The sequence below is a fragment of the Neltuma alba genome, unplaced genomic scaffold, assembly GCF_004799145.2.
Source record: "Neltuma alba isolate B1F8T4 unplaced genomic scaffold, ASM479914v2 tig00010599_pilon, whole genome shotgun sequence".
Taxonomy (NCBI): Eukaryota; Viridiplantae; Streptophyta; class Magnoliopsida; order Fabales; family Fabaceae; genus Neltuma; species Neltuma alba.
In genome coordinates this window covers 50,941-123,029 of record NW_021635461.1, presented here as the reverse complement: position 1 = coordinate 123,029, position 72,089 = coordinate 50,941, and the positions used below count along the sequence as shown (strand labels likewise).

General features: G+C 33.7%; 1 protein-coding gene across 1 annotated transcript; it reads left to right on the top strand.

The window, feature by feature from the left end:
- The first annotated feature begins 17,830 nt into the window (after positions 1 to 17,830).
- On the top strand, positions 17,831 to 27,644 carry LOC114757495 (protein NRT1/ PTR FAMILY 5.2-like). Its single transcript, XM_028946564.1, has 4 exons — positions 17,831 to 18,041; positions 21,705 to 21,922; positions 23,949 to 24,514; positions 26,640 to 27,644. The coding sequence occupies exons 1-4, from the start codon at positions 17,858 to 17,860 to the stop codon at positions 27,493 to 27,495; spliced, it is 1,824 nt and encodes a 607-aa protein (XP_028802397.1). The 5' UTR covers positions 17,831 to 17,857; the 3' UTR covers positions 27,496 to 27,644.
- Positions 27,645 to 72,089: the final 44,445 nt, after the last annotated feature.

Here is a 72,089-nt window from a genome sequence, read left to right as displayed (position 1 = left end):
TATCCTAGGTGGCAAAAAACTAATGACTAAACATAACTGGACTTCGAGGAGTGATCACCAATCAAGGTGACCTCATGCCTCTGATTGCTTCCCCATTATGGCTCCTCTACTGCTCTTACCTAAATGGCAGATGTAATGGAATGAGACTACTGTCTCAGTAATAAAAACTCCTACCTTAAGAGACACTAAGTGGGACTAACAATAATAATTAAATTTGTTACTATCACATAATAAATACCGGATATGACAAACAAATAAGCCACAAAAAAATCAACATATGTACATACTTCACTCATCATTCATTACTATTATTAATCATTCAATTAATGCCTTATATTCTTCTTATGCTTGCTAACTTGAACCCATGTGCTAAGTCCTAATCATGTGATTACTGACTCTCTAGAGCTTCCCACGCGTGTTATGTGGAGTGGCCAAAGTCTACAGAGTACATACGGGCTATGTGTTCCTCCAAAAAAAAGGGATTCTGCCCTAATGGGTTTGTTGTCTAATATCCTAAGGGGGATGCTATCCTCAAGAAATACTATCCTGGGATACTCTTAGAGCATCACAAATAAAGGGATAATGGCCTCTCCAATAGGCCAATCACATTGCGCTCTATGGAGGCAAACCATGTGGAAACATATGTTTATTAATCTTCATCACCACATCTCCCCTAAGTGTTGAACAATTAATCATAGCCATAGCATTTTCTAATTCTCATCAGGTATCTCAAGAACATGTTTCATATGAGATTCAAAACATATCTCAACCCTATCAGATATTTAATATCATACTCTACAATAGTATTCTTAGATAGTCAAGATATAAACATATTCCAGGAACTCATGTCAACATACAAAACACAGTCAAATAAAACAGTAGTTTGGACACTTCGTCACGGTAAATAAATGACCTTTCACTGCCACGGACTACACAATAGGCCATAGTTCTATAATTTCATCAAAAAATCATTCATCAGGCTTCTATCTAGTCTTAAGGTTATAGCAATTGATTCCCTTTCACAAAGCGATCCCACCAAGCAAATTCAAAAGTTTTAGAAAGTTTTTCATAATTTGAAAATAGTTTTTCTATTCCATATTATTCGAACTTTATCCTAGAGGTTTAATTTAATTAAAAACTCCTTATAGAGGAACCAGTAGGAGAAACAAGTAAGAATTTACGTTCCCTGGTGCCCAACCAGCGCTTACGAGTCAAAAATCAAGACCCTAAACTTGGGGTCGTCAAACCAAACTTCAGATCTAGAAACGAAAAATATATGTTACTACAATATCTAATAGGTAAGCTATACTTTAAATTTTAACCTATAATTCTCTCTCTAAGGTTTTTGAATTGTTACTCAGAATTCTAACTCACAAATTTTTCTATTGTTTGGAGTAAAAATAGGGATACCATAATTTAGATTCAATTCCTAAGTTTCTTTAAGTTATATTATCTTTAAATTACTAGACTCATTAGAATCATCAGTTATAAGTAATTCATAACCCAAGTAGAAAACTCTTAATTTATACCTTATGTTGTATTTTTAAAGAATTTAGAGAAACAAATTTAATACCGTTAGATTGAGCAAAAAATTTGGAAAATAGACTCAAGACATTCAATACGTTAATTTCAATACTTAGATTGAGCACTTTAATGAGACTGTCTCAATTTTGTGTGGAACTTATTTAACTTATTCTTAGCTCTCCCCTACTACCACCTATTTGTAGGCTCAAAGAGCCCTATCTTCCCATCATTTAATCGATATGGGACTTCTTAGTCTTTTTATTTTATTCATTGGTTCATATATACATAGTTATACATATACACACATATTATATATCATAAATATTTTAATTGCTTATATATATTTAACCTTTGTTAAATCGCTATTAATAAATATTTACTCATATATTTACTAGAGGTTTTAGAGATTAAAAAATAGGATGTTACATATGTCAAGGTTAGAGTTGGTTCTTAATCTTTTAGGTGAATCTAAATTGTATAAGTATGTATCTTTGGTTCTACCCCACACTACTATAGAATTGTTAATAAATGTCATTTTATTTTTGTCCCACTTGACCATTGGCAAACGTCATCAATAAACACGTTACATATTATTTGGATGGTATATTTGATGATACCAAATGGTCACGTAAAGGTCATTTATGTGACGATTATGGTGAAAGAACGGTCATGTAAAAATACCATTTTGTGACTGTTAATATAAAAGAACATTCATTTAACCATTCTTTTACAATAACTCTCACATCAAGGTGTCTTCTATTTTAAAAAAATATTTATATTATATGAATATGATAAATATTAATTTACAAAAAACAAACCATGGAAAAAAAAAAACAATAATTTTATAATCAACAAACTATTATTGGTTGAAAAGATTATAATGAATACAATTATTTAAGCTTCTATTTGAAAGTTGTATTTTGCAAGTACCTGCAAAATAAAACTTTTAAATCTTTGTAATCATATATTTTTCCCAACTAATACATTCATGAGTAGTGTTATCTTCCTACCAACACTAACACCTACAAGTTTTATTAATATGCTTAGCTTGAAGGCACTACTAAAATCTTATAGAAGTTGAAGTCTATTATCTTCAATTTTTTCACTTCCCATTTCCACACAAAAACAAAGTACCAAAAATTTTAGCACAAAAAATTGGTCTTATAAACTATTAGTTTGTGCTGAAAAGATATTTTGTAGAATAAACAAGTTTAAGTTTAGATAGAGATTTAGTTGAGAAAACTGAAAGCCAAGAGAAAAAGAATATAAAAAACATATCCATATTTGATCTTTGAAAATTTTGAAAACGAAAAAAAGGGGTGTTAAGAGAAATCATACCTAGGTTGATGGACATAAAAAGAAAGCAGGTATGGTAGCTCCAAAAAAGGAGGAGGAGGAAAAGTGACGGCTACTAAAACTAAACATGAAAAAGAAGTGATCCAACCCTATTCTAGCACACCTTAGGGTTTAAGATCACAAATTTACTAAGAATTGCATTATAGTAGTACAACCTTGGGTCATCTCACTTATGGAGCCTTTATTTGAATACTAAGTTAACTAAGTGATAAAAATGCAAAATTGGCAAGGGTAAAATGAATATGTGTGTACGAAGTAAATAAAATATTTTTGGTCTTTTTAGTATAAAAATAGGTTGGATGGATGAAAATGAATGAAATGCAATGGAATGGATCTCTTGAGATTTGGTTTGATAGCAAGCTTTGGTTCTCTTCATTTTGGATTAGATTAATGCACTTTTCCTTTTAATTAAGGTCTGATTAATCGAATGCATCTAACACTATCATACTATGCACTCAACTTTCAATTTCCTCAATTAATGAAACAAGCATCAATGCCATCTCTAAGCAAAGCACAAATATAGAATCAAACAACATGATGCTAAGAGATTCAACGCAATTTTGCTCAACTGAAATATGCATTAATATAACAAGGTACTTAACTACAATAATCCAAATCCAACTACACATTAACTAGCTCAACATAAATAGAGTCCAAGCTCAATCTCAACATTAACATTCATATACATCTAAACCTAGATAAATCTGAAAATACAATGAAGAACAAAACATAAATGGAACTAGAAACTCTCTTAATGAAAATCTAAGAGCTTAGGCACCAACCATCCCAAGAGATGATGAACCTTAGTAGCATATAGCTGTAATGGTGACTCTTAGATGTAGCCACACACCTCTCGCTATAGAAGAGACGGTAGAAGAAGAGGGAATGATGAAATGAAGCTAAAGAGATGAAGGGAATTTGAGAAAATTAGGGGAGATGATAAAAAATGAAAAATGGAACAAAGAAAGTGAAGTATGAGAGGCTAGGGTTCGATTAAAATATCTGCCTTAGTGTTCTGGGTTGAAGAGGGTCAATTATTAAGTGGGTAGTCTATTTTAGCTACTCCATATCCGAATTGATGAAGTGTTGATATCGTGATGTCATTCTAGAAAAGGTCTCCTCATTTAAGCTTTGTCACCAGAATGAATCTAAAGAGGACATCTTGAATCTTTAACCTTTGTTGTCTGAAGTTTGAGTCCTTGTACTTCTCCCTTCATGTTCCAAGGTACCTACAAGATTAAAATAATATTGTGTAGCATCAAAAGGTCCATAGAATCAAGTTAAACCAATAGCAATCACAAGAACATGCAAAACATGCAAATTATGCTTTAAAACTAAGCAATCACTATAAATTAACCAAAAGCTATAAGATATGCAATAATGCCCAAGAATATAGCAAAGTGCACTTAAAACGCAAGGAAAAAAAAATACTATATCAATTTGGTCCAATCTATTCCTCCATAGTTAAACCTTTACACTCTTGGGCAAAGACTATCCAAAGCTTAAAACAGTCCAAATGCAAAGGAAAACCAAGATATGCTCAAGGTATATATGCAATAACTTAACCAACTATCATTACCAAGTTAACTGATTGAGCTCAAGATATTAGTTTCTTTTCATATCATTATCCATGATTTTGTCATACTTTCTGGTCCTTTTTAATGAAAATTGTGCTTAACTGAGATTTATGGTTCTTACTTTAAGTTAGTGTCATTTTGATGATTAAATTGTCATAATTGGTTGTTAATTGGATTTAATTGACTTCTAGGACAATTGGTACTTCAATTTGTTACTTTTTTATTGTAGGACACTAAAGATTTGGGCCAGAATTGAAGAACTCAAGGCAAAAGAAGCAGGAAAGGACCCTCTGCCTAAGTTCGCCGCGGCACACATCTCACTTCGCCGCGGCGAAAACCCATCCGTGAAGAAAGGTCTCTCTGCCATGTTTCACCGCGGCGAACCTCTTCTTCGCCGCGGCGAACCTCTCAAAGCAGCAAATCTCAGACCCGACCATTTCGGGAAATTTTGACCTACCCATGCCCAGAAACCGACCCATGCACGTAAGTTTCGGGTTAGAAACCCTATTTTGGGTATGATGAGAGGGGATGACCATTATTCAGCCACCACCTACGTCTCTTTCATCTTCTTCTCTCATCTCCACCTCAGAAACCCTAATCCCATTTCCATTTCTTCCATCTGCTGCTGCCATGGCTGAAGAACAATACCTAGTTGGAGTTGATTCAAGAGTTATGACTAGCTAAGCTTCTCAACTCTTGAATATGGTGGAAGAAGCATGAGTTCCAAGAGCTTCAAAGGGGAGTTAGCTTCATCTATAAGTTCTAGTTCTTTATTTATGAATTTCTAGGTCTAGGATTTGTAAATTTGAGCTGAACTATTTTGATTATGGTTGTAATCAATTCTGGATGATCATTTTGTGTATTGGATTAGTTAATGTTGAATTTGAGCTTCAATATATGTGGTTACATATATGTTTCTATGCAACTCTTTTGATACTCTCTGTCTTGCATGGTAATGTGTGATTGTTGAGTTGATCTGGGCTTGCATTTAACCAAGTGCATTAATTAATTTTAATACACACACCAAGTGAGCTTAATAGGATCTTATGAAATGGGTGACATTGATTAAGATCCTAGACTTAAAGAGTTCTTTAAGGTTTTCATTTAGAAAACTTGGTGATTTCTACTCCCAAAATTATTTTGAATTATGATTGCTTCAAAACTGTATTCAAGAGATTACATATCATTAACTTCACTTCATTACTACTATCTTAGAAAAATCCAAAAACATAGTAACTTAGATTTGAATTAATTGCATTTAGTTTTGGTATTTCATTAATGGCTAAAAACACCAAAAACCCCCTTTTTCATTACTCTGCATAGCATTAATCTAACTTAGACATCTAATTTAGGCTCCCAAAAGAGAACGACCCGAGTTTGCACTACTGCATAGCTTGGATAAATTTTTTGAGCGAGAACCTCTAAGCGAACGATAATTAAGGCTCTCTTTCATTAACACAAGCCATAAGCTAGAGATGTAAGACAATTAAAATAGTGCAAAATTAAACAAGAGAGCACTTATGATTAAGTGTTTAACTCAACTCACCAAAAAGGAATATTTCAAAACATACTTAACCTAGGTCCTACCAAAAGCTTGTAAGTATTCTAGTTTTTTATCACAATACATACTTAAAAAAATGAATCAAGGGGACTTTGAGAGTTGTAATGTTAGAAAGATGTCTCACAGAATGAAAATAAATTATCAACAAGCATCATGTATGCATTTGAATGATTTCCTAACATATATACACTTAAACACAATTTGCTTTCCAAGAATGCCTTATTGAATTATTTCTTTTGCTTTTCTTCTTTTTCTATTTTTTCTTTCTCTTTTTCTATTTTTTTTCAGGTATTTCTTTTAGGGGTAAGAATTTAGCTTTTAGTTCAACTTTCAATCAAAACAAAAAAAAAACCAAATAATTGAACAACATCTATTTTCAACTCCGAACCAAAATTGAAATGCATATAATAATCAAATTGAATTAATTGAATTATTTTAGTTCAGTTTTATGGTTAATTTGGTTATTAGTGTTAGATTTAAGGTTTTGATGATGACAAAGTAAATAGTTTAAACAACACATATTTTAGTAACAAAAAAAAAATCTAATCAAGATTTACAACATCCTGAGGATCCTTCTCCCCTTTTTTGTTATCATTAGAAATTGATGGGGTCAAGACTAAGGATGAAGTAGGTAGAGTGAAGGGAATGGGAAGAGGAGGAAGGTGAGAGATTGGTGGAAGAGGTGAGACAGAAATAATTGCAAGAGGAATTGTAGGAGTAGTTGAGGATGAAGCTAATGCTGAATAAGTGAGAACAAACACAATAGAGAATTATTAGTTAGTTGATCGATAATGTAGATGATCGATAAGCTTAACGGTAATTTGAAGAAAAATAAGAACAATAGAATACAATGCACAATTATGGATCACGTTATCGAAAAAGCATTAATCGAACACATTATGGATAATTTTACAATCAAAAACCCTACCAGCTCATGTTGATCAATAAGTTGATTGATAAAGCAATGTTCGATCAGATGATCGATCAAGCTTACCTTTTAGGCTGCTTTTCTCCATCTAGGAGCTTTTGTCTCATATGATCAATCATGTGTTCAATAATTTGGATTATCGAACATGTTATCTATAATTTGCTAATTGTCATTCTCCTTATGCTTCAGTGATCGATAATTTGACCCCTAAAGGCTATTATTGATAAGGTGATCGATAAATAGAGCAATTGTTGAAGCATAATTACCGATGTCTTCATCAAACATTCTCTCCTCTGTTTACCTCTGTTTTCCAGTATCAAAACAGAGTATCCTGTAAAACAAATTTCTATCCACTTTGATACTTAAGTTAGCTTTCTAATCATCAAAACATTAAATTTAAATACTCAAAATAAAGAGATAATATAGGATTTCTTACAACTCATTGGGATTTACTATTTCCAATTCTCTTATGAAGTAATTGAACTTCTGTTGATTTAGGGGCTTTGTGAAGATGTCTGTGATTTGATATTCAGTAGGAATGAATCCTACTTTCACGTCTTTCTTTTGAACATGATCCGAAATAAAGTAATATCGAACATCAATGTGTTTAGTTTGGGCATAATGAACAAGGTTCTTTGATAAGCTAATGGTACTTGTGTTATCACATAGAATTGGAATCTCTTTCAACTTGATTCCCAAATCTTATAATTGTTGTTTTAACTATAGTATCTGAGCGCAACAGCTTGTAATGGCAACATATTCTGATTCTATAAAAGATATAGCCATGGTGTTTTGTTTCTTGCTTGACCATGAAACCAGACAACCTCCGAGGAATTGGCATTTTCCACTAGTGCTTTTTCTATCTATTTTGCAACCTCTATGGTCAGTATCTGAGTATCCCATTAGGTACTCTACTCCTTTCTTTGGATACCATATTCCTAGATTAGGTTTTTTGATAAGATATCTAAGGATTTTCTTGACGGCTTCTTCATGTGGTTCCTTAGGAGTTGATTGATATCTGGCACACATTCCTATACTGAACTGAATATCTGGTCTACTTACTATGAGATAGAGTAGTGATCCAATCATTCCTCTATACTTAGTCAAATTCATGTCCTTACCCTTCTTGTCTACATCCAAGGATATGGTCAAGCACATTAGAGTATTTGTACTTTTTGCCTGCTCTAACCCATACTTCTTCAAAAGTTCTCTGAGATTCTTTGTTTGAGATATGAATATGCCATTTTTCTTTTGTTTGATATGTAATCCAAGGAAGAAATTCAATTCTCCCATCATAGATATTTCGAACTCTCCCTGCATCAACTTAGCAAATTCTTGGCAAAGATTTTCATTAGTACCACCGAATATAATATCATCTACATAAATTTAGACAATTAAGAGTGCTTTCTTGTTTCTTTTTATGAAAATTGTTGCATCGACTTTGCCTTTCTCAAAACCTTTTTCTATCAAAAAATTGCTAAGACGTTCATACCAAGCTCTAAGTGCCTATTTCAAACCATATAAAGCCTTTTTCAATTTGTAAACATGATCAGGAAGATCTGGATCTTCAAATCTAGGAGGTTTTCAATAAAAACTTCTTCTAAAATGTAGCCATTCAAAAAGGTACTTTTAACATCCATTTGATATAATTTGAAATCTTTTATATAGGCAAAGGCTAAGAGTACTCGTATGGCCTCCAATCTAGCTACTGGAGCATATGTTTCATCGTCATTAATACCTTCTTCTTGATTATAGCCTTTCGCAACTAATCTGGCTTTGTTCCTAATGATTGTGCAGATTTATCGAGCTTATTCTTGAATACCCATTTAGTGCCTATGACTAGATGGTCATTAGGTCGGGATACCAAGTCCCAAACTTGATTCCTCTCAAATTGTTTCAACTCTTCCCGTATTGCCGCTATACAAAATTCATCAGATAAAGCTTCGTTAACATTAATTGGTTCAATGTTTGAGATAACTGTAGAGAAACGCGCTTCATTGAATACTTGTCTCGAGATTTTAACCCCTTCATTGACTTTATCAATGACTTGATCTATAAGGTGGTCTTTCTTATGTCTCTTAGCTTTAGGTCGATCTAAGTTATCTTGAGAAAATGCTTCAATTGGATTATCTTTATTTTCTTCGTTTTCTATAGAGAGCATTTTGTTGGAAGGCTTGTTTAGACTCAACTTTTCAAAACCCTAAACAATCTCAGCGTCATAATCTAGAGGTTTTGAAATCAACTTAATTTTAGCAAACACAACGTGAATTAATTCTTCAATAGTAAACGTTCTTTTATTAAAGACCCTATAGGCTTTACTATGATTAGAATAACCCAGAAATAAACCTTTATCAGCTTTAGGATCGAATTTACCAAGATTTTCTTTGTTGTTGTTATGGATGTAGCATTTGCTTTCAAAGACCTTTAGATGAGCTAGATTCAGTTTCCTTCCTTTGTACAGCTCGTATGGTGTTTTCTCGAGTAGCGTTCTGATGTATGCTCTGTTGGAGATGCCATACTCATGGCTTCTGCTCAGAATACTAGAGATATTCCCTTTTCATTTAGCATTGCTCTGGCTATCTCCATGAGCACTCTATTCTTTCTTTCCACAGCTCTATTTTGTTGAGGTATTCTTGGTGCTGAGAAGTTATGGTTGATCCTGTGTTCATCACAATAATCAGCAAATTCATTGTTCTTAAGTTCTCCTCCATGATCAGTCCTGATTAACACAATAGATATACCTTTCTAATTTTGGACGTTTTTAGCAAAAATAATGAATGCACTAAAAGTCTCGTCTTTGGAGGAAAGAAATAGAGTCCAGGTAAATCTTGAATAGTCATCAACTATCACAAGAGTATATAAGTTTCCATCAAAACTTTTGACTCTTGATGGACCACCCAAATCCATGTGAACTATTTGGAGTGGTCTCTCATTTGAGACTGTCTTCTTTGATTTAAAGGAGGACTTTGTTTGTTTACCTTCTTGACAAGCATCATAGACAATATTATGTTCAAACTGAATTTTTAGGTAAACCAATAACCAAATCCTTTTTAGTTAATTTTGAAAGCTGATTCATGTTTACATGAGTAAGACGTTTATGCCAAAGCTAACTTTCTTCATTTTTACTAACAAAACAGTTTTTAGAAAGTTTAAAGTCAATTTGAATAGTATAACAGTTACCATCCCTTAGTGCTCTTAGCTTCACATTCAATTCTTTCTTTTTGAGTGATAGGTCATCTTTGCTAATGATCAAGCATTTTTTTGAATCGAAGATCACCCAGTTGTTCTTGTTGGTACTCTGGCTGACACTGAGCAGGTTATGACAAACTTTTAACGTAGTACACGTTTTCAACTTTCATTCCTTTGTCACTTCCAACTTCTTTGATTCCTACTATTTTTCCAAATTCATTTCCACCAAAGCTCACTTTCCCACCTTCTTTGGGTTTGAATGTTGAGAATTTGTCACTATCACCCGTTATATGTTCGGAGCAAATGCCATCGATGTACCATTTATTTATTCTAGAAGCTTTAAGACAAACCTACATCAGTAAAATCACGTTTTAGATACCCATACTTTCTTGGGTCCTTTTAGGTTAGTTTGGTTTGTCTGAGGTACATAAGTACCTTTGGGCACCCATTTTAATGTTCCATAAGTTTCTTTCTTCTTGTCATAACAAGAAGATATCGTATCACCCTTACGATTGCAGTAGGAATAATGTAGAAGTAGATCAGATGAATGAACTAAATTTCTAAAGAAAGTTAGATACGATCGATCATTGTTTTTCTTCTTTCCCTTTTTCTTATCCTGAGTAGGATCCTATCCTTCTCTGGATTTGTCCATTATGCACTATTGAGCTCCTAGTATCACTTTGAGTATTTCACTATCCTTTGTGAACTTTTTCAGAGTTTTTGTAAGGTCCTTATTTTTCTTCTTACTCTGCTCACACTCTGTACAGGTTGGTGGACTAATTTCTTTTTGCTTGACTTGTTCATTCGAACTTTTTATTTTTTTTTTGGGAGCTTACCAACTCCTTAGCTATTCTAACTAATTCAAAATATAAATCATTGTATTCAAATTGTAATTCATCATAGGAAGGTTCACAAATGATTACCTCATCAGTCTTTGAATCTTCATCGTCTTGTGCCACGAGACAGATGCTGGCCATCTCTTCATCGTCATTGTCATCCTCTTTAGATGAGCTATCCTCCCAGATTGAAGTGACAAAAGCCTTCTTCTTTCTGAATTTTTCTTTCCTTTTATCTTTGTCCTTTAACTTAGATAGTTGAGGATAATCTGCTTTGATGTGTCCCAGCTTCTTGCACTCAAAGCATATAATTGGGTCTTTGGTCTCCATCTGAGATGTGAAGGCTTTTCGTTGTAATGGAAATCTTCTTCCACCTCTATTCTTGTATAATTTCTTGAACCTCTTGATTATGAGGCCTATTTCCTCATCCTCTAGATTTTTGTCATTGTCATCTTCGCTCTCTTAAGCCTTGAGAGCAATGCCTTTGTAATTCTTCTCGTTCATCTCCTTTTTATACTTCTGCTTGCTTTCATATTCTGCCAGGCTTCCAAATAGTGCAGCAACCAAGCCAATTGATTCTCCTTTTGTTTTACTTAATGGCTGTCACCTTCGGTTCCCACTCTTTGGTGAGTTCGCTCAATATTTTCCTTACTTGATCCTCTTGACTATATTTTTTGCTGAGCGCAATGTGGTGATTGATGAGGTATAAGAATCTCACTTCGATATCTTGAATGCTCTCTCCATCTTTCATTCTAAATCATTTGAATTCTGTAGTGAGAGTGTTGATTATGCTCTATTTCACTTCGATCGTCTCTTTGCGTGCAATCTTCAGTGCCTCCCACATTTTCTTCGCAGTCTCCAGGCTTGAAACCCAAAAATATTCTTTTTGACTCAAGGCACAAATCAACATGTTGATTACTTTATCATTCAGCAGAATGAGCCTTTTATCTTCATCATCAAACTCTCTTAGACTTTTAGAAATTTGTTGATTGTTTACCGTCTTCATTGGAATATAGTTCACATGCTCTATCATGTCCCGTAGGCCATATTTAATGGCTTTAATAAAAATCTTCATTTTCATCTTCCAGAAGGTGAAATTTTCTTCGTTGAAACCTAGTGGTTTTGACGTTGAGCATCTTTCGAGTAGCATGCTATCACCAAATCCTGCCATTGGATCTCATCTTCAGACGATTAAGTCTTTAACAAAGAGACCTATTTTGGTACCAAATATTAGTGGCAGTTTTACCCAAGAGGGGAGTGAATTAGGTAATATATAAAAAATCGACTTAAAAAAATAAATAATCAAATAAAGCAATAGAGATGGGTTTGGAAAGATTTCACCAAGTATGAATAGATGAAGAATGACATAGGAGATTATACTGGTTCGGTCTCAACCACTTGACCTACATCCAATCCTTAGAGCACCTCTGAGTTTTTCACTAAACTCCAAGATTCAACGGGCTCTTAGTGTCTCAGTATAGCAGTTGAGTCACTCGTAATCACTCCCTTTTACTACCTATAAGGTTACAATCCCCTCAAGAGTCCCACACTCATGAGTTACTCACAGATTTAAGTAAAAAGAGTTACAAACTCTCTTGCAGAATATATATAGTAAAAACTGAAGCTCAGAACATAAAAACAGAGTAATAAATGCGAGGATTAATTTTCACAGATGGTAGCTTGGTTCATTCAATACTTCCTTCAATGCTTTTTGCCCCATTTATAGTTAGAGACTTTCAGTGTTATGTTAGACATAAGAGCTTATAGCCGTTGAAATATCAATTGAGTTTGTTCAGCAGTTACAAAGGTTGTTCATAATAAATGCTTTTGACACAGTAGATTGAGCCTATAATATAACTGTTGTGCTTTGTATCCTGTAGAAGTGTCTTGGCAAAAATGTAAGTTTTTCTTCTCAAGTGATTATGAAAGAATAACACAAGAAATGTTGATCCTTGGAATTGATACAGGATATGAAAATCATAAGATCAAAGATCAGATATTCAGGAGGTAAAACAAATCAACTTGATCGAAGTTTTTATCAATAATCCCTTGATCGATAAGGTTATCAATTAATATCGAGGGAATCAGACTTAGAAGAAGAGAATATTTATTGAAGTCATTATGGATTAACTATTTATGGAACAAGTGATTGATAAATGATGAAATATAGTCAATAGTAAGATATACATGATAACCAGTTAAAAATCTTGTGAACTTGAGACACATGCTTTCTCAGTTCTTATAAGAATATAAGATAACCAAAGAAGGTGAGAAAAGCTTAAAGATAATATGAAAATATATGTTTTGAAGGTCATCGTGAAGAACAGTCTAAAGAAAAGTGTTTGTAATTTATCAAACAGATGTTCGATAAACACTTAATCAAACAAATTATCGATAAAATAAGTAACTGTGTAAAAATACTTTGAACTCGTTAATATGAAAAGTTATCGATAAAATGTTGATCAAACAAGTTATTGCAAAAGCTATTCTAAAGGACTTAGACTGATAGAGACAGAAAACATGATATTAATTGATTAAGTGATCAATAATTTAACTATCGATCAAGTGATCGATTATTGACCAAAGACATTTGAACTGAGTAAAACAGAGAGGGATATGTTTGAATAACTAATTGATCAATCAAAGAGGTTTTGTAAAGCAATGTTGGGATAAGTTATCGATAAGTGTTTGATAGAAGAGGTGATTGATAAACTATAAAGCATTCCAAACAATATGTGACTTGAAGGGACTTACCAGTTATCTGTCATGTGATCAAAGACCCTTTAATCGATAAGGTGATCAATTAACCCTTTGTTAATAGTGAGGAAGATTATCCTCTTTACTTGATAGCTTATCAATCATTTGAATTATAGATCAAGTGATCAATAATTTTCTAAAAGTACTTATGTTAAACAGTTTTACCAAATATCGAATAGGTGATCGAACAACCTATTTATCTAACAGGTTATCTATCACAGTGATTATCTAATACGTGATCGATAAAGCTTAACTATATTTGTACTCACAATATTCAGTCAGTTATCAAACATTTGATTAATCAAACCAATGATCTAACAGATGATCCAATAATTAATGATCCAACAGATGATCGAATAAAAGTTTAACAGTTATGCAGAGAAACTTACCATTTATCTAATGGCTTATCGAAAACCTTGTTTATCAATCAAGTGATCGATAAATACTTAATAATAGCGCTATTCAAAGAAGTTTGGCCATTTATCCAATACGTAATCGATAAATGCATTTATCCATAACGTTATCAAAAAACGCATTTATCTAACAGGTTATTGATAAAACTTTAATAGTAACTAAATTCAAAGAAACTTAGTAAAGATATGCAGAGAAGTTTAACTATTTATTTTGTCATCATCAAAACCTATTGAGTGATTTGGTACTTGCTTGAATAGTTGATATATACAAATATCAGTTTCTGGTGATTTCATTTCTATGAGCATATTCTATCGGCTGATTTTATTCTGCACTTTGAGTTCATTATGCACCTTCCATTTTGTCATCATCAAAAAAAGGGAGAATGTCAGATTTAAGGATAAAAAGAAACATTAATTATTTACCAACAAATATTTTACTACTTCTGTTCTATTTATAAGTTATTTTCAATATGTTTCACATAGATAAAAAGAAACATTAATTATTAACTCTTGTTTAAAATTGAAGTCAACTTTATGAATTTTATTAATGCTTATTTTAACTTTATTCATATTTAATTTATTAATTTTATTAACTTTTATTTCAACTTTATCCCTATTTAATATACATTAAGTCAACATAATGATAAATAAATGGTAAAATTATACATTAATATGAAAGATTTCTTTCCTTATCCTAATAGGATCAAAACTTGTTTTTTTTTTTACCTTATAAATAGAATCAGAAGGGCATGTGCTTGGAATACAAAGTTGTTGTGCGTATTTGATATTATCGATTTGAAAAATTTTATTCAGCCTACTTAAGGTAACTGTTTCCGATGTGATTTTTCATCTATAGCATCTTCCCTTGCATTATTATCTCAGTCAGCAACTTTCATGCACAATTTATGATAAAAGAAAATGCAACTTTTTTTAGCCACGACTCCTCTCGTAGTTCTTTAATTCTTTTTTGGATGTATGTTTTCAATTCAATTATTATTTAAAGGGTTAATACAAATTTTAATCCCTTAAGTTTGCCTTTATTTTAATTTTGGTTTCTTAAATTTCAAATCATAGGTTTTGATTTTTTAAGTTTCTTTTTATTTATAATATTAATCCCTATAATCCAATAAAAGATTAGACTATTTTGTCCCTTGAGGGACCAAAACCTATGATTTAAAATTTAGGAGACCAAACTAAAATGAGGACAAATTTGAGGATCAAAGTTTGCATTAAGCCTCATTTAAAACATGTTATTATTCTTTATAATAAGATGTTTACAATATTACACTTAAATTTTAATTTTATTACATATATGGCTTTTTAATGAAATCATTAATAGAAAATTTAAAGCCACTTCTGATAGTAGGACCCACAATATTTTTAATGAAAGTATCAAGATATTCAAGTTTAAAAAAACAAAAAACACAATCTTTTTCCAACCTCCAGACAATCTTCTCGGTTCATCTTTTTTTAAGAAAAAAGCCCACCCTCTTATAAGAATATAATTTTTTCTAAATTTAATTACAATGTTTTGAAATTGAATTAAAAATCTAAAAATATCGAATGAATACTAATCAAAGTACTAAAATGTAAATATTTATTTTGTTGACTTTATTTAAAAATTCTCTGAAATTAAAAAACTTCTGGATAAGTAATAACGGTGTCAAAATATAATACATGATAGGTTACAAAAATATCTAATTATTATATATAATATTTATGCTATTAAAATATTTTCAGTCATAATAATTAATATAATAACTATAAAAATTGGCAGATTTTTATAAAAGGAAAAAAAAAAGGAAAATTGATTGGTTAAAAAAAATTAATAAAAGAACATTAATAACTTTTTTAATTATAAAGAGTGGGGATGTAAAATTTTATTATAATTAATAATCTCTAACACACTCTAATGAAATACCCTTTTAACATTGGGGTATTTTGGTATTTTCTTTAAAAATTATATGGTGTTTGGTGAAATTTTGGTATAAGTTCATAGATATTTTTTTTCTTTAACTTTTTTTTTTAATTTTAATTGAGGGTATTTTCTTACTTTCATTAAAAATATCATGGGTTCTACTACAAAAGCAACTGATGTTATCTCATTTAAACGACGCTAGCATTTTTGTTTTATTTTTAAATTTGGATTGGTAGATTTGAACCCACAGAAAGTTCATAGTTCTGAATGAACTTTTGATATAACTTTATGAGTATTTTTGAATTTTAACCCTAAAAAATATAAGTCTTTTTCTCTCAATTTAACTTAGTTTGAAATATAAGTCCAATATGATCATATCTAGAGCATTTCATACTTTTTATCTTATGTACAATTAATTATACAAATATATTGTAATTAATAATCTCTAACTCACTTTAATGTAATAGCCCTTAAGGATTGGGGGTATTTTAATATTTTCATTAAAAATTATATGATATTTGATAAAATTTTGGTATAAGTTTATAGGTATTTTTTACCCTTAATTTTTTTATATTTCAATTGTGAGTATTTTGGTATTTTTATTAAAAATTATTGTAGGTCTCACTATAAAAGTAATTGATGTTATCTCATTTAAATGATGCTGACATTTTTGGGTTATTTTTAAATTTGGACCAATAGATTTGAGCCTATAGAAAATTTATAGTGCTGGGTAAACTTTTGGTATACCTTGATAAGTATTTTTGACCTTTAACTCAATTTTTTATTCTAGAAGTATGCCCATTAAGCACACACATTTTTTCAGTAATGCAAATGATTAAAAATGTATAGCTAATGAAAAACAACTCTTACATTTAGTCAACTTAATTAATTTTTAAATTCATATAAATTACTTATATAACTCATACATTAATAAATTAAAGAGACATATGCGGCAATTTTTGCGGGAAAAAAATAAGAGTTGATGTATAAATTTGCTGTGAAAGTTTTCATTCAGGAGTGATGGGTCCTAAAAATTTCTTTGGATTCAATATTATCACAAAAGTTTAAAATTACAATTAATGTTACAATTTTAACCATCAATGTTAGATTTTTTGACAATAGAGGACAAAATTGTTATAATTTTAAATTTTTAAGATAATTTTAAACTCATAAAAAAAACCTCAAAGTCCAATGCTATTGAGTAAAAGCTTCTTGAAAAAATTTATATCTTAACCCAAAAATTAATAACAACAGACAAAAAGCAAAACAAAGGAGAGTATCAGTTAGATTCCAAAACGAATTAATTATAGTTAGATCTCACAAATTTTTTCTTCTGAAAAATCAGTTGCATGTATCAATTTAATCATAAATTTAGGAGTCCTAATTTAGATAACAAGACATTTAAGTTTCAAGCGCAATTATCAATGTTTGCATTGGGATTATTGATTGCAGCTATATGGCATCTTGTTTTCAAAAAATAAAAAAATAAAAAATTCAAGAAACTTTTTCTTTCATCAATTAAGTCCTCTGGACTTAAATGTCATTACAAAAAAATATAATTTTGATATCAAGCAGAAAATTTTAATTTCTTTAATTCCTTAATTAAAATTAGAATTTTCAAAATATCATTATCGTCCAGTGTCTATTTTTAAGTGTCGTTTTCTCAATTTTTTATTCTCTCTTTGACCAAGACGCGCTTTCGAGTCTACAGAGAGAGAGGATGCGAATAAAGAGTTGGTTACAAAATTGTACAAAAGAGGGAATTGGTTTTCCTTCCTTGTTATCCATTGCGCTCCGGATGGCTCAGCCTTACTCAGATTCAGACCAAACGCTTCCTAGTGAGAGAGAAAGAGAGCAGAAGAAGATGATGGAAGGAGGCGGGATGACTAATGAGTACACTCAAGACGGAACTGTGGATCTCAAAGGAAAACCTGTCCTTAGATGCAAACGAGGTCGCTGGAAAGCTTGCTCCTTCGTCGTTGGTAAACTTCTATCTCTCTCTGTACGCTTTTGTCCTCTCAACTCATAAGCTGGAAGTAGTATTGTTTCAGGACTGCCTAGCTACTAAACAATGTGACTTTCGATAATATTTTTACTGCATGTATAGGCTTCATTTCTGCTTCTTCTTCTTCCCTTTTTTTTTTTTGGTTCAAATACTATTATCCATTAGTTTGGATTGGTGACACCCAAACCATGGTTTGGAGATTAAGTCACCCAAACACCCACCCAAAAATCAAAACCATGGTTTTGGGTCAAAACCATAGTTTTGACTCCAAAACCATGGTTTTGAAAAAAGTAAAAATTTTTTGCTTTTGGAGAAAAAAGAGAGAGTGTGAGAGCCTATAAGATATGTATCTTGTTATTTTTTTTATAAACATATTTAATATTATATTTTATAAATATATATACATATTAATTATTTATTAATTATATTATCTTATGTATTATTAATTATGTTGGTAAAAAATATATTATTAACAATTTTATTCCTTCAAATTAAAATATATCATAAAATATATTTTTTCTGTAATTATCATATTAACTTATGTCTTTTTTTTAGTAATTTGTATATATAAAAAGTGCTTCTGATAATAACTATCTAAACACTCTCACTTCTCAGAATCATTTTTTTACAAAATCTATTCTTCACAGAATCTATTCTCCCCAGAATCTATTTTCCAGAATCACTTTTCCAAACCATAGTTTAGTTTCATCCAAACACACCTGACTACCCCTCCTAGTATAGATATTTCCTCTGGAACATGAACTTAACCAAAAGACTCTAACGGGACCTTACACCACACAAACTGCGTTGGTTATGTAGAGTTTTTTTTTTTTTTTTGGTATTTTGTTTTAAGTGCAGGTGTCTGTATAGGCTCCATTTCTGTCAACTACTTTGCGATTTTATTGTTTAAGCTCTGTTAATCAATGTTAATTTCTTCTTCTCTTTTTGTTTTTTGTTTTGAAACCTTTGGTGAGCATTCATTAAATAACTACTACCTTTCTTAATATGTTAATTTAAGTAAACTAAAAAAATTATATTAGTTATTTGTAATAAATAGATGTTATCTTTTTCAAACTATTCTTACTTGTTAGTTAAAACTGTCACTGTTATGAGAATTATTTTTAAAAAACATAAATAAATATAAAAATTAAAATAAATTAAAATTTTATATTTAAAATTAAAATAAAAACTAAATAAGTCTTTATATTAAGAAATCTAAGTAGTGGTTCTTTTTAAGTTTTGTCGAAAATTCGCTGTCATGGAAACACTTCGCAAGCCAGATCTCTGCTACTTGCTCCTCTGTCACAATAGGTTTTCGTGTTTGTTTGTCTTGTAGTGAATTTCATCTTTATTAGTGCTTTCTATTTTTAACTATTTTATTTTCTTCAAAATCACATTTCTCATTTTTTTAAAAAAATAAAAAAGCTAATATAATTATTAGTCCATTAAATTTATTTTTATTTTAATTTTAATCTCTAAAAAAGTAAAATAGTCTAGATTTTTTCTAAATTATAAAGATTAATATTTTAAATAAAAAGAATTTGAGTGACTAAAACTTATAATTTGAATCGTGAGAAATTAAAATTAAAATGAGAACAAAATTAAAAGATTACAAATTATATTAATCCAAAATAAAACCTAAACTGATCCGTTTACTACCCCGGACTTGCTTGACTTGATGATACTCCAGAGTCTAGACTATATTACTCTCTCTTTCCCCCCCTTTTTCAGGTCGAGGTCTGTCTTATTATTATTCCTCTGGTTTTTAATATAAGACTCAATTCTTGAGTTGGTTTTGATCCTAAATATAAGATCAATTTCTTATATTTATCAATTTTATCTAAATTATCCCTATAGATACTCTCTCAACCATAATCAAGTAGAAGAAGGGGAGGAAATATTAAGAAAGATGATTATGGTGTTTAAGAAAAAATATGTCACTTTTCTTATAATTAACTAACTTACCTAACTCCCTTAATCTAATCAAATTAGTTAAATGAATCTTATAATAAGGTCGGAAGAGTATTATAAAATTAAGTTCTTGTTTGATTCCCCCCCCTAAATTTCTTTTTTAAGATCCCTATGTAGTTGCGAATCTCCAAAAAAAAAAAATAGATTCATTCGAATTGTAAGTGGTTTTTAAATTTTGTGGGTTGTTCAGGAAAAAAAAAAACTATGGGTTAATAGAACCTTTAGCACTTAAAATTTCATCTTATTTTGATTTAGGTCTGTAAAATTTGAAATAAGTGATTTTGATCTTTAAAATTTGATTTTTTTTTTAATTTTTGATCTTTATTTTAGGGGCTAAAGGCACTAGCAAAAATTTTAAGACAAACCCAAATGAAGTTAAATTCAATAGGTCAAAATTGCTAATTTCAGATTTTGAGTATCAAAACTATTAGTTTCAAATTTCAAAAATTAAAATCAAAATGATGTTAAACTTTAGGAACTAAAGATATTCACCCAAAAACTAAATATAAATATGACTAATTTTAGAGAGCACCTGTGCTTGAAGGCTTGATAAATACTCCTCCGGTCCTAATTATAAGACCTAATTGGCTTATTTGAGGAGATTAAGGAAGTAAGTTAAGTTGGTTATTTATAATAAATAAGTGTTGTCATTCCTAAAATATCCTTGCTAATTAAGTATATTGGCTAAAACTATCATTATTAGAAGGATTATCTTGGAAAAAAATGCATAAATATAAGAGACAAAATGGATTGGGTCTTATAGTTAGGACCAAATAAAAAGTCAAATTGGGTCTTATAATAAGGACCGGAGGAGTATAAATTTTTGGGTATGATCCCCTTGGTTTCACCGAGTATGTATGCGTCTGCATGAGCCAACCAAGGAGTGGAACAAAGGGTTAGGTTCAATGGGCCACTTTGCCCACCCGTTATAATTATTTAATTATAATAAGTATGTAAAATGGTTAGTATGTAACATATTTAAAAGTTTGGGATTTAATTTGATTATGTGGCTTTATAAAAATATAGAAATAACTTCGTTACGGTTTATAAAATCATGTAATTTAATTTTAAAATTAAAATAAAAGATTTGAAAATTTCTATTTTTTTAATGAGAAAATGGCGGGTTAGTCCGGCAACCATACCTGATTGGAAAATTTTCATTCCACTTTATACGGGGGCTGATTAGTCCCCCTGCTTTTTTTTTTTTTTAATTCTTCGCCGGACCTCCATGGTTTTGCATATCACATCCTATTCTCAACATAAAATCTAACTTAACTTTTAATTTAATTCTAAATATAAAATTTTAATTTATTTTATCTTTTATATTTAGGATTGGATGCATCAAAAAATAATTTAAAGTGCCGAATGTACTGAAAAAAAAAAAATTTGATGCACCTTAGTCCATAATTAATTTTATACATTGCACTAATGAAAATGTTGGTAACCTGACATACTGCATTATCTTTCATACTTTCTCTCTCTTACTTGTTCCTTATATATTTGGTCATACTTAAAGAAGAAGTTCATTTCCTAAATATTTAATTATTTTAAATTAATTTTAACTATTTTTTAGACTCTGTAATTCAGTTTGGTTATTAGGCTTCTATAAAAAAAGACAAGAGGAAAGTACTTTTTAAATTTTTAATTTTAAAATATTTTTCTTGTACAGTGTACGAGGTATTTGAAAGAATGGCATATTATGGGATTTCATCCAATCTGATAGTGTATTTGACAACCAAGCTCCACCAAGGCACCGTAGCTTCATCCAACAATGTTACTAATTGGGTCGGCACCATCTGGATCACGCCTATTCTTGGCGCGTACGTTGCAGACGCTCATCTGGGCCGTTATTGGACTTTTCTCATTGCCTCCATGATCTACCTCTCCGTATGTCTTTCTCCTCGTATTTGAAAATATGCCTGTGTGTGTGTGTGAAACAAACTAAGTATTACAACTAAATCATATCATAAACAGCATGGTTGGAAAAAAAAAGAAAAGAAAATCATAAACAGTATCTTTTACACTTATTAGAATGCCTAAAGTATATTTTTGATCTTTTAACTTTACATAAGGTTTCAATTTGATCCTTTAACTTTAAAAAGTAAACTTTTAGTCTTCTAATCCTAATACTGTTAACAAAAAACGATAATACTGAGCTCTTGAATGTTGACAAAGTATTACTAAATGCTAACATATTAAGTTTAACATTCAAAACAACCATAATTGTTACAAAAAGTCATCATTTAAAACTAACAATTTTGGGGTTAAATGACTAAAAGTATATTTTTTAAAATTAAGGGACCAAATTAAAACCTTATATAAAGTTAAAGGACCAAATAGATACTTTAGCCTATTAGAAAATACACTTCTGGAAATATCTTTTAAAGATTTGATTATATAATTTTTGAATCATATTATTCATAGTTGAGATATAAATTGTACTACCTTCAATCAAATATAATATATAGTTTGTAGTTATTAGATCTTATATTTAAAATTGAAGGTAGTAATTAAGACTTTATAATTTTTTTTAAAAATTATTAATTTTCTTTTAAAATATTTTAAATATTTATATATTTTTATATAAATATTTTGATCTTGAAATGTCACCTATAATGATATTTTTCATATTATGTGGAAGTCAATTTGAATATTTAGCACAGCATTTCAAATTTATAGATATATAGCATCACTTTCATATTTCGCAAGATCACATGTTGCTGCGCGGTAGCTTTGACTCCAAATTTGTCTTAAATAAGAAGAAACGAAGAAGCAACTTGTATAAATATGGTTTTTAAATACACAAGTCCACACAACAAGTAGCAATAGGCACTGGGTAGACCAATAATTCACCGACTGCATATGCATAAAGTCTGCAAGTTTGAAAACTGAGAAATAAGTAATGATTGTAGTGCGGCATTGAATATATAGCTCGAAGATAAATACTCCGCCTTGGAGAAATTTTTCCGGGGATGACTTTCTTTTTAAGTTCTTTTATCTAAAGGATTCACTAGTATGATGCCCAAAAAATAAACTAGCAATAGCGCGTATAAAATTTTTAGTATAATTTTTTGATTTTTGTTTTCATTAATCATTGATTAGTTTTAGTGCATTAATTATCTTAATATGTTCATTCTCTTTTTCTCACACTCTCAGGGTGTTTTTGAAAAATACTCCTTTTGATTCATAATATAAAAAGTCCAAAATATAAGAGGTTAAGCGAGTAGTTAATGATAATTTTATACTTTTATCCTTTGTTATAAGGGGGGAGAAAGCTTTAAATACAGGAGAGAGATAAAAGAATTTTTCAGTCATATTTTTCAATGGGAATAGGATGGGTAACTTATATCAATTTAAAACACATTTAATAATTTAACTAATATTTTTTTATTTGTGAAAAAATTTGACGGACATTTTATATTTTAAATCGGAGGGAGTAAGTTATACTGTTTCTTTTTACATGCATATTTATTGCTTTTACCCAATTTAACATACTTTTTTTCATTTATGTAATTTAATTATTTGTATCTTATAAGAAAGAATCCAAGCGAGTGTGTAACTTTACCCATTCTTGTTCATTGCTTGAAACCAATGTTTGTTCGGTTCATATTTAACTTTTATTAGAAAAAACTGAAAGAGGAAAAAAATGTATGCAGTTTTCAATTGAAAAATACAGGGTTTGGGAAAAACCGGAAAAAGGAAGAAACATCTTTTGTTTTGTTTTGTTGGTGCAATGATATAATTAAAATTATTACAGGTAAATAAATTTAATTGTGTGTGTGAGTATATATTTCACTGAGCAAAAGTATATAAACTATAAACAAGGTAACTTTTCTTAGAAGTCGTGCAAAAGGCATGACTACTGCTTGCTTAATTAAGCTTATAAAATTTTTTTGTATTAAAATTTTGGCAGGGAATGTGTTTGTTGACAATATCAGTTTCATTACCTTCACTAAAGCCACCAAAATGTACAGAAAAGGATTTAACAAGCTGCCAAAAAGCCTCCCCATTACAACTTGCTGTGTTCTATGGGGCCTTATACACTCTGGCAATAGGAACTGGGGGGACCAAGCCGAACATCTCCACCATTGGAGCAGACCAGTTTGATGATTTTGATCCAAAAGAGAAGTCCTCGAAGCTCTCATTCTTCAACTGGTGGATGTTTAGTATCTTCTTTGGAACTCTCTTTGCAAACACTGTCTTAGTTTACATTCAAGACAATGTTGGGTGGACTTTAGGGTATGCCCTTCCAGCTGTAGGGCTTGCAATCTCCATTTGCATCTTCTTGACTGGCACACCATTTTATAGGCATAAATTGCCCACTGGGAGTCCCTTCACAAGAATGGCTAGGGTTATAGTGGCTGCTCTCAGGAAATGGAGGGTCTCTCTTCCAACGGATCCTAAAGAACTTTATGAGCTTGATTTGCAAGAGTATACTAAGAAAGGAAAGTTTAGAATTGACTACACTCCCTCACTCAGGTACTTTTTTTTTTGGCCTTTTGGCCTCTCAATCATGATTTTATACTACTAGCATGTTGGTTTTTGTTCTATGGTTCTTTTTTTGTATATTTTAATTAAATTATATTTTAATCATAACTGGATTAACTTTGTTTTAACTCTGGTTTATTCTTTTAAGTTTAAATGATAAAATAATGACATACAGTTAGTTTGAAGGGAACCTGATTGTTATTCAGTTGATTTAAACTATTTAGGAGCTTCATTAAAATAATAAAACCAAATTCCATGTATCATTCACAAAAGCTAGCTCTCTTTCTGGATTCACTTTTGTTTTTAACGAGCAAATGAAAATTTGTTTTTCTTGACTCATATTTTAATTTAAGTAATAATTTTTGACCAGCAATTTAATTAATAATTACTCCTCCAGTCCTTAATATAAGACCCATTTCACTAATTTGATTAGATTAAGAAAGTTGGGTAAGTTAGTTAATTATAAAAAATGTGACGCATTTTTCCTAAAATACCATAATTATCTTTCTTAATACCCTTCTTTCTTTTCTACTTGGTTGTGGTTTAGGGAGTATCTATAGGGGTAATTTAGAGAAAAATGATAAATATGAGAAATGGATCTTATATTTAGGACCAAAACCAACTCAACAATTGGGTCCTATATTAAGGACCGGAGGAGTATCATTATACTTTTCAATAGTTTTTCATGTATGTGAGTTAAATTTACTTTATTATCTATATTTTTATTTACTTATTGCGTGGCATCGATTATAGATTTTGACACTGTCAAGATAATAGGGAATTATATTTGTCGATAAAATTTAATAGAATATTGACATAATCATATCATTAGGGACTACATTAAAAAAATTATAGGACATTAATTACGATTCAGTTATAATGGCCAAATCAAAAATTGAATGTAAGCATAACAGTGCAAAGCGTTATTTTCATGTAAAGAGATCATACAAAATAATAGCTAAAGCATACTCGGTGCTTTAACTTTATACGATCTTTTAGTTTGCTTTCTTAACTTTAAAAGTATCTTTTTATATAGCCCTTTAACTTTAAAATTATTAGTTTTAAATAATGATTTTTTTATAACAATCATGATTGTTTTGAAAATTAAACTTGATATGTTAGCATTTAAAAATATTTTAGCAACATTCAATATCTCATTGTTATCATTTTTCCTTAATGGTTTTAAGGTTAAGAGACCAAAAATAAATTTTTTAAAATTAAGATACCAAATTGAAACATTGTATAAAGTTAAAAGACTAAAAATATACTTTAGTTTAAAACAATTAACAGTTAGATTTCACTTTAAGTTTTAGAGAATAATTTCATAAAGGAACAACATTAAATCATTGACAAAATGGGTGGGTTTTTCTTGTTTTCGAAATAGAAAAATTCAATTAATGATTTTAATAAACTTAGAAGGCCAGAAAATATGATTTTGCGAAATTTTAATTTAAAATGATTGAAGGTGGAAATGATAACAATTTATAGCCACTTGATCAAAGAGGATTAAAAAAAATTATATTATAGTCAACCACGGTTGGCTTGGTTGATAAAGAGTTGGCTTATAACTTATCAGTTTCTAAGCTTTTATCCTATTACTGATGTGATGATCTTATTGTTGGGTAATCTATAAGTACTTATGTAGATGTTTTTGAAGCCTAAATGCATGTTTTGATCTTGATGAGTTCCTGAGATTTTCATATATCATAAAAACACCTTTTTTATTGGCTAAATATATTAAAAAGCTCTTGAATTGAAAGCTTGAAACGCTAGGTGAAGATGTAACCCACTAAATGCAATAGAAGTGACACATTTTCATATAACTAGTAAATTAACCATAATCATATTATCTTCTTTTTTTTTGGTAATAGTAATCCATTTTGGGAGGCTATATTGGCCTTTCACTGCTTTAGTTCAAGCCCGATTGAACCATGTAGATGTAAAGTTCTCTCAACAATAATTTTCTCTATATGTAAAACTCAAATTCAATATTTTACTTATATGAGAATAAGTATAAGATCACTTAAACCAATTGCTACCGGTCATGTTTATTTGATTTACACACATCATTTTAATAAATTTTGGTTATAATCTCTATAAATACAATACCTTGCAGGTTTTTGAACAAGGCATGTGTGAAAAGAGGTTCAGGAACTAGTCCATGGATGCTATGCACAGTCACCCAAGTGGAAGAAACAAAGCAAATGCTAAGAATGATACCAGTCTTGATTTGCACATTTGTTCCAAGCACCATGCAAGCTCAAACCAATACGTTATTTGTTAAGCAAGGGACTACTCTTGATAGACACATTGGTAGCTTCAATATCCCTCCTGCAAGCTTAGGAGCATTCATCACGTTATCCATGTTAATCTCAGTTGTTCTCTATGACCGTTACTTTGTGAAGATCATGAAGAAGATAACCAAAAACCCTAGGGGCATTTCACTTCTTCAGAGAATGGGAATTGGGTTAACAATCCACATTATGATTATGATCACAGCAAGTTTCACTGAGAGATATAGACTTAGTATGGCAAGAAAATATGGGGTTGTTAAGAATGGAGCTCAAGTTTCTTTGAGCATATTTATTTTGCTTCCTCAGTTTATTCTTATGGGAATTGCTGATGCATTGTTGGAAGTTGCAAAGATTGAGTTCTTCTATGATCAGGCCCCAGAAAACATGAAGAGTCTTGGGACTTCATATTCTATGACTACTTTAGGTGCTGGGAACTTTCTTAGTACTATTTTGCTATCAACTATTTCAAAAATCACCAGCAATAGTCATAATCATCACTATGGATGGATCTTGAACAACCTCAATGCTTCTCATCTTGATTACTATTACGCATTTTTTGCAGTACTGAATCTATTAAACTTCTTCTTGTTCATTGTTGTGACCAAGTTTTATGTGTATAAAGCTGAAGTATCAAATTCTATCCAAATGCTCACTCAAGAACTGAAGGGGGAACAGTGAGTCCAAGGGATTAGTTAGTTGGTTTAATTTGATTGAAAATAATGATATAGTTCTTGGGATCATGGTGAATGATTGAGTGTTTAATTCTAGTATGCCCTTGTTAAATGGTGACTTACATGAGAATGTATGAAGGAGGAAAAAAAGAATTATCAAACAAAGTTAGAAGTTTTTCTCTTCAATTATCACACACAATTACCATCTTTTGTTAAATCCACTACATTTTGATGATAATAAAATTTGGTAAGCATCTTTTGTAGGCAATAGAGTAATTATGATCAATTACAGGAATTAAGTGGAAAATCATTAGGAAATGGAAGAATAAGAAAAAGGTAGAGATACTTGAAGACGAATTACCCTATACTAATATAGGAAATGTTTTTAACATTAGTTACAAGGGACTTTCAACATTGATTTAATGGAGTAATCAAGTGACCTAGTCTTATGAACATTTAATGTTGATTAAAAGGTGAACGTAGAAGGATACTTTCTACCTTAATTGACTAATTCTTTGGTTGATGAAGTTATGTTATGTGTGAGGAAAAATTCAATAAAACGAAGATTGCCCTATAAGTAGTTCTACTCAGATGCTACTGAATAATTTTTAGTCAAAGGTTTGCCTAATCAGCAATTTAACTATCAAAGTTAAACTTCTGCTAGGGTGGATGTGATTTCCCCATAAAAATTAGTTTACGGTTGAAATTGCACCATAAAAAACTTTAAGACTTTAGACGTACTTGAAAAAGTACTTTAGAGAGCTAGACGCATCTTAACACTTACTTTGATGCAATGAAAATACTTATTTTTGAATTTTTAGGGGTAAAACAGAGTCTTGAAAATGCAATGATAATGGACTCTCTTGAGGTAGTCATTAGGGGCAACGCATTGGTCAATTTATTATGGAATTAGAGATGTAGTTAGGATTAGTTGAACATGATTATTTCATTAAGTGAGTTCAAATTAGTGGAATGGCAACACACTAATATGTGGACCACTTTACACTAACAAAAATCAAGCAACTCAATGCACCTTAATGTTCTTACCCAATATTGAGCTATGACCAAATTTAGGACTTCTAGTAAATCTTAGTCCTTTAGCATGGTTGTTTGAAGACTTTGTAGATTGTAGGGTTCTATGGTTCTTGAAATCTCAATGGTATCAGTTTGCATCTAGTTGTTTTTTTTACTTTGGTAATCATGTTTTCTTGAACTTATTGAACATGTTCGTTATTGTTGGTTGTTTCTTCAAGCCTAATAATGATGTTGGACTAAAGGAGACATATGTTCAAAGGCATGGCATTCTCTTTCAATATGAAAGTTTTAAACTGTTAGGTATGGCACCTTTCACTATTCCTTTTTTATTAAACTAATTTTTGGCATGTACTATTAGTTGCCTTGTGAAGGTCCAACATCAAGGTACATTTGTTTTTACAGAGCTGTGGTGACGTGAAAATAAGAAGGATTTGTTCTTGCATGGAGTAATATTTTTTGGCCCTTGTTTGGTTATTTGTTATTTTACTTATGTTCTTTTCATATTCATAAGTTAACTAATATTGTCACCTTTTATATGTGTTTGTTGTTTAGGCTGCTTGGTTGATCTTGATGTGTAAAATTGTCTTGCCCTTTATATTTTGTGTTTGTTTGTTTATGAATTTTTGTATATTTTATTTTTAATTCATAGTTGATCATTTTATAACAAAATGCTTTAACCAATAAAATCACAGGGCTAAACTTAATGTGCAATTCAATATTAATGAATTGTAGCTTGATTGTTATATGTTAAGTTGGGGTGTTTGTAATATCTGGGTTTTCAATCAAGGATTTAGGAGTAATTAAGCTTGATTGTAATATAATCTTGAGATGTTAATGGTTGTTTGAGGTAGATAAGGAAAAGGGGTAATCTAAAGGTTGTGAGACTATTTTGTGGCCCTCTGTGTTTTTTGCTACGGCAGAAGGAGAAGTTTGTGGCTTCCCTAGAACAATATTCATGGCGAATATCACAGAAGGGAGAGCTTCTGTGAAGTTTGCCATGGTGAAGGGTTGTGCTTACCGCGGTTAAGGGTTATATTCACTGTGACGAATACACGTAAAATTCAAATTATTGGCACCTCTATGTTTTTCACCATAGTAAAAGGTAAGGTTTGCTATGGCAAACTCACAAAAATGCTAATAAAAACCAGTGTCAAACGTACGAGAACAAAAAGATTAAGGAGGAGAAGCAAATAATCTCTGCTAGGGTTTATAGTTTTCCGCTTTGGTAAAGTAAGTAGTATGTTGTTATTACTAAATGTTTGTATCAGTGCTTGTGCCTTGTGCGGTTATAGAGGTGAATGTTTTGGAGTATTCTCTCTATTATGTTATTGATTGTATTCCTAGTCCGCAATGTTATATCTATGCATTAGGTTCATATGTGGAGGTTAGTATTCTATATGGAGGATAATTATTCTTGGAACCCATACGACATGCTAACACTATGATAAGGTGTTTGGCTTCTTATTAGGCCCTTATAGTTCTACCTTTTCTCCGGCCTGGAATAGGGATAGAACTCTTAGATAGACACCTCTTTGGCCCTGGTTGGACTACAGGGTAAGAAGGGGACCTATTGAATCGATATGAGTGAGGTGACCTTTGGCTGGTTACTCCACACAGATGGTTCAGGTCCATGTCAAGGAGTCATAAGGAGGAGTATGGTGAATGGGAGGGTATAAACTATTGTGTTTATTTCATATGTGTTTGCATATTTTTAACTTAAGATATTTTATGTATGGTATTACTTCCCTTGCTTACCATTTTGTTGGTATATATTGTAAAGTGAGTTTTGGTCACTGGGACTTTACATCTCACCTTGTTAATCTCACTGTTTTCAAGGGAGCCTTTTGATATTGTCTATTATGAAGGGAAGCAGTAAGAGGCTTAGGTACGCACAGCCTAGTGGACCTCTCATCACTTGAGTTTGTAAAGACTATATAATTTGCCATGCTAGGCTTCATGTTTTGTATCTGCATATGTAACTGTCTCTTTCATACTTTTGGATTATTGTATTTTGGAGAACATTTACTTAATGGCCAGAGGCTATAGGTTTTGTTATGCATGAGCTTTATGGATCCATGTTTGTCACCATTTGGGGGGGGGAAACTCCTATCTTATTAACGATTGTTATGATTTTGAGACTATAAGAGTTAAGCATGTGTGATTGTGCGCTGGACTTAGCCCTTATTTTTCTTGCGCCCTAAGTCTTTGTGTGATGGATTTTTAGGATGGCTCTATAGGCTGCTATTGTGCCCTAGGCCCTACTTGTTATTGTTGTTGGTTTGGAGGACTTTCATTTATACTGGACTCTTTATAACTCTGGTAGCTTTTGATAATCTAGTCAAATTTTTTTACGTACTATGGCTAACTTAAACTATTATGAAATCATGGTTTTAAGAAAACATCCTTTTAACTTAGTATTAGTTTCAAGGTTTATGATCTCTGGTGTATTGCATATAGTATTCATGGCAACATACAATCATTATACTTAAATTTCTCTTTTATCTTATTTCCTTTCTTTCTTATTAAGTGCTTATCTGTTCTTTTGTGGGTTCTACCCTCAAGTAGGGAAAGATGGTCACACTAGACATACTGTTGAAGCTGGCGATGGAAGTCACATACCACTTAATGGCGCTGGTCGACCTAACTCAATTAGTGATGGGATTCTAAGCTAGTTACAAGCAGTAATCCTTTCCATTAACGAGCGAGTAAGGAAGATGGAAGAGGACAGGAGGAACAGGGAAGATGAGATTTCTCATAGAATAGGGGATCAGCTAGATGGGGATAGTGTTAAGCATATTAGGAGCTAGTCTAACCACCTTGAGATGAGGGATGAAGAGGATCTTAAGGACATACCCCCACCACTAACCAACCCCATTATTAATGATCGAAAGCATTTGGGGCTTTATAACCCTTCGACATTTAATGGTAGCCTGAATCCTAGAGATACTGAGGCATGGATGGACTATTTATAGACACTATTTAGCAGTTTGAATGTTGAGACACGAAAGAGAGTGCAAGCTACTAAGATGTTGCTGGAGGAAAGGGTAAAATAGTGGTGGGATAGCATGAGGCCTATAGATGACAGAAGGATGGTATGGGATGAATTCAAGGGGCTGTTCTTTGAGTATTACTTCATGATAGAGGTGAGACAACAAAAAAGGTTGAGTTTTATGCCCTTCAGCAGGGAGACAAGCAAAAACATTATCCAAGAATGTGACTTACTTGGATCATTACCGAAATACTTAGTAGATTGTTGTTTAGCTAATGGAAAAGGCTAGACTAGAGATTAAGCAATAGTTAGCCACGGTGGAGGTTACTACCTTTGAGAAGATATGTACTCATATCTGTCAAGTTACATGAAGGATAAGGAAAGTTGATGAGTATCGTAGACGAGACAGTCTTGTGTGCTTTAGTAGCCAATCAAGACCCTTGGGCTTAAGAGGGCATTACAACAGCTTCATGACACCTACTGGTAGACTGGGAAAGAGGAGTAGCCTGTGAGGTTCTAGCAGTTCTGTTAACAAGAAGCAATCCTATCAAGGGATTTTCCAACAGAAGAATTTTTCTTATGGTGCCTAGGCTTAGTGGAGCCAATGGGGAGGAAGTTAAGCCCCTAAGCATGGTTCTATAGCATCTACTTGTAGTGTGACTAACTAACCTATTTATCCCAAATGTGGGAGGAGACACCCTAGAGAGTATTGGATTTGTTTTAACTATGGAGAGCAGGAACATTTGGCTAATCATTGTAACAAGGCCAAGAGGGACAACCAGATCCCCAAACCATCAGTAATAGGGCATGTGTTCACCATGACTTCTAAGGAGACAGGTGCTTCACCTAACTTGATTCAAGGCAGTGTTCTCTTACAAAATCACCTTTTGTGTGCTATTAAAGGATTTTGGGCATACCTGAAGTGTCGAATAATCTCATATTCAGATAGCCACACGTGGAAGACAAATCACAATAACGGAGTCGGTCTGCAGTTTCACAGCAAATGCACCAGAGGGAGTTTTTGGAACACAGAACAGAGAATGAAGGAGGGAGTTTGAAGAACAAAAAACAGGGTTCACCCTACTGATCCCTTTTCAGTTGTACGGTTTATTAACTCCACAATTTTGAAATAAAAAACCGTCTCCTTCATCAAACCATTCCCACTTTTTTGCAAATTATATAAAAAGGCAAAATTTGTAGTTGGAGACCCATATGTTTCGTTATTTACATCAAAAACCCAAAGCTTAATGAATTTGGGTCCAATCCACCAAGGGTGGACTGGCCCATTTTCTTACATCTCCCACTCACACTTGGTGGATTAGATGTCACGGGTCTAGTCTCTTTGTCTCCCCTCAATTTCATACTTAGTGTTTTGCCGTGACCGCACAGGCATGACGTCTTCGCTTGGGTCCCTGTACTAGAAATTCTTTTATAGGATCAGCACAAGTCACCCTCTCCTTCGTGTAGCTTGAATTTTAAATTATGCCTCAGATGTCCCAGATTTACTTATATATACTTTTTCATGGTAAATCTAATCCCTCTCGAGTCAATGGTTGACTCAGATTACCCTTCTCGTATATCTAGTGCCCACACTTATGACAACGAAATGTCATAAGGGACATGTCACAGACACTAGCATAGATGTGTATATTGCAGTTAATCTTTCTTTCGCCCAAATATCACTTTGATATGAATCAGTCGCTTTCTTAGCATATTACCTTAGATCGCATCAATCATGACCATAGGACACATGCTAAAGTAGCAGTCACTAAAACATATCTTCATGATATTGTCAAAGTCAAAGGACACCAATAGGAGGGTAATCCCTCCCTGGGACTCACACAGCAATGAAGCAGGGATTTTTCACTTGCTTCCTTTTTGCGGTTCTCCTAGCACATGTGGTATGAAACACATGCTACGTTGTTACTCTTTTACTATAAGAGCGTATGTCGATTTGGACTTATTATTAACACCGTACAGACTTAAGTCTAGACACACTTAGTATCTAAACCCAAATTCTTCAACTCTGCTCATTGTTATGACGTCGACGTTGAAGGGCTTGTTATCTGGCTACAGGTATTATGGAAGTGGAATTCCAAACTTCAATCTAACTTTATCAATGTGGATCCCATCTTGACTTGCTACACTTTAGTCAAGGCGACATAAAGTTTGTGTTTCTTCCCTACCATATTAGCATTCATTGCTGCTTTACTGGTGAATACAAATGTCTCATCTTTGTTCACTCCACTTGAGTGTCAAAGACGGTTGCCTGTGTGAGAGAGCCAGCCTTTTTAACCTGTACAACATACTAGACATTGTATACTTTCGGACAGGCACATAAAGTGATAACATAAAATTATAATTTCATTAATGAGGTTTACAAATTACACTTTACGTATGCCAAGGGCTTACACATGTTCTTTAAAAACTTTTTCGCCTATTAGCTTTGTCAGAGGATCTACTACTATACATTTGGTTGAAATGTATTATATAGTAACAATCTTTTGTGCTATATAATCTCTAACAAAATTATACTTGATGTCAATGTGCTTGGTTTTGCTGTGATACTTAGGATCTTTAGTATAGGCTATAGCTACAGTATTGTCACAGTATACCGTCACTGGATTGGTACTCTTGTTTCCCAATCCAAGGTGTTCTATAAATCTCTTCAGCCATAAAGCCTCTTACACTGCTGCGATGCATGCCACAAACTCAGCTTCCATTGAATGTAACGCAATGCACGTTTGCTTCTTGCTACTCCAACATATGGCGCCATTGTTGAGCAAGAAGGTATAACCTAAAGTTGACCTTCATTCTTCTTCATCTCCGCCTACATCAGCATCGAAGTACCCAACAAGGCACAGGTCGCTTCCTTCCTAGCACAGTGCATAATTAGAAGTGCCCTTTAAATATCTCAAGATCCTCTTTACTGCTTTCCAATGCTTTTCTCCGGGGTTAGACTGGAATTTGCTTTCCAGTCCCACTGCATAACAGATGTCTGGCCTTGTACACATCATTGCGTACATCAGACTACCAATAGCACTAGCATATGGAACTCTTTCCATCTTCTTTCTGTAAGATTCGGTTTTGGGACACATGTCAGGACTCAAAGCCACTCCAGTAGCAACAGGTGTACTCATGGGATTGCAGTCTTTCATGTTAAGTCACTCAAGAATCTTGTTGATGTAATTCTCTTGTGAAAGAGAGAGGATTCGTTTTGAGCGATTTCTTTGGATCTTAACTCCAAGTATATACTTTGCTTCACCCATATCTTTCAATTCAAAATTCGACGAAAGCCATTCTTTAATAGCCACCACCGAATCTAGAATATTTCCAACTAATAGTATATCGTCTACATATAAGGATAATATGACAAGATTACCCTCAAACCGCTTAATGTAGACGCAGTGGTCTTCCTCTATCATTTGGAAGTCATATGAGATTATTGCTTTGTGAAACCTCAAATACCACTGTCTGGATGATTGTTTCAATCCATAAATGGACCTTTTGAGTTTACAAACTTTATTTTCCTTTCCTTTTTCAATGAAACCTAATGGTTGTTCCATATAGATTTCTTCATCCAGATCACCATTCAGAAATACGGTTTTTACATCCATTTGATGTAATTTTAGGTCTAAACTATTTACTATTGCCAGAATAAGTCTAATAGAATTGAAATGCACAACAGGTGAGAACATATTTTCATAATTTATTCCTTCCTATTATGTGTACCCCTTTGCCACTAATCGAGCTTTGTATTTGTCAATTGATCTATCCACTTTTCTTTTAATTTTGAGAATCCACTTGTTCCCAATGGCTTTACGCCCTTTTAGAAGATCAACTAACACCCAAACTTGGTTCTTTTTCATTGAGTCCATTTCTTCTTCTATAGCTTTCATCCATTCATCTTTTACAGGACCTGACAAGGCTTCTCGTACAGAACAGGGCTCATCATCCCCTTCTGGAGTAACTAAGAGAGATTCGCCTTCTATTTGAAAGCGTCTTTTGGAAACACTTTCCCTGTTACTCCTTCTGACGGGAGTTATTTGCTTATCTTTCTTTCTTTATTCAGGTCTTAGTGTTGATCTTTCTTGGCTCCCACTCAGATTGACACACCTAGACAATTCTGGTTTGTCAATTTGTTCTGTACTGTCTTGTTCCTGTGTCTCATAAAGAGAAACAGGGCGGTCAACATCTCCTCTATTAGGAAATTTAGTCTCAATGAATGTTATATCCTTTGATTCTATTTCTGTCACTGTTCCATTTTTGTTTTCACCTATGAAAACGTATTCCTTTGATTGTTTAGAGTACCTTATGAAGATACATTTCTTTCCTCTGGGACCCAACTTCCCATGCTTATAAGAAGAGTCATGGATATATGCTGCTGAACCCTAAGGTCTCAAGATGCTTAGATCTGGTTTGCGTTTTGTCCATAACTCATAGGGTGTGGATGCGATTGATTTTGAGGGTACACGGTTAAGCATGAAGGTTGCCGTTAACAAAGCATCGCCCCAATATGAAATTGACAGGTTTGCTTGAGCCATCATAGACCTAACCATGTCCAGAAGAGTTTTGTTTCTTCTTTCAACAACTCTATTTTGTTGTGGAGTGCCAGGGATAAATATAAGTCAGAAAACAATCATATAGGAGTATAAATAGAAGGATTTGCATAATATTTATTGGAGCAAATCACTGGATACTCAGAATCGAAGAAACAAAAAAAGAACACTGATATAAAAATGCAGGCCACAGAATGACTCCAACAGGAAAAATAAACCATGCTTTGATACCACTGAAGGATTTTGGGCATACTTGAAGTGTCGAATAATCTCAGATTCATATAGCCACACGCGGAAGACAGATCACAGTAACAGAGTCTGTTTGCAGTTTTACAGCAAATGCACCGGAGGGAGTTTTTGGAACACAGAATAGAGAATAAAGGAGGGAGTTTGAAGAACAAAAATAGGGTTCACCCTACTGATCCCTTTTCAATTGTACAGTTTATTAACTCCACAATTTTGAAATAAAAAACCGTCTCCTTCGTCAAACCGTTCCCACCTTTTTGCAAATTATATAAAAAGGAAAAATTTACAATTGGAGACCCATATGTTTCGTTATTTACATCATAACCCCAAAGCTTAATGAATTTGGGTCCAATTCACCAAGGGTGGACTGGCCCATTTTCTTACAGCTATGTTTGATTCAAGGGGTAACCCACTCTTTTGTGTCTTTGGTTGTGTTGAAAGATTAAGGCTTGTTATGGATGACTTGTCTTTTGTTCTGTGTGTGTCTACTTCAGTAGGAGCCATTATGAGAACTGTCAGGTTTACAAGGGTTTGACCTTTGTATTTGAGGGTTGAAAAATGACCATTGATTTAATTTGTTTGTCATTAAGAGGCATAGACTATAAGAAGAAGTCTATTATGTTACACTCAAGCTCAGTAATAATGGTAGTACCAAAGGTTCCGATTTTGTTGTCAATAACCTAGGTGGAGTGGTGTGTTTAAAAACGAATGCCAAGCTTTTATTGTGTTCTTCTTGATTCAAGTGGAGAACGAAGAGAGTGTTGGTCAAATTAAGGTGGTAAATGAGTTTCCCATGTGTTCCCTAAAGAAGTGTCTAGGTTACCACGAGAGCAGGAAGTGAAGTTCTCGATTGAATTGGCTCTAGGGACGGAACCTATCTCTAAGGCCCTGTACAGGATGTTACTATAGAATTAAAGAAGCAGATTAAGGACTTGCTAGAAAAGGGTTTCATTAGACTAAATGTATCTCTAAGGGGTTCTTCGGTGTTATTTGTGAAAAAGAAAGATGGGATTTGAGGTTGTGTATAGACTATCGGCAGTTGAACAAGGTCACAATCAAGAACAAATATTCCCTTCTAAGAATTGATGACTTACTTGATTAGCTTGTAGGTTCTTTAGTGTTCTCCAAGATTGATTTGAGATCTGGTTACTATCAGTTATGAGCTAGGGCAGAGGACATTCCTAAGACCATTTTTTGAAGCCAGTATGGTCACTATAAGTTTCAGGTGATGCCTTTTAGTTTAACTAGTGCTCGAATAATATTTATGGATTATATGAATTGAATCTTTAGGCCATTTTTAGACCAATTTGTAGAGTCTTCATTAATGATATCCTCATTTACTCGAAGAGTGAGGAGGGATACCATAAACAAGTTCATACTGTACTTTAGATTTTGAGGGAGAACAAATTGTATGCTAAGTTGAGCAAGTATGAGTTTTGGTTGAAAGAAATAAAGTTTTTAGGATACATGGTGTTTGCTGAAGGCATGGCCGTAGACTCGAGTAAAGTCAATATAGTGTTAAAATGGGAAACTTTCAAGTCTGTGACTGAGGTGAGAAGTTTTGTGGGGTTAGTAGGGTATTATTGCCATTTCACTAAGGGCTTCTCCCAAATAGCCATGCCTTTTATCACATCTCCTTTTATCCCACATTATATCACAAATAGAACCATTTAGAACCATTTCCCAAGACTTAAAGATGAGAAAATTCAAGATTTTAAAATTTGGTCCTGGGTTACTATTCATCCAACATTGAATTTTTAGCAGATTTTGAAAATTCATAACTAATTATAAAAAAAATCAAAATGAGATGGTGTCAAGCTCTATTTGAAGCTTCCAATATGTTCTTTAAGGGAAAAAATACTCATTGGTATCATATCATTATGAAATAAAGCCAGAAAATTTGCAAAGTTGCATTGTTCATTTGGTCATTTTTTTAATTTTCTAGTATTTTAGCCCAACTTTGGAAGGGCATAACTCTTAGCACAAAACTCCAAATTTGATGATCTACCACTTGATTTAAAGCTAAAAATGAGATCTATAAGTTTGGAAAATCTCAGATCCAAATTCACTCATTTTCTCATTACTTTATGCATCACATAATTATCTAATTTTAAACCCTTTTTATTCACTATTCATAATTTCTTGAATTTCTTTCCTCTTTTTCATGCCACACCAACCAGCCATACTAAAACCAACATTCATAACAACATTACCATATTATAATGCATGGTTATAGGTTCACATTATCCAAGGCTGTTTTTATGTGATTTTATGCTGTCTTAGATGGCCATTTCCTAGGGGGAAATGGTGCCAAAATTTTGAAAAATTTGAAAGAAATTGATCAAGGGTTTGAAACATAGATTAAACACTTAAAAAGGATAGGATTTGATTGGTTTTGATTGAGCTTTGGAAAGAAAATCTAACCCCTATGTTATTGATTCAATTCGGCCAAAAAAGAGAAAATGGGGTTAGAGTAGGATTTGATTCAATTTAATGTTTCCAATGTGTTTAAATGATGAAATGGTGTAGGAAAACACCAAGAAAGGAAGCTTAGAAGCATTAAAATTGAAAATAAAAATTTTGATTTCCAAGGGCACCTTATTCAGCCAAAGTAAGATCAATAGGGAGGGATTGGATTTTCATAAATCTAAGTGGATATTTGAATTCTACATGAAAAATTACGTAGAAATGGGCCAAGAGATTTAAAGAATCAAAGTTGTAAGTAATAATCCAAAAATCAAAGAAAATGGGTTATTTGATTTATGTTTTGGATGAAATAATAATTTCTGATGCCTTATTGTGTTATCAATAGGCCTAGCATCCAAAGAGAAAAATAATTGCCCAAGAGGAAGAGTTTGAAGGAAAGGAAAAAGGCTTGAAAGTGGTAGCTAGCATTTACTTTCTAAATGTTACATTGCATTGTATTCATTGCTTTATGTTATGCTATGTTACTATGCCACGATGTGGATGAGATGACGATGTTATGTGATGTATAACTCCATGTATGTAATTGCCTTTGCTTATGCTATGTTAAGTGTTATGAATGAGAAGTATGTCATGTCCTTTCCATGGCATGTGCATTAAGAGAAAGTATGAGTTAGCAAATTCATATAGCATTAAGTGCTTTGCTTGTGTGACATTATGTATAAATTCCTGTGAATCTTACCCCATGTTTAACAAAACTTAGGGCCTTCACCATCACAAGGAAAGGGCAATGAGATGGTCAATACATGAAGAAAGTATAGCTGTAATGGGATTTTATGATCTTTAATCATTTCATGCATTTTTGAGGAAGAATGTAAATGAATATTTTATTATGACTTTATTTGACTACTTTACGCAATTATATGATAAAGTATGCTGTGGAAATCAATTATGTGGTTGATTAATTGGTATGCCAAGCTAGAGAATTAATTGTGGAAAGAATAGTAAGTTAGGGATAAAAGTCAACTGTTTGAGAAGAAGCTTTGACTGACATAAATCTGAGCTATTGACAGAGTTAATTCACAAAACTTTCTAGATCAATAGATCTTATTTTTTCCTTTAAAATGAGTGGTTAGGCAAAAATACTGGAGAAATGAGAAAATGACCAAATGAACAGTACTTTTTGAAATTAAAACTGGGCTCGAATTTGAAGACAATTTGTCCAGAGCTTATTTTTCCTCAAAAGATATTCCAAAGAGCTTCCGATAGAACTTGGAATCACTCAATTTTGATTTTTCTAAAATTAGTTATGAATTTTTAAAATTTGACCAATTTATGGGTTGCTGTGAATAGTAACCCATGAGCAAAATTTTTCCAAAGTCCAATTTTTCAAACTTTTAGCTATCAAATATGATTCCATTTACCTCTAATTGGATGGTTATTTGATAAAAAGTGAAGGTGTTGCATTTTTGGTATCAGAGCAGAGGTTTTAGCATTAGTTGGAATGCTTTGATTTGAGGAAATGCTACTATTCATTCATTAGATAGTTTTGGTCATTATGTGCAGGAAAAAGTAGAATGGCATGTTGTGGCTATAATAGTGATTCGGAGGGTTCAGTTAATCAGAGGAGACTGAGAGAACCTTTTCCCTGGTGGTTTGATGAGGATGATGTTTATAACCTCCCAACAGACTTTTATTATAATACTTTATAGGAGAGGAACCCCCGCCTGACATAACCACAGTTGCTTCCAATGATTCTTAGAGGATTGAGGTCATTGAGATATCTGATGATGATAGAGCTGGACCCAGTGGGGTCAGACTACTCCCTATTATGAAGGAATTCCACATCATAGAGGACCTGACCAGGGATTTTATGAAGAGGGGCTGGTATATTAAGCCTGATGAGAGCTAGTGTGCACACATATGCCTGAGATATTTAAAGGATATCTGAAAGCTTTACTATTATATGACTAAGGAGGATTATACCTTAATGGGTACTGACTGGGCATTAGCATTGCTTGGAGTACTCCCTAGGACCTGGCTTTAGAGGGAAGGTGTGAGAGATATTTACAACTGCATCGACACTGGCAGCTTTAATGATCTCATAGATGCCTTGGAGATCATCTTGAGGAATACATTTTCTTGAGTTAGATGTACTTAGTTACATGTACTCTAACCTTAAAAAAGTATAGTATTAAACCTTCTGGACTGTAAATGTATGTAACTAGTTAAAGTATGTATGACTCTCTTAACTGCTGTATAAAGTATGAATGTATATAAAGTACATGATTATGAGAATCATTATTCTTCCATTCCTTTTGTAGTTAAGTAAAACTGTACACTATGGTGAGAACGCAAAAAGGAGGTCGAGTGAGTTGGGAGGAACAGAGAGAATAACCCCCTGACCCTATTCAACTGATTATGAATAGGTTAGATGAGCAACAGCACATGTTGCAACAAATGCAAGTTGCACAAGCAAAGCAGTAAGAGGAAAGGGACGCTGCTATAGTAGTAGTAGTGACAGCAGCGATAGATCAGTTTAGATCACCTGAGTAAAGAGAACCAGTCCAACCTCAACTAGTCCAACCACAGCAAACATGTGGTAGAACAAGTAAGGTTGGCTACAGAGTAGGATAACCTGCAGCAGTGGATTACTTGCTTATGTAAGTATAATCCACTAGCATTCAAAAGAACCCTGAATGCCCGAGAAGCTGAGGACTAGATCACTCAAATAGAAAAGATCTTCAAGGTTCTGGAGTGTTCCTCTGAGCAGAAGGCTCAAATGGCAATTTGTAAGTTGGAAGGAGAGGCAAACCAGTGGTGAAAGAACACCGAGTTGGTACTGTAAGCCAGCTAGACCCTGGTCACTTAGGAAAGCTTCACAGAATACTTCTATTAGAAATACTTTCTGCTCACGGTAAGAGATGAAAAAGAGGCGGAATCCTTGACAATGAAACAAGCTGAGAATGAATTGTTTGATAAATACCTGGCTAAGTACATTAGACTCTTACATATTCCACCTATCTCTAAAACATGAATAATAAGAGATGGAATATGGAGAAGATAGTCAAAGGGTTGAGACCCAAACTGAGAAAGAGGGTTGTACCGCACTAGATAGAAGAATTTAATAAGGCGGTGGAAGTATGTATGATCACAGAGAGTAGCTAGAATCACCACAGCCTGGCTAAAGTAGTCCTAAGGACAAAGAAACCCTCTGTAAGGCCAGTTCAAGAGGGAACCTCTTACAATAAGAAGGGAAAGAGGTTTAACCCAGGTAGAAGGTTCAGGAGGGGAAACAGACGAGGAGGCAAATTTGACATCACACAGAAGATAAAGGAAGATGAGCTGTGCAGCAAGAACCATGGTGACAGACCATGTCTAATGGGCTAGAATGTCTGCTTCCGTGTGGAAAACCTAGACACTTTGCAAGGGAATATCCACAAGGTAGGAGGGCATGAGGCCACAGACCCAAGAAAAGTCTTTGCCTGTTATAGGAAGAGGCTCATAAGTTACCCAAGATGATCCAAGGTGCAATCAGTATCAATGACTGCCTTGTGTATGCTATGTTTGATTTGGGTGCTAGCCATTCCTTTATATCATATGATTGTGTTGGATGATTGGGTTTGACTATTGATATATTGCCATATGATATTGTTTTTTCCACACCCATTAGCCCTAAAGTTGTGACCTCGAGTGTATGCTTGAATTGTGTAGTTCGATATGCTCACTACTACACTACTATTGATTCAATATGCATGCCTTTATGTGATATTGATGTGATCATTGGATTGGATTGGTTATCTGTAAACAATATACTCCTCGACTGTAGAAAGAAAACCCAAGTACTTCCCCTGAAAGAAATGATCCCTAGTATTGAAGTTAGATTGAATTTCATAATGGAAACAAAAACAGATAGATGCCTAAGACAAGGTTGTCAAGGGTACCTAGTCTTCTTCTCGGTACGAGTAGAAACAGTAGAAGGGATTAATGAGATACCGGTAGTAAGGTATTGTCCTGAAGTATTTCCAACAAAAATCGGTGGATTGCCAGCAAAATGAGAAGTCGAGTTCACAATTGATCTCGTACTAGGGACTGCGCTGATATCGAAAGGTCTTTATCGAATGGCTCTGAACGAGATGGCAGAGTTGAAGAAGCAGATAGAGGAGCTATTAGAAAGAGATTCATTAGACCTAGCATATCTCTATGGGGTACTCCAATACTCTTTGTTAGGAAGAAGGATGGTAGTCTAATTGTGTATAGACTACTAGGAGCTGAATAAGATGATAGTAGAGAATAAGTATCCTCTACCATGGATCGATGATCTGTTACACCAGTTGGCTGGAGCTACGATATTCTCAAAGATTGATTTATGATTAGGATACCACCAGCTGAGGATAAAAGTTGAGGACGTTCTAAAGACTACTTTTAGGACCTGATATGAACACTATGAGTTCTTAGTAATGCCGTTTGGATTAACAAATGCCTCTGCTATTTTTATGGATTTTATGAACTAGATTTTCCCCCATACTTAGATTGGTTTGTCTTTGTATTCATCGATGACATCCTTATATACTCTAAATCCCAAGAGGAACATGAGCAGTATTTAAGGACTGTTTTGAGTATACTAAAGGAGAAACAGCTTTACGGTAAGCTCAGTAAATGTGAGTTTTGGCTGGAAGAAGTTAAATTCCTAGGCCACGTGATTAATCGAGAAGGAGTGGTAGTGGATCCTAGTAAAGGCTGATCTATACTCTAGTACTAATAATCGCTGATCCGACACTACCATATGTAGTGTGCACAGGTATGAGTAAACAAGGATTGTGATGTGTAGTGATGCAGCAAGGCAGAATTATCGCCTACACCTCATGATAGTTAAAGTCTCACGAGGAGAACTACCCCACACATGACCTAGAGCTAGCAGCAATTGTGTATGCCTTAAAGATATGGAGGCATTATTTATACGGGGCAACTATAGAACTATTCTACAATCATAAGAGTCTCAAATACCTGCAAGATCAGAAAGAGCTGAATATGAGGCAAAGAAGATGGATGGAATTACTTAAGGACTATGACTATCGAATTAAGTACCATTTGGGAAAGGCTAATGTAATGGTTGATGCCTTAAGCAGGAGGTAGTGCAGGTGGCAATTCTGATGATTAAAGAGGGTGAATTGTTAAAAGGCATTAGGGATTAGGGTCCTATCTATCAGATGCAGTTGACATATGATAAAGCAAAAGAACAAGGAACAAAGGTCTTATTGATGGAGCATATTGAGGAAGCTCAAAGAAGGGATGAGTAAGCAAGGACCCTTTGAGCTAAGGTATTAAACCACAAGACGAGATTTTGAGATCTTAATTGAGGGAATATTAAAGTATAGAGGAAGAACATATGTCCCTCCAGTAAATAATCTTAGGAAACAAATTCTTGATGAGGCATATAAGAGCAAGTATACGATTCATACAGGAATGACCAAGATATACCAAGACCTTGAGAAATTGTTTTGGTGGCCCGGTATGAAACAAGATGTCACATAATATATGACAAGATGCCTCATGTGCTAGAAGATAAAGATAGAGCATAAAAAACTGTTAAGGTTTCTGCAACTCCTAGATCTCCCTGAGTGGAAATGGGACAGCATTTCTGTGGATTTTATCATGGGATTAGCTCATATGTTGTCAGGTTACAATACGATATGGGTCATAGTCGATCGGTTGATAATGTCAAATTATTTCCTATCATTAAAGTTAACTATTCACCAGAAAAGTTGGCTAGATTATACATCAAGGAGATCGTCAATTTCACAGGGTACCAAAGAACATTATTTCATACAGAGACCTAAGGTTTATGTCCAAATTTTAGAAAAAATGCAAGAAGCCATAGGAACTAAGTTGAGTCTTAATATGACTTATCACCCGAAAACAGATGGGCAAATAGAGTGAACGATCTAAACACTGGAAGATATGTTGAGGGCATGTGTTTTGGATTTTAAAGGGAACTGGGATGAGTACCTACCACTGGCAGAGTTTGCTTACAATAATAGCTATCATTCCAGTATTCAAGTGGCCCTATTCGAAGCTTTGAATGGGAGGAAGTGTAGATCCCCAATTCGCTAGATAGAACTTGGAGAGAGGAACGTTTGGGGTCCAGAGATAGTAGATCGAACCTCTGAGCAGATAAAGCTAATCAAGCAAAAGTTGCTTATAGTTCAGAGTAGATAGAAAAGTTATGTTGATAATAGGTAGAAGTCATTAGAGTTCCATATTATAGATCACGTGTTTTTAAGAGTTTCTCCAACTACTAGCATGGGTTGATCTATTAAGGTGAAAAAGTTAACGCCAAAGCACATGGGGCCATTTGAGATCCTCTCTAAAGTTGGACCAGTAGCCTACAGAGTCGCCCTACCCCTGAATTTAAGTCAATTGCATAATGTCTTCCATGTTTCCCAGTTAAAAAAGTACCATCCAGATCCTGAACATGTGATAGAACCTGATCAGATTGAGTTAAGAGACAATCTGTCATTTGCGGTACAACCAGAGCAGATAGTGGATCAGAAGGTCAAACAACTAAGAAACAAGATGATCCTATTGGTCAAGGTGATCTAGAAAGATACAAATTTGGAAGAAGCCACATGGGAGAAGGAAGATGAGATGAGAAGCAAGTATCCAAAGCTCTTCACAGAAGGCATGTGCTCAATTTTGAGGACAAAATTTATTTTCAGGAGGGAGGAATGTAACATCTTGAAAATACTTACCCTGAGATTAAGGTAATTAAATAGATCAAGGGCCAGTTAAGATAGAGGAAATTATAGCTAGCACTAGTATGAATTTTGAAATCCGGTTAAAGGCTCGACTGATATTTAAAATATCAATTAAAGAAAGATTTAATTGAGAATTTAAGTTAGAAATTCTCAAAAAATTTTGGGAAATCATGAAAGATAGAAATAAGGGTCAAGGAACTATATTTGAGGCCCAAAGGAACTATTGGAAGGAAAATAAATAAATATCAAATTTTTCATATTTACAGAAATTTTGGTTACACCAAGTAAGAGTGGCCAAAAGTTAATTATGAAAAATATTTAAAGCCTCAATAATTTTGGAAAATATGATAAATTACCTTAGAGGATTATAATAATTTATAAAATTATTCCAAACTTCATTTGATGAGGAGGTTAGCTTTAATAATATTTAAAGCGTAATTATCATTAGTAAAGAGCTGATTTTGGGAAAAAAATGGAATTTAGAGAATTCCTGAGGGAATTAAATTTTGAGAAAAATCATGAAACTTCCCTACCCTAAGAGAAGGCTCACGGTGTAGTGAGATGAATTTTCTGAGGTAGTGAAATTGATAAGATATAGAAAAAATTCATCCGGTACTTAGTGTAATTTTTTTTGGAGCAAAAAAGTCCATATTATTGATAGTCAAAAAGAGTACAACCACTAATAGCCCAAAGACCAGGAAAAAAACACTCAAAAGACCTAACAAACAACCTAACACACCAAACTAACCAAAAGGAAAAGAAAATAACAACAGCACGGAAACAAAAACTGACAAAACAAACAAAAGGAATTAACCAATATCCGTTCTTACACAGCAATCCTCCAAACAATCTGCCGAATCAGCAATCAACACAGCAACCAAAGGAGATGGTGGCATCAAAAGCCATCCCTCAGGAACTATTCCCCTTAATGCCTCAGCTGCAAAAGACAGTTAGCAGCCTTGTTACCCAATCTACTAATCCAAGACACATTCCAGCTTTGCTTAGATGATAGGATATCCAAGCACTTCTGCACTATATCAGAACAACACCACTCACCCCCGCAGAAATTCCTCCTCCTCAGAATGCCATATAACTCCTGACAATCCATCTCAAAAACCACATTGTTCCAGCTTTTTTCCTCTGCTATAATCAAAGCTGAATAAAGAGATAAGCATTCAGTCATAAAAGGAGAGGAAGACTTCACCAGCTTGCCCATACCACCAATGTACTGGCCTTTCTCATTTCTGCAAACTACTCCTACTGCAGCCTTCATCTCTTTCCTCCTAAAAGCAGCATCCACATTGATTTTAATTCTACCAGCATCAAGCTTTGTCCAAGACTGATTCCTACCCAACATACTACTACAAGCTTCTCTTCTTCTTCTTTTGTCAGTAACTTCCCCAAATTCCCTTACCAACCTCATAGCCTTAGCTACACATTCATAGGCATCTAAGTCAACGCCATCAAAGATAGCCCTGCATCTAAATTTCCAAATCCACCAGCAAATGCCTGCGAAAATAGCAATCTGTTGCTTATCTAGTTTATCAACACCAGAAAACCATTCTTCAAGCCACCTATCCAATCTGAAACTTCCAGCTCCTTCAAATTTTAAAGCAAGTGGAGATCCAAACCAACAAAGTTTAGTCCATGGGCATAAAAATAGCATATGTTCGACTGTTTCCACTTGAGTTTTGCAGATCCCACACTGTGGATTAGGAGAACATTTCCTCCTATATAAGGCTTCTTTAGTTGCAATTGCTCCCTTCACTGCTCTCCATATAAAATGTAAAACCTTAGGTGGCATCTTTATATTCCATATACCAGCCCATAAATTTTTTGAGGGTTTATAAGAGCAGCTCGGCTTCATTAACTCTACATTTTCTTTTCTACTTAAAGCTGTTCTATAACCCAGTTTCACCATATAATCTCCACTTCTACTCTTCAACCAAATTAATCTGTCATTAGCAGTAATCTCAGGAATTAACACTTGCTTGATTAAGGATTTATCTATATCTTCTAGAACCTCATCCAAATCCCCAAAACACCAATCTCCATTACAAATAATACTGCTAACTTTCCTCTCTTTCAACTCATCAGTAAGGATTCTGTCTCATAACTTCATATCAGCAGAGGCAGGAAGCCAAGCGTCTCCAAAAATCTTGACATTCTCCCTATTATCGATCTTCTAGCATAAGTCTTTAATTAGCAGATCTCTACCCTCCAATATACTAGACCAGCCCCATGAAGCTCTATTGCCCTTCTTAGCCTTCGAAAATGGATCATTTGGAAAATATAGACCCTTCAAAATCCTTACCCATAGCTCATCAGGATTTTTAAGGATTCTCCAAGCTGTTTTTGCTAAGAGAGCTACATTAAACGCCTCCAACTCCCTAAAACCCATTCCCCCCTCTCCCTTGGCTTTACACATTGATTTCCATGACTTATGTATTCTGCCCTCCTGCTCTTTTTGCCCCCACCAAAAATTAGACACCATGCTATCCAAATCCATACAGCATTTTTTTGGATATTTGAAGCAAGACATTGAGAATACCGGTATAGCATTCGCCACTAATTTTACAAGCACCTCTCTTCCACCAAAAGTGAGTAATTTTTGTTTCCACCCTTGTAATCTCAGACTCATCTTGCATTTCACAAAGGATAAAGCCTCGCATTTGGATCTGCTCCAAATCATAGGCAAGCCTAAATATTTTCCTGGATTATCACTTGCTTTAATACCTAACACTTCAAAAACTTCCTGCTTCAAAGACTCGCAAGCATTATTAGAAAAGAAGACACAAGATTTGTCAAAGTTCACAGCTTGTCCAGATGCACCCTAGTAACAATCCAGAATTTCTTTCAACAAACTACAATTTCTACTTTCAGCATTGATAAAGAACAAAGCATTATCTGCAAAGAAACAATGCGAAAGAATAGGGCATTTGTTTGCTAACCTTATCCCTTTGAGTCTTCCTTTATCCATGAACCACTGTATCATTAGAGATAGGAAAATCAGGCAAGTGAAAAATTTGGCGAAAATCCCCAGCCTAATAGGCCCAAGGATCACGCCTAATTGGGCCAAAATAGGAAAAAATAATTAATAGAAAAAGAAAAGGAAATAGTTTCTAGAAGGTGATTAAGGAAAAGTTAATCTTGGATTAAGAAAATTAACCAAGGTTAATGCGTGATTGATAAACCTTGTCACTAGGTAATCAAAATTTTACTAGGGAAATGCAGCAAGTGAGGCAATACCTAGGTCATTCTTCTCAAGGAGCCTTAAGTTGTAATTCAATTCTTAACAATTCACTTTAATTATCAAATTACCAAGGTGAAAGCTTGAGTTTCAGAAAACAGAAATTGAAACAAGAAACAAATCCAATGAAAGGTAAAATGCAAAAGAGATTCAGATAAGAGATAGTAGTTCCCCTAGCAATTTATCTAACCTTCCTTGTTCAATCTTATAATGTGGAGTCTCTCAAAGTCAATTAAATGGATAGATTTAGCTACTGCTCAAATCTCTCTAAATACAGACCAAAAACAACTATCTTACTAGATTCATTTTCTTGCTCTATAGAGAAGGAAAATCAATTGACAAGAACACTTGAGAGGCACGTTGCAATTCTCTAAGGATGATCACAACTGTGAATCATCAATTTATTCAATCAAAATTTAGAATTACAGAACAACAGTCCAAGTAAAAACGAATTAGATCTACAAATCAACAGAGAACCCTCTATTCAACTGAATCAAGGACACAACTCACATCTGAATGTTCAATCAGATCTAAATTCCAAGAAACATAAATCTATCACTCAACCTTCATTCTAATCACAAATGTTCAACTGAAACAAATGAATCTTAGAATAGAAAGTAGAAACTAGATCTGAAACGACTCCCTGTTCAGTCCTATGAACTCAGGTCAGCTTCATTGCTAGGAGAACTTGGAAATTCAGCTACTCATACTCTGAATTGGAGCAGAAACAACAAGAATCAATGAAAGATTCATAGATGATTAGTGGAAAATGATGGATTTGGACGAAAATGGAAGAGAGAATTGAGAGAAGGCAGAGAGAATAAGAAAATCGACGACTGGAGAGAATGAAGAACTGAATCTGGGTCCCCTCATTTCAACGGGCGACTCTGTATTTAAATATGAAGTTTTCTGTCATCCGCCGCGACGCCTCTGTACTCTGTCGCAGCGCCTAGCCTGTATGGTGTCGTTTCAATTAGTGATCCTGAGCTCCATGTAAACTTTGATCTACCGTGGCGCCTCTGATCATTTACCACGATACCTATGACCGAGAGTGCCTTGGAAATCCACCACGGCTCTTTCCATATCTGCCGTGGCGCCTCAGACAGAATGGCGAAAAATGCTAGTGAAACCCCCTGAAATTCACACCAAAGCAGGGATCAAAAGTACACACATATTGTAACATCCCGATTTTTGGGCCTAGAAGTACTAGAAATAGCCTGAATGGGATAGGCTACCAGACCCCTTTTTAGTAGAGGTCCTAAAGATGAGAAGGAAAGTTAAAGCAGTTTCAGGGACTAAACTGCAAAATGAAAGTTTTAAGGGGCTAAAGGGTAATCAAAGTTAGAGGCTCCAGTAAAATCTCAAAGGCCCAGAAAGAGAAAAGAGGCTAGATACAGACCAAAGGTTAAGTTAGAAGCCTCAAAGAGATGGTTTTATGAGGTTGAGCCTAAGCAGGGGTAAAACCATAAATTCAGAAAGTTACAGCCATCAGGGGTAAAAATGGAAAGTGCTTAGAAAATTCTAAGAAAATCCCAGAAAATGGGAAATAATATTCTAAGGCTCTTTTGTGAAGAGAGATGATGAAAATACCCCTGAGGTAACTTAAAAGGAATTTATGAGTTTATAGCTCAATTTGAGATGTAGAGGTAGATTTAATTATTTGAGTCATAAGGAAACCTCAAAAAATTATGGTAAAATGGGGATTTATGATCTAAGAGACTATAGAAAATTGTAAAATTAGTCTCATCCCCAGAAGACCAGCACAATGGCTTTAAGAATACTTAAAAGCTAGTTGTGCCGAAAAAGGGCATTTTAAAGAATGATTTTTAAGTGGGGCTACAGGTTGAGTTATGACTTGAGAAAATTCACAAATTTTCTCTAGAATATGAGGAATTTTATGATATTTTTGGATGAATTTTTGGAGCTCTGGATTGAATACAATGCTCCAGTCAAATATTAAATAATTTTGTCCCCTAAATAGGAGACAAAACCAAAGAAAATATCTAAGAGCCATCATGACGATGCTAAGTCAGCATGCTGAGTCATCAAGCATAATCATGACACCGACGAGTCATCATGCTGAGTCATCAAGCGTAAGCATGACACCTACGAGTCATCATGCTGAGTCACCAGAAGATATTTATGGACAGCATAAAAATCAGAACGTAGTATGGGAATATTTTAGACAGTATTTTGTTTACCCGTTATAGTGAAATCTCTATTGCATGATGTAACATCCCAAAATTTGAAACCCTAGTAATGGGAATGTGAGAAATGAGATATGATTGATAAGCATAAGGTATGAGTAAAGCATGGAAACCCAAAATGGGACGAAACTGATTTTATTATATCCCTAGGGGCAAAATGGTAATTTTGAGAAAAGTTCTCAAAAATTCCCTAAAAATAGAAAAGGTGGAATTAGAGGTTTTTGAGTCACCTATGATGTTTTGGGAGTGAGAATGGCCCAAAATAAATTTTGGTGAAAATTCCCAAAAAATTAATTATTTTTGGGAAAATAGGGAAAAATAAAGGGGAATTAAAGTGATATAATTATTTTAATTACCTAAGGACTCCAAAAATTCAAGGAAAAATATGGATACACTCCCTAGGAATATTTATGAATTTATAAAATTGTTTCCAAGCATTGGAAATGCAGAAAATAATTTATGGGGAATTTACTTCCGAATTCCTATCGGTAAAGAGAAAATGTGAAATAAATACCTAGAGGTCTTGAAAAATTCCCAAAACTTCCAGATCCTACTTTTGGAATAAATAGAGAATTATAATGAAAATAAATGGAATTTTTGAAGCCCCTAGTTATTTTTCCTAGTAGAGGGCAAGAAATCGGGTATTATGTGACCAAATGAATTTTTAAATTACCCTAATCAATTCCATTGCTTCCTAATCAGTTTTTACCATTTAGTTAGCATCCAACAAGGCCCAAATTCGTGCTCATTATGATCAGAACAGCTGGCTTGTGTGCTGGGCAAATTTTCACCCATTGGATCAACTCTCTTGGAAAGTAAGTCAAAGCATGTGTGGCTAGGATTTGTCCTTCATTTTGGCCGACCTTAGCACTTAATTTGGGGCAGAAATAGCTGCCCAAGGGCAGGTTTTTGGGCAGCAAATGAGCTCTATAAATACCCCCACAAGGCACTCAAAATTCGGACAGAATTGGGACAATAGAGGGGAGGTTCTGCACAACTTTCTTCTTGGCTTCCAAACACTCCTTAAATCACCTCCAATCCAAGGTTTATCATCAAGCTTTAATCCAAGACTCCTTGAGGTATGTTTAGGCTTTAATTTGATGCTTTTTCCTTGGCCAAACCGTGACTTAAAGTGAGGGGAAAGTGCTGTTCATTTCTGTTACGCTGGAAGTGCTAGGAAAGGATAGCAAATTGAGTATGAGCTTGTGTTGTTGATGTATGGTGCTGTTTTGAACGGGTTATGGAAGAAATTACCCTAGGACCTATGAGTATTCAGTTCGGCCAACTCAAGAAATCAAGGGTAGGAATTGTTTCAATAAATTTGAATGGTTCCAATGGATTTAAAATGTGATTTTGTGTAGGATTATGCTATGGAAGTATGTTTTAATTCATTGAAATCAAATATGGAAATTTAGCAACCAAAAGGGGTGTGTTTGTCCATTTTGGAATTCAGGGACTTAAGGTTGGATTTTGATGGTTTTGATGCTTCCATTGAACTCCTTGGGCATTTTTGTGTAGGGTTATATGGAGGAAGTGAATTTGGAAGCATTAGAAATCAAGTTGGAAATTTTGACATCTTTCCTTGTAAAAAAATTCGTTTCTGTTTTGATCAGAATTTAAGGAAGGGATTTGATTTTGTAAAATTTGATTTGATATTTGAATTCTACATGAAAAATCATGTAGGAATGGCCAAGGGGGTTTCTTGAATCAAAGGGAAAACAATTAGGCCAAAAATCCAAAGAAAAATGGTTCAATGTTTAAGTAATGTGGAATGTGTTTGAATAATTGTTGAATGATTGGAATTGGTATTGGTTTGATAGGTACCTTGCCAAATACTCAAGAAAATATCTTGAACTTAAAGGAAATCAAGGACCAAGTACCAAAAGGTAGCATTGAATTACATTTGATTGCTTTCTTGCTTACATTGATGTGTTAATGTGTATGTGTGCAATGTGTGCCATGATGTGACTAAGCTTTATTGCAAATGTTGATTGCAATGTTTGAAGTATGTTGCCTTGGCATTATGTCTATTGAATATGTGTATGATAGCTTACTTTCCATGGCATAAAAGCATGAACACATAAGCAAGATAAATGCACAAAAACATTGCACGTAGTGTTTGCAGGAATGCATGATAAATTGTGATTCCTTGCTACTGGGATTTCTTTGAAATCTCACTCTTATGTTTAACACCACCTAGGAGGGAGTTCAAGCAAGGGCAAAGGCAAGGAAGTTGTCCCGGAGGTCTAATGAACAATCAATGTACTCTAGTGTCAATGTTGGAACTTGTTATGTAATATTTTGACTTTGGAAATGTTTGTTGGATAATAGCTCCTAATGGGAGTCAAGCATGTATGCTTATGTTTAAACAGGTGAAAGTATAGTAGAATGTATGTTCAAGCATGTGTTAAGTCCCACATGATTAAGAATGGGTAAAAAGTTAAGAAAGAGCCAAAACAAGGATAATTAGGGGATAACTTTTGACTAGAAAGGACCAAACTTGGTGCATACAAAATAAATAGCAAATGTTTGAATCTGGATTTGAAATTTTGCAGACTTATAGATCATATTTTTAGCTTTAAATCAAGTGGTAGATCACTAAATTTGGAAGTTTGTGGAAAGAGTTATGCCCTTTCAAAGTTGGGCAAAAATACTGGAAATTTCAGAATTTACCCAAATGAACAGTACATAATTGCGTGGAAACTGGTATTGATCTGTGAGAAATTGATACCTATGAATATTTTTCCTATGTAGAGCATTTCATAAGCTTCAAGTGAGACTTGGAACCACTCTGTTTTGATTTTTCTACATTTAGTTATGATTTTTCAAAGTTGACCTGATTTTTAGGGGTTACATGAATAGTAACCGAAATCAAAATCTTAATTTTTGGTTTTTACCTACTTTGAGCATCATATAACGATTCCAAATGGTTCCAAATGACGTATAATGGGGTTCAAAATGAAGGTGTGACACATGACTCAGTAAGGTTAAGTAGCCTGTCAGTAGAGCTAATTATTTTCATCTATGCTCCTCTGAGATGGTGCCATATATGTACCTTTTATTGGCCAGAATTTTAAGAAGTTGTCCCAACGGTACAGGGTAAGTCAAGACTCGAAAAGTATCTGATATGGTGCAAGATTGGCTTGATAGGTGGAGAAATAATTAAGAAAATATTTTTACACGAATTTTCCATTTATTTTCTCCCTATTTTAATGCCATAAATGATGAAAGGACATGAAAGTGACAAGTGTACGGTTAGATGAGAAAAAGAAAATATTACGTGTACGGCTAGATGGAAGACACATGTACGGTCAGATGTAAGACACATGTGCGGTTGGATTAAAGACATGTGGCTTGATGATGTCATCATGATGAGGTAAGCATGATGTCATAGGACACTTGTCATCATAAGATCAGAAGAGAAAATGGACGGTCCAGATCAAGCCATGTATTTTTAAGATCAACAGTCCAGATTCAATCTGCTTTTCTATAAATACCCCCTCCCCTCCCTACCATTTCATCCAAGAATAAGGGATCCATGGGGAAGATCTTGCAAAATGGTTTTTAGAGAGAGAAAGAAGAGGGAGAAAGAAAGGCCAAGTAGTTCCAAGCCAGATCAAACTCTAAAACAAGGTATGTGATGGTTATAGCACCTGATTTTATGCCTATTTCGGATTAGTTACTGTGTGTATCTGATTCTGAAATTTTGTATGCTTAAAGTACACTCCGTGAGCTTTAAATCCATGGGTAGAACACTTCATTTGGATATGTGTACGATTTATGGTGATTTTTCAAAGTTAGGGTTTGAAATCTGGAAACAGTATTGAACTTTTGGAAGAGTTTTGAGTTCCGTACAATTCCGGTGCTGTTTGGCGTAGAATTGGTTCCTAAAACTAATTTTCATGTAAATTTAACTTAAGGAGATTTCAGTGAGACTTGGAACCACTCAATTTATATTTGTCTAGAATTAATTATGAATTTTCAAAGTTGAGCAAAAATTCTGGAAATTCTGCGTGAACAGTACCCGAGAAGCAAAATTTTCAGATTTGGTATTCTTGAATCTAAGGCCATCTAAAGTGGTCCTAATTGACAAGAAATGGATCTTAAGGATGGGAAATGATAAGATTTATGTTAGAAAAGTTGGAAAGAAAACCTTAAGACTAAGAGAAAGGGTTGAGGTTCAAGAAAGCTAGTCTTGAACTTTATGTAATCTAGTGGTCCTAATAGATTGTATGATCAACGTGACTATGTTTAGGACCTTTGGAACATCCAAGAGGATGTTTGGTGATGTTGACCGAATGTCCACATGGTTGGAAAGTCAAGGGAATCAAAAGAAAAGCAAGAGGAAAGCTTGAGGTGCAAGGTAGTGAACTTACCCTTTATGTGCTTGATGTGGTATGCTCATGTGTTGGTTTGTATTTGTTGTTTGAATGATGTTGTGACATGATGATTGTTGCTGGAAATGCTGTTTTTAATATGTTTCCCATGGCCATGCATTTTTATACCAAGTATAAAGCATGATGGCATGTCACTAGTTAACTTAAGTTTATGAAAAACTACATACTGTACACTAGCATCCATCTTGTGCATGTATGTGGTAATGTTTGCTACTGAGATTCCCCTGAATCTCACCCCTCCCTAACCAACCATATAGGTCAATCATCAATGGGCAATAATGGCATGAGAAGCAAGAAGAAGTAAGCGGAGAATTATTCTTGTTAATGGATGAGACTGTTGATGAATGTATAATTCTCCTATTTTGTAAACTATGTTATGGATGCCAATGATGCCATGTATTTAATTATAATATTTATGGTATGAATAAAAATGTATGAGAATGAATGGGAAAAAGTAATCCCAAGTTAAGTATGTCAAAGAAATAAAAAGAATTAAAGTAAAGAGTAGTTAAGGGGCAAAACGTGGGTCCTGGGGTAGTGAGTTTGTAGCTCCGGTTTGACCTAGCAAATAAATGAGTTTAGCCACAAGATTTGGCATACTTATAGTACACATACCAAGATTTAAAATGAGAGTTAGATCACCTCAATTGGACATGTGCACAAGGAGATACAAATTTTCAAAGTTGAGGCACAGAATCCCAAAGTTCCAAATTTTACCAAATGAACAGTAACTTTTTCAAAGGAAATTGAGCTTGAATTTCAAGGCAATCAGTTCAAAAACTATTTTTCCTCAAAATTTTATCCAAAGAGCTTTCTGTAAAACTTGGAATCACTCAATTTTGATTTTTCTACAATTAGTTATGAATTTTCGAAGTTTGTCACATTTTAAGGTGACAATGAATAGTAACCCGTAAATGAAAATTTTCAAACTTGATTTTTCATCAATTGTAGCCTTCAAAAGTGATTCCAAATGCTTCTGCAAGGAAAGTTAATTGATTTAAACATGAGGTGTTATACATATAAAATCATATAAAATCATGCAAAAACACGTACAAAACCTCACAATTCCTTTCACCAACTCTTATGCACAATGAAAGCTAATTATACCCAAAGTATGCCAATATAAACGGTAAAAGCATGAGTTTAGGGTTAGAAATATATGCAAATAATGAGACTTATCAGTGATAATCTTAGCATGACATAAGCAAGATGACATCATCCTAATGACATCACATGGACAAGTGTCAAGCTCACAAGCTTTCTACCTTAAGATTTATCCATGTGTAAAGTGGTAAAAATCAAGGGCTAAAATCTTACCACCTATCCTTTGTAATTTCTTCCAACTTTAAGGGTTAAGAGTTATTTGAAACACTATAAATAGACCTTCTCCACCTCACAATTTCAGCCAAGATGAGTATCTAAAGGGAAATTATGTTGCTCTAGAGTTTAGAGAGAGAAAAGGCTATTTCTAGAGAGAGAAAGTCCATCTAAGTTCAAGAAATCACTAAGGTAAGCTCCTAAGCTTTTTGTGATTAATTATGAGATGTTTTTTTTTTTTGATTTTATGCTTTCTTGGATGGCAATTTTCAAAGGGAAAATGGTGCCAAAATTTTGAAAAATTGAAAGGAATTGATCAAGGGTTTGAAATATAGATTAAACACTTAAAAAGGATAGGATTTGATTGGTTTTAATTGAGTTTTAGAAAGAAAATCCAACCCCTATGTTAATGATTCAATTTAGCTAAAGAGAGAAAATGGAGCTAGAGTTGGATTTGATTCAATTTAATGCTTCCAATATGTTTAAATAATGAAATGGTGTAGGAAAACACCAAGAAAGGAAGCTTGGAAGTATTAAAATTGAAAATGAAAATTTTGATTTCTAAGGGCACCCTATTCGGCCAAAGTAAGATCAATAGGGAGGGATTGGATTTTCATAAATCTAAGTGGATATTTAAATTCTACATGAAAAATTATGTAGAAATCCTAAGAGATTTAAAGAATCAAAATTGAAAGTGATAACCCAAAAAAAAAAACAGGGTTTAAGGGTCATTTGATTTATGTTTTGAATGAAATAATAATTTGTGATGCCCTATTGTGTTATCAATGGGCCTAGCATCCAAAGAGAAAAAGGATTGCTCAAGAGGAAGAGCTTGAAGGAAAGGAAAAAGCCTTGAAAGAGGTAACTAGTATTTACTTTCTAAATGTTACATTGCATTATATTTATTGCTTTATGTTATGCTATGTTGCTATGCCACGATGTGGATGAGATGATGATGTATGTGATGTATAACTCCATATATGTAATGCCTTAGCTTATGCTATGTTGAGTGTTATGAATGAGAAGTATGTTATGTCCTTTCCATAGCATGTGCATTAAGAGAAAGTATGAGTTAGCAAATTCATATAGCATCAAATGCTTTGCTTGTGTAACATTGTGAATATGGAGCTATGCTACTAAGATTCTTATGAATCCTACCTTGTGTTTAACAAAAACTTAGGGCCTTCACCATCATAAGGAAAGGGCAAGGAGATGGTCAATGCATAAAGAAAGTATAGTTGTAATGGCACTTTATGGTCTTTAATCATTTCATGTATTTTTTAGGAAGAATGTAAATGAATATTTTTGTGATGACTTTATTTGACTACTTTAGGCAATTATATGATAAAGTATGCTATGGAAATCAATTATGTGGTTGATTAATTGATATGCCTAGCTAGAGAATTAATTGTGGAAAGAATAGTGAGTTAGGGATAAAAGTCAACTGTTTGAGAGAAGCTTTAACTGACGTGAATCTGAGCTATTAAGGGAGTTAATTCACAAAACTTTCTAGATCAAAGATCTTATTTTTCCTTTTAAAATGATTGGTAATGTGCCTCAAACAGATAATTGTGAAAGAAGTTATGCCTATCCAAATTTAGGCAAAAATACTAGAAAAATAAGAAAATGACCAAGTGAATAGTACCTTTTGAAATTAAAACTAGGCTTGACTTTGAAGACAATTTACCCAAAGCTTATTTTTTTTCTCAAAAGATATTCCATAGAGCTTCCAATAGAACATAGAATCACTCAATTTTGATTTTTCTAAAGTTAGTTATGAATTTTTAAAATTTGGATAATTTATGGATTACTATGAATAGTAACCTATGAGCAACTGATAACTGTGAAAGAAGTTATGCCAATCCAAATTTAGGCAAAAATACTAGAAAAATGAGAAAATGACCAAATGAACAGTCCTTTTTGAAATTAAACTGGGCTTGAATTAGAAGACAATTTGCCCAAAGCTTATTTTTTTTCTCAACAAATATTCCATAGAACTTCCAATAGAACTTCGAAATCACTCAATTATGATTTTTTTAAAATTAGTTATGAATTTTCAAAGTTTGGCTAATTTATAGATTACTGTGAATAGTAACCTGTGAGTAAAATTTTTCCAAAATCCAAATTTTCAAACTTTTGGCCATCAAAGATGATTCCATTTACCTCTAATTGGATGGTTATTTGGTAAAAAGTGAAGGTGTTACAAAAACAATGCTGCCCAAAATTTCACATGATTTGATATGAATGATTTAAAGATGATAATGGATTTAGAAGATAGAAAATGATTGGAGACTACTGTTTTAACTTAGTTTATGAAAGAATTCCAACTTGTGACATATATAGGCATGGTTCAGCCAACATAGGTGCATGGGGTCAGAGGTTGATTCATGTTAATTTGATACTTCCAATGAGTTTAAAAGGTAAAATTATGTAGGATTATGTGGAGAAAATGTGTTTAGAAGTATTAAAATTGAAAATAAAAATTGAGTATCAACCCTTATGTTCTAGCCAAGTAGGGATCAATGGGAAGGAATTGGATTTGATAAATCTAAGTTCAAATATGGAGTCTACATGAAAAATCATGTCAGAAAAGCATATGAGAGTTATGTTAAGAAAGATGATGCAAAAACCCTAAAATCAAGGATAAAGAGTTAGGGTTTTAAGTTAAGTGTTTAATAAAATTGTTTGAGTTGATTTAGAATGTCATTGTTGTGTCATTGATAGGCATTGGATTTGAGCAAGAGGAAGCTCAAGAATAAGGAAATGGAATCAAGGAGCAAACCTTGATAAGAGGTAGCAAGAACTTACAATTTTATTGTTAACTTGTATTGGTTGTTTTTGCTATATGTTCTATGCCATGATGTGGTTGAGTACACCATGATAAAATGTGTCTAACTCCTTACATTTATGCCTTTAAAATTTGTGTAGTTGAGTTTTCTAATCGTATGATTATCTATTCCCTTCCCATGGCATTATGTTATGGATGAAAGCATGAAAATGTTGATTGCATATATAGCATGACTTAACCTTGCATTGTTAATACTATAATTGTTGTTCTTTGCTGCTGAGGTTTTGTTGAAATCTCACGCCTCTTTATATATAATTGACACTACTAGGAGTTGGCTAATCAAGAGAAAAAGGGAAAAATGTGGATTCATGAAGAAGGTTGCATGCAATGTCATGCGTTGATGAACTCTTCTATGTCATGTAATTACAAATTTGAATAGAGTTATGTAATATTATATACTCTACAATGGATGCTTGTATAAGACAATCCTCCTAACTCTTGGAAAGTATTATGATTCACAATCGTTGAAGTTATGAATAGCTCTTGGCAAAAATGGAAGCTGAGGTGGTGACTTCTCTAACCAAATGATGGAATTTGATCATGAGACTTGGTAAGGTTGCATTTCATATCCTAGGCTACAAATGAAGTGGCAGATCACAAAATTTAGAGCCTTATATGAAAATTTATAAATTTTTGAAGTTATGATAAAAAGATGAAAATTAAAAGTTGACAAAATGAACAATACTTTTTACATAAAAAATGGAGCTCAAATAGAATGAGTGATGGAGTAGTAAGCATTTTTCTATGTAAGGAAATGGAAGAGCTTCAATTATAACTAGGAACCACCTTATTTCAATTTTTCTAGAATTAGTTATAAATTTTTAAAGTTAGCTAAAATTTTAAGGTTACCAAATAAATAGTAACACGAGAAAGTGAATTTTCAAAGTATGATTTTTTAAGCCTAAAATGCCATATAATGTGGCATTTGACATGTTTTGGATTCATATGTGATTACAAATGAAAGTGTTATATTTTTGGTATCAGAGCAAAGGTTGTGGTTTTGTATGATTGCACTGGTTATAAGTTACAATTTTTGTATGAGTTATATGTGAGTGGCTTGTAGGAAATTAGTAAAATGGCCTGTGTAGAAGGAGGTAGTTCTGAGGAAACTATCAATCAAAGAATGCTAGGCAAGGAATTTCCCCTATGGTGCTACAAAGAAGAAAAAGATCATGTTCCTCCTCCAGAGTATTATTTGATAGGAAAGGAACCGAAGTATGGTTGTTCTTCTGTGGCATCCAATGGAGAGGTTAGCATGGATCTCCAGGATGATGCAAACAGTCCTCTTGTTCCTAGACTAGACAGTAATTAAGTAGGAGGCAGTATGGTGTTATTACTAGTTAGATCAAAGTTCCCTATTTATGGTGCTCTGTTAGAGGAATTCAAGTGGTAGGCCCAATATATAAAGCAAAATGAGAATCAAGTGGCCCAAGTTTACCTTGAATTTCCATATCAGATTAGGGTCCTATTGTAACATCTCAAATTTTGGGCCTAGGAATGCAAGGAATAGACTAGAATGGGCAAACTACTAAGTCCCTATGAGCCAAAGTTTGAAAAATGTGAAAAAAAGGTTAAAGGGTTTTAAGGAACTAACTGGAAATTGAGAAAGTTCTAGAAACTAAAATATAAATAAAGTTAGATACTTTAGTGAAATCTTTAGCCAAGGAGTGAGAAAAGGAGTCTTGAGGCCTAGGAATGAGAAATAGAGATAAATATAGGCCAAATGTTATGCTAGAGGCCTCAATGAGGTGAATTATGGGATTAAGTCAAACCAGGGGCGAAATCATAATTTTGCAGAGTTTCAGGGCAAAAAGGTTCAATGGAAAGTAGACTTGAATACTTCAAAAAAATTTCAGAAAAATATGAATGAGGTCTAGAGGCCCATATAAAGCTAAAAATGATAAAAATACTGCTAAAAGGAATCTGTGGAATTCTCAAAGTTTTAGCTAATTATGTGTTAGCCAAAATTAAATTATTTAAAATATAAGAAGGCCTCAGATAATTGAAGGAAAACAGGGAATAATACTTGAGAAATTATTACAGGTTTTAAAAATAATTCTGCGTTTGGAAGTATTACAATTCAAGTGCTTCACAAACCAAGCCCATAGATCGAAGATTTGTAATTGGTTCTCGGGTCACTGTTCACTAGTTCAATTCAAGATTTTCGGTCCAACTTTGAAAAATCATAACTAATTCTATAAAAATTATATTGAGGTGCTCCAAAATTCTAGTCAAATTTGTTTCAATTCTCTATAGGAGAAAAATATCAAACTAGATTATCTCAAGTCAATTCATACAATTTAATCCATGAATATCATTGTTCATTTGGTAACTTTTGGAACTTGCAGTTTTCTTGGCTCAACTTTGGAAATTTGTATCTCTTAGTATACACATCCAATTATGATAATCTACCTATCATTTTAAATTTTGGGATGTGTATAATAGGTCTGCCAAGTTTCATAGCTTAACTCATACATTTGGTAGGTCAAACTGGAGTTGGAAACTAACTATTCCAGGATCTACATTTTATCCATTAGATAATCCTTGCTTTAATTCTTTTTATTGTCTTGGCAAGCATAACTTGGCTTTATTCTTTCACATTCATGATCATACATTTCCATTCATACCATAAACATTCTAAAGAAATATATTGGATCATTAGCATTCATATGCATAATTTACATAATAGGAAAATTATACATTAACCAATAGCTTCATTCATTAACATGAATAATTCTCCACTTTCTTCTCCTTTCTTGTCATGCTCTCCTTCATGCAATCATTGTCCATCATACTTGACCTAAATGGTTGGTTAGGGAGGGGTGAGATTCAGGAGAATCTTAATAGCAAACAGTAACCACCCAAACATACATGGCAAGCTTGGTATTCATAACACGCTTGCAACTTAACATCTTTATAACATAATGACATGTTTGGAAATCATCATGCATTTATCAAAAAACACATAGGCCTATGGCATAATTCAAACACATTCACAATCACAACACATGAGTTCATAACATCATATAACATAGAAACACGTCATACATGCAAGCAAATACCAAGCACATAAGAGTAAGGTTAAGTTTGCTACCTTGTGTCTTTAAACTTTCTCTTACTCCCTTTTGCTACCAACTATTAAGGTTGCTTGCTCCACCTTTTCCATTCATCTTTATCAATGTCTCATGACCCTAAATGCATCAACACATCATTTCCATTCATTCATTAGAGCCATAGTAATCAACAACATTAACACTTTGTTTTCTTTGAGCTATATTGACTTCTAACTTTTGAGCTTGATTTCCAACCTTTCTAAAATTAATTCCACATCTTATTCCCACACAATTTTGCATGTAGAATCTATTTTCAACCTCAAAATAATCAAAATAAAACTCCTTCTCCATGAACTAGCCTTGACCGAAATATAACTCAAGTTATATAGTCTAGAAATTCAACCAATTTCAACATAAAGCTACTTGATTCTTGTTCCTTTCAAGCCTTTAAACATTATTCTAACATCAATTTTATCTTTCTATATTCTTAAGAATTTCGTGCAGCATATCCCCCTAGAGTTTCAAGCTCCCAAAAATTATTAAAATCCATAACCAAATTCAATAACAACAAGGGTAGTGAAAACTACATTAAAAACCATGAACATACCTTGTTTTAGAGCTTGATTTTGCATACGACCACTTGGCCTTTCTCTCTCCCTCTTTTTTCTCTCTCTAGAATCCATTTTGTAAGAGTTTCCCCATAGGTCCATGGCTTGCACGAAAATGAGGGGTGGGAAGGGGGCATTTATAGAAAACAAGACTGAATCTGGGTCGTTGATCTTAAAAATATGTGACTTGATCTTGACCGTCCATTTTTCCTTTTAATCTTATGGTGACAAGTGTCCTATGACATCATGCTTACATCATCTTGATGACATCATGCTTGCATCATCAAGCCACATGCCTTTAATCCAACCATACGCGTGTCTTACATCTGACCGTACACGTGTCTTGTATCCAACCGTGCACGTAATACCTTCTTTTCCCATCTAACTGTACACTTATCTCTTCCATATTTCTTCATCATTTTGGCATTAAAATAAGGAGGAAATTAATATAAAATTCGTACAAAATACAACCCTTAGGTATTTCTCCACCTATCTTGCCATTCTACACCATATAGAGTACTTTTTAGGGTCCTGACTTTCTCAGGACCACTAGGACATGTTCTAGCACCATTTTCTCACTTCAAATAAATCCATATAGCATTATATAACATGCCCAAAGTGAGAGTGATGCTCTTCCTTTGTTCTTCCATTAAAATAATTAATAATATTTATTTTAGAGTGATCTCAACCAAATTCATTCTACCAGTCCACAACTCTAAGAATCTATCTCCAGGTACCAGTACTATTTATTCACCACAAGGAATTCCTCTAATTTTTCTTAAGTCAAAAGTGAACCTCTAGATAGTTGACTTTTACTTTCCCCTCATAGTGTATAAATAGGCTTTAAATTTCATTAAAGCCAACCTCTTCGCTTTCTGGGATGGAATTATTTTTAAAACCTATGATAATTTCTCAAGTATTTTTTCTCATTTTCTTCTAATTATTTGAGGCCTCCCTATACTTTAAATAATTTATTTTTGAAAATATTCCAAATCAGTCAAAACCCTGGGAATTCCACAATTTCCTTCTAGGGGCATTTTCGTCATTTTTAGCCTCACACAGGCCGTTGAACCTTATCCCCATTTTTCTAGATCTTTCCTGAAGTGTTCAGGCCTTAACCTACTATTTCCCATTTTCTGGGATTTTTGGGCATAATGTCTATTTTTGCCTTTACCAACCTAAAACTTTACAAAATTACAATTTTACCCCTGGTTTGGCTTACCCTCAAAATTCACCTCATTGAGGCATCCAACATAACCTTTGGCCTACATTTATCTCTATTTCTCATTCTAGGGCTCTAAAACTTCTTTTAGGTCTCTAACTTTCTCTTTTCTTAGTCCCAAAAAACTTTCCCTTTGAGATTTAGTCCCTAGGAATCTTGTTGTCCTTCCAAGGAATCTCTGGGACCTTTGCCAAAAAAGGTTTGGTAGCCTGCCCATTTCAGGCTAATTTTAGTACTTCTAGGCCTAAAATTTGGGATGTGACAAATTCCGTCCCCGGAAAGTGAAGAGGTTGGCTTTAATAGAATTTAAAGCCTATGTATACACTTTTTGGGGAAAGTCAAAATAAACTATTTATGGGTTGAATTTTGACTTAAAAAAATGAGAGAAATTTCTTGTGATGAACAGGTAGTAATGGTATCCAGAGAAAGATTCTCGAAGTTATGGACCGGTAGAAAGAATTTGGTTAAAGTTACTCTAAAATGAATATTAGTGAATGTTTTAATGGAAAGCAAAGGTAAAAATATTTCTCCATCTATGGCACATATATATAATGCCATATAGACTTATTTATGATAAGGAAATGGTGCTAGAAGATGTCGCAGTAGTACCGGATAAGTCAGGACCCGAAAAGGTACCCGATATGGTGTATATTGGCAAGATAGGTGGATAAATATTTAAGGGAGTAATTATGCATGAATTTCCTTCATTTTTCCTTCCTATTTAATGCCAAAATGATGAAAGGGGCATAAAAGGAATTATCTAAGTTGTTGGCTAGAAATATGGAAGAAAATTAAAGAAAATAAAATACAAATAAAGCTTCTAGAAGGTGATTAATCAAAGATTAATTTAATTAATCTTGGATGACAAAATCTCATGACATAAGCACCATGATATCACCTTCTCACATGGCAAGATCACAAGCCTCCTAGCTTAAGATTTGTCTATATGTTATGGAGAGAAAAATGGAGCGTTAAGATTTAGCCACCTAACCCTTGTAATTCCATGAAACTTCAAGGTTAAGAGTTAATGGGAGCACTATAAATACCCCTCCCTCCCGTTCATATTCAGCCAACATAGGAACTTTAGAGAGAGAATGTTTGCTCTTGGATTCTAGGAGAGAGAAAGAAAGAAAGAGGAAAGAGAAAAGCAAGAGGTGATTATCCAAGCTTGGGTGCTTAATCAAGGTATGTTTAGGTTTTCATTAAGAGCTTAATTACATTAAATTGAATTGATTACCTTGATTAATGAATGATTAGGATTTAATCTTGATGAGGTTAAGTGATTTAAACTTATAGGATTATATTGCCTTAATCACTATATGGTTTGATAAGCATGATTACAAATTGGATCAAGGATTAGAAGTTAAAGATTGATTGAAAATACACGATTATGCATGTATACTATTCAGCCAAGGAAGGCTATGGTTTGATTCAAGTTGATTTAATGCTTCCAATGAGTTTAGGAGCTGAAACTGTGTAGGATTAAGTTAAGAACATGTCTTTGAAGCATTAAAAATTGAAAATGAAATTTGAACCTAAAACCCTATCCTATTCAGCCAACGTGGGATCATATGGAAGGAAATAGATGTTAGCGTAACAGCTTCACCTAAGAAAAAAAGGGGTGAATTATGTCACACCTTACTTTTAGACCTCATTTTGTCTTAATTGGAACCATTTAGAATTATTTCCTATGGCCTTAAGTTGGAAAAATTTTAACTTTGAAATTTCTTAAATTTGGATTACTATTCATTGTAACCCTTACAAAGGCCAAACTTCGAAAATTCATAATTGATTCTAGAAAAATCAAAATGAGATAGTTTCAAGTTCTACTGGAAGCTCTTAATATGATCTTTAGAGGAAAAAAATACTCATTAGTATCCATAACTGACCAATTAATCCCAAAATTCATGTGAAGTGGTACTGTTCATATGGTTATTTTTTAATTTTCTAGAATTTATGCCTAACTTTGGAAGGGCATAACTCTTTGTACAAAACTCTAAATTTAATGAAATACCACTTGTTTTAAATCTAAAAATATGCTCTATAAGCCTGCAAAATTTTAGTTAAGATCTCATCCATTTACACAGAATTTCGTTTGGTCAAACCAGGCCCTTAAAAAGTCAATTTTTATCCCCTTCTTATGCAATTCTTGGATATTCTTTTCTTTTTCTTCCATAAAATCATTCCAATCACATAACGCATGCCAAAACGTGATTCCTTGGTGATATAATCACATGCATATAATCTTTGGTCATTAATACAATATTCCAATATAATTTACAATAATACATAACAATTCATAATAATTTACAAAACACAATTTTAAGGGGTATTAAACTCAATCATCTTCCAAGATGATTTCCGTTTCTTTCTCTTTGTTTGATCCAACCCCTAGTTGGTGAATATTTGAACATAAAGGAATGAGATTTCATAGGAAATCTCAATAGTAATGAATCACAATTGTCATGCTAATCATGCTTTGTAAAAACGTGCTATGTTATCATGAACATAACATTGTCATGCAACATATCATGTGTATAACATTTGCCATGGAAAGAGAGCAGCCATCAAGCCATTATACCATTCCTCATAACATATTGCCAAGGCATATTCATCATAGCATTCCATACATAATCACATAATTTGCTCAATCACATCATGGCAACATAATCTAGTAACACAAACACATTTAAACAAGTAAGAAAGCAATCAAATGATGAGTTCAACTCTGCCTCTTTCACAAGTATATATTTCATCCTCTTTCAAGACTTTATACTTCTCTTTTTGCTACATAATGCCTGTTAATCCAAGCATCAGTACATTCCAAATTACCAATAATCCAAGCAATAACACTTTTGCTCAACATTAAACTCAATCAAATCCATTTTTCCTTGGTTTTTGACATAATTATTTCCTCTTTGTTTCAACCAGTCTCTTAGGCAATTCCTACATAATTTTTCATGGACAATCTAAATATCAAGTTAAATTTAAGAAAATTGTGTCCTTTCCCTTCAAACTAATTTGGCCGAATAGGGTATATATATAACCCTAGCTTTGGTTTTCTTCCAAAATCTAATCCAAACATCAATTAAACATGCAATTCTCAACTCATATTCATGGTTTCTATCCTTCCCTAACATATATTCAATTCAACCGAAACATGACAGCACAAGAAGATTGAATTACAACTTGAGTTCCTAACCATAACAAGTCTTAAGCTTAACCAAAATCAAGGTCAAACTTACCTTGATTGATCCTTGATCAAAGCTTGATGTTTCCTCCTCCAAATACACAGTTAAGGCTCTCTTTTTAGGCTTGAGTTTTCAGTTTGGCAGCACCTCCCCAAGGTCTCTCTAAGCTTGGCAAAAAATGTTCAATTTAAGGGGGTATTTATAGAGTGTTTTTGCCAACTTTTCCTCTTGAATTTGTGGCTGAATTTTTGCCAACATAAATGCCATGTGTCCCCCTTCTTATGTGTCTAAATTCAGCTCTTGCCAAGTGTCTCATATGCACATGATTTTTATCTAAACTTGGGTTTAAACTCTTTGGAAAGAGGAGGTGTGGGCTGCACAAAATTTTTAGGCACTCTTGGCCTAATATGAAGACTAAAATTGATTAGAAAAAAATAATTTTATAAACTCAAATAAATTTTTGAATAATTTTTTCATATTTTTTTAGAATCATTGAGACCTCTATTTATTTAAAATAACTGTTTCAGCCTAATTTCTCACTATTTTTCCTGAAAAACCTTTGTTTACAGAAAATTCTGTAATAATTTATTTTTTTTACTATTTCCACTTCTACGGTCTCAAATAGGTTTCCAAAATTCTAATTTACCTTTTTACCTTTTTTAAAGAATTTTTTGGAATTTTTTCCAATTTTCCTATTTTGCCCTTCTTGGTCGAAAATTTTAAAAATATCAGTATGGACAACAATCAGATCTCAACTCAAAAGTTGTCTCGCCTCTAAGTCTACTTTACCACTCAACCCTCTATCTAATTTATTATTCACATTCCCAGGGTCAAATTTGGCGGGATGTGACATTTCTCCCCCTTTAAAAAATAAATCTTGTTTAGGAAATTTGTAACATATCTTAAGTAAAGAGCTCTGGATACTGCTATTTTATCTTGTCTTCCTTTTCCCAGGTCACTTTTCCTTATTTCAGATCTTTCAAGATCACTTTAATTAGTAGAATCGACATGTTTAATAACTACTTAACTTTTCGATCCATGATTCTTTGTTGTCATACTTCCATTGTTAAGTCATCTCACAATGCAATATCATTATACTTCTATGATATGAGTAGGATCTGGTTGATACTTCTTAAATGGGAAAATATAGGAGATGTTATGTTCCTAACTAAGATTAGGGGGTAGGGCCAATTTATAGGCTACCAACCCACTTTTGACAGAATTTGGAAAGGTCTTCAGCATTAATTTCTTTGCCTTAACGGTTTGACCCATTCATTCGCATAGCTTTTCTGTCTGCTTTGTGCTGTTAATAACCTATATCAAATCATCTTTACTTGCTCTAAAATTTAATCTACTATTTCTAGACTGTACACTTTTCTTTTACTTAATTTAGTCCAACATAGTGGCGATTAGTACTTTCTGCCATATAAGTCTTTATACAGAGTCATCTATTTACTGGAATGGTAACTATGGTTGTAGGTAGTGTCTGCCAACGGTAAATGCTCACTCCAGTTTCTTGTGAAAACTTAATACACAGGCTTGTAATATGTTTTCATAGTATTTTACTGCCCTTAACAAGTGTGTTGGCACATTTAGCCATCCTTCTCTTTACCTTAAGGGTCTATTTTCCTTCTTTTACCTTCTCATTTCACATTTAACTTGTTTGAATGTACACTATTCTGGACTTATAGCTCTTGGTCTAATCAATAACAATGGTATCTATAAAAAGTTTAAGGTACTCTCTCTGTACTAGTTTATCACTGGAGGGGACTTCTATATCTTAAACTCATTCCTGGTTATCTCATTATCATAACTCAAGAGGTATCACCCTCACAGCTTAACAACTTCCCTTTAGGTTGGGTCTACTATGACCTTAGGAGCTACTGTGCTCTATTATAAGCTTGTTCAGGATCTACTGTGACCCTAGAATATCATCATAATCATCATCATCACCATCATCATCATCAGCGATTTGCCATGATAAGATCTCTAGGAGTTTCTAGACCACATGACTAAGTAATAAAATAAGTCACCTCCACTCTATAGGTAACTTGACTGATCATTCCCTAAGACTGATCATAGATGCCAGTATTGCCTTCTTAGGCCTTACTTAATACTTCCTGTCAACTCTGAAATTCTTAGCCTTTCCATATTTTCTTAGCCCTTGAGTTTTGTTACTTTAGCCCACTTTCCCTTGATTGTGCCTCTTGAATCTCTAGGCACTAGCTCATCTCTAGAGCTTTTTAGTTGTCATCGTGTCAATGCCAATTTACTTTGCCTTAGGACTCTGCAATCCTTGCTGCCTCTTATCTATTCAGAACAGCATCAAGAGAGGACTTATATCATCATATTCTCATTACTCTTCACTATACTATAGTACCCTATTAAGTTTGAGGAGTATCAGCCTCATAATACTTTCCCATTACTCTTGACCAGTTTCGCTCTCTTCAGGGTAAGATCTACTCAACACCTTGCCTTGGCTGTTTACCACTATCCTCATAAGAGGATTTGTCATTGTGGGAGAACGCATTGCTTATACTAGAACAACTGTCTGTCTACCATTTCCAGTACCAGTGATGGAGAATGTATCATTATCAATTCCATTTAGGCTATTTATTTGTAATTTCTGCCAAGATTAACTTGCTCTTGTAAGAGCAGCATTAATTCTGTGGTGAAGGAACACATCCAATCTTGGAGAGGTACTTCATGGCCAAGACCTTCCTTGTACTCAATCTCTGGCAAGGTACACTCCTTAATTGCCAAACCCTAGTAAAGGGAGCCTCTGCACTAAAATTACTTCATCCCATATGTAATGGCATCCATCAGTGGAAATTGTGTCTCTTGGACTTCACACTGACTTGAACATGGTGGTTACACTCTTTTAAATGCCTTAAGGACATAAAAGAGTACTATTTAGTCCCTACATTATCAAGGATTTAAGCATCATCAGGCTGTAGACACCATCGGGAACTTACTCATCTTTCATTACATATCGGTTCCAAGTGCAAGCATTAACTATCACATTCTCATCTACCTCCATCCAAGTCTATCCTCAAGAGAGATATTGCCTGACACTACTCTTTCTGACTTCCTGTACCTCTTGTCCAATCACCCCTTATGGTCAGATATTGATCATCATACACTAATCACATCGCATAGTTAGTATTTAATCACCTTGCTGTTGTATTTAGGTCAGGTACTTGACTCGTCGTTAATTCTTCATTCAATATAATCAAATTCCTATCTCTCTTGGTTTACCATCCCTTAAGGATTTCTACATGTATTTAGGGATTAGAACAGACCTCAAACATCTTATTCTATTGCCTTGCCTCTATTGAGGTTACATTGATTACTTAAGGTTTAAGTTGTCACTCTGCTTCCCTACTAAGGTATAGACTCCTACCCCTATCGGGCCTACTATACTCTCAACAATTTTATTAGGAGTCATACGGTGAGGAGCCTCTGAAATTGGATTTGTCTCGGTATTAACTCAATCATAAATTCTACTTCTCTTTTTCTGGTGGAAGTTCATTAATCTCTTTTGAGAATTTCTCTAAACATTCCCTTATCACTATTATTTCCTTTATTCCCTCTTTTACCTCTGCCTGTACTAAGAAATACCACATATCCTTGGTAGTCCTGCCTCTTATAATCTCTATCTAGGCCTTATTGGAAAAATTCAATTTCACCTCTGAGCATGGGACAAGTTTCTTAGGAGAAAGGATTAAAGTTTTATTGTGGTAGTCAAGGAGAACACTCAGTTCACCTTGGGCGACCTACGAGCCTCCTTCTACATCAGGACTAACACGCGGCCTTGAGTCTGTGGCCAAAAAGTGTTGATACCTTACGAACACTCCCTCACAAAATGTCTGGGTTTTTCATACTGAAAGCATAAATTTTAGCCTGGTTAAAAGTGTTCGGTCCTCCTTGATGCATGCCCTTCTTGGGCTTTTATTAAAACCAAATTTTCTCATCCTATTACTATAGGAAGCTCCCTCAGTCATCGTCCTTACTTGAGATTTGTTCGCCCCTGTGGTTACCTTGGTACGGCCATAATAGTTCTGACTATTCTCGGTGATTTTGTAGGCTTCCACCTCTTTATTGAAACTTTCAATCTACCTCGGGGCTACCTTTCCTCTCAGCTTTAGTCTTAGGCCTCTAATCATTTTCTCTATGAACCACCATTCGTCATTCATGTATTGTAAATAGGTGGAGTACTGAGATAACTTTAGGTATCTCACTAATACTCATCGAAGGATTTGTTCTCTGCTCACCTTGCAGTAAGGAACCCACTTCCTTTTCATCTTTCACCGATCGTGGAAAATACTTTTAGAACAATTAACCCTTGAATAATTCCTAAGAGATCAAGATCTTATTAGTTTGGAGGACTATCTTTATGTTCTTCCACCATCTATCTGCTTGTCCCTCTAACTTATAGATTGTCATTAGTACTTTACTTTCAGATGAGCGATCTATCACTTTAAAGATTTTCTCTAG

Coding starts and splice junctions, on each gene's coding strand:
- LOC114757495 (XM_028946564.1), top strand. CDS start 17,858: ATGGCTCAGCCTTACTCAGATTCAGACCAAACGCTTCCTAGTGAGAGA. Junction 21,923..23,948: donor CCTCCATGATCTACCTCTCC/GTATGTCTTTCT, acceptor AAATTTTGGCAG/GGAATGTGTTTGTTGACAAT. Junction 24,515..26,639: donor GACTACACTCCCTCACTCAG/GTACTTTTTTTT, acceptor AATACCTTGCAG/GTTTTTGAACAAGGCATGTG.